The sequence below is a fragment of the Zea mays genome, chromosome 5, assembly GCF_902167145.1.
Source record: "Zea mays cultivar B73 chromosome 5, Zm-B73-REFERENCE-NAM-5.0, whole genome shotgun sequence".
Lineage (NCBI taxonomy): Eukaryota > Viridiplantae > Streptophyta > Magnoliopsida > Poales > Poaceae > Zea > Zea mays.
Window position 1 is genome coordinate 78271974 of NC_050100.1, and position 69975 is coordinate 78341948.

General features: G+C 49.6%; 3 protein-coding genes, 8 non-coding genes and 2 pseudogenes across 11 annotated transcripts; 4 read left to right on the top strand and 9 right to left on the bottom strand.

The window, feature by feature from the left end:
- Positions 1–17892: 17892 nt before the first annotated feature.
- Positions 17893–19916, bottom strand: LOC103628293 (protein PGR-like; annotated as a pseudogene).
- Positions 19917–19946: 30 nt separating this feature from the next.
- LOC103628294 (probable glucuronosyltransferase Os04g0650300) lies at positions 19947–21703 on the top strand (annotated as a pseudogene).
- A 1149-nt stretch (positions 21704–22852) lies between these two features.
- On the top strand, positions 22853–26773 carry LOC100282706 (proteasome subunit alpha type 1). The gene is made up of 2 exons (NM_001155613.1): positions 22853–23366; positions 26112–26773. Exons 1-2 carry the CDS (start codon positions 23016–23018, stop codon positions 26583–26585), a joined length of 825 nt encoding a protein of 274 aa, NP_001149085.1. The 5' UTR covers positions 22853–23015; the 3' UTR covers positions 26586–26773.
- Positions 26774–27638: 865 nt separating this feature from the next.
- LOC100191344 (uncharacterized) lies at positions 27639–31478 on the top strand. Its single transcript, NM_001136778.1, has 4 exons — positions 27639–28271; positions 29693–29795; positions 30024–30232; positions 31033–31478. Exons 1-4 carry the CDS (start codon positions 27694–27696, stop codon positions 31292–31294), a joined length of 1152 nt encoding a protein of 383 aa, NP_001130250.1. The 5' UTR covers positions 27639–27693; the 3' UTR covers positions 31295–31478.
- A 696-nt stretch (positions 31479–32174) lies between these two features.
- On the top strand, positions 32175–34846 carry LOC103626591 (phosphopantetheine adenylyltransferase-like). Its single transcript, NM_001329681.1, has 6 exons — positions 32175–32440; positions 32720–32791; positions 33974–34033; positions 34194–34288; positions 34369–34438; positions 34519–34846. The coding sequence occupies exons 1-6, from the start codon at positions 32240–32242 to the stop codon at positions 34690–34692; spliced, it is 672 nt and encodes a 223-aa protein (NP_001316610.1). The 5' UTR covers positions 32175–32239; the 3' UTR covers positions 34693–34846.
- A 551-nt stretch (positions 34847–35397) lies between these two features.
- Positions 35398–35516, bottom strand: LOC111589359 (small nucleolar RNA SNORD14). Its single transcript, XR_004849789.1, has one exon. It is a non-coding gene; the product is annotated as a small nucleolar RNA SNORD14 (small nucleolar RNA).
- Positions 35517–35559: 43 nt separating this feature from the next.
- Positions 35560–35680, bottom strand: LOC111589363 (small nucleolar RNA SNORD14). Its single transcript, XR_004849793.1, has one exon. It is a non-coding gene; the product is annotated as a small nucleolar RNA SNORD14 (small nucleolar RNA).
- A 145-nt stretch (positions 35681–35825) lies between these two features.
- On the bottom strand, positions 35826–35944 carry LOC111589361 (small nucleolar RNA SNORD14). Its single transcript, XR_004849791.1, has one exon. It is a non-coding gene; the product is annotated as a small nucleolar RNA SNORD14 (small nucleolar RNA).
- A 75-nt stretch (positions 35945–36019) lies between these two features.
- Positions 36020–36139, bottom strand: LOC111589362 (small nucleolar RNA SNORD14). The gene has a single exon (XR_004849792.1). It is a non-coding gene; the product is annotated as a small nucleolar RNA SNORD14 (small nucleolar RNA).
- A 70-nt stretch (positions 36140–36209) lies between these two features.
- LOC111589464 (small nucleolar RNA snoR2/U65) lies at positions 36210–36358 on the bottom strand. The gene has a single exon (XR_004849882.1). It is a non-coding gene; the product is annotated as a small nucleolar RNA snoR2/U65 (small nucleolar RNA).
- Positions 36359–36419: 61 nt separating this feature from the next.
- LOC111589431 (small nucleolar RNA Z112) lies at positions 36420–36608 on the bottom strand. Its single transcript, XR_004849854.1, has one exon. It is a non-coding gene; the product is annotated as a small nucleolar RNA Z112 (small nucleolar RNA).
- Positions 36609–36985: 377 nt separating this feature from the next.
- LOC111589442 (small nucleolar RNA snoR31/Z110/Z27) lies at positions 36986–37086 on the bottom strand. The gene has a single exon (XR_004849864.1). It is a non-coding gene; the product is annotated as a small nucleolar RNA snoR31/Z110/Z27 (small nucleolar RNA).
- Positions 37087–37362: 276 nt separating this feature from the next.
- Positions 37363–37453, bottom strand: LOC111589438 (small nucleolar RNA snoR1). The gene has a single exon (XR_004849859.1). It is a non-coding gene; the product is annotated as a small nucleolar RNA snoR1 (small nucleolar RNA).
- Between the last annotated feature and the right edge of the window lie 32522 nt (positions 37454–69975).

Sequence of the window (69975 nt, forward strand, 5' to 3'; positions counted from 1 at the left end):
GAGCCTCACCGTGGCGGGGGCGGCGCGGCGGCGGCGGGGTGAGGGGCGACGGCGGCGGCGCTAGGGCAGGGAGAGGGGCGGCGACGGTTAGGGTTAGGGAGGGGATGAGAGAGAGGGGATGATGGGCGGGGCCCGCGGGGAGGGGATTTTTGGAAAAAAGAAAAAAAAGGGAGGGGCGGTTGGGCCGGCTGGGCCCAAAGGGGGAAGGGGGGTGCGGCTTGGGCCGCCAGGACGGCCCACGGCGGGGGAGGGGCGGCTGGGCCGCCGCGGGGCCCACGCGAGAAGGGGAGGGGGCGGCTGGGCCGCTTGGGCCAAGGGGAAGGGGCGGCTGGGCCAAAAGGGGAGAAGGGGGGAGAGAGAAAAAGAAAAGGCTTTTCTTTTTCTAATTTCCACATTTTCTATATGCCTATTCCTCCAATTCACTCAACCACAAACACAAGAGTGCATAATTCGGCATGATGCAACAACCCAAAATAGTTCTAGGTTTTGGTTACACAAGATGTCGAGCTAATTCTCGCTATAACTTTTAGAAAATATCAAGGCTTAGCGAGAAGAAAAGGGAAAAAGGAAAGAGTAACGCCTGAATTTGGTGAGAGAAAAGAAGAAAAAAATTCTACCCCCAAATTCAGGGCGTTACAAACCTATCCCCCTTAAAAGAATCTCGCCCTCGAGATTCAGGGTTGGCTAGCAAAGAGCTCAGGGTATTTAGCCATCAGATCATCTTCACGCTCCCAGGTTGCTTCTTCCTCTGAATGGTGATTCCATCTAACTTTGCACATTCTGATGGTCTTCCTTCGGGTGACTCTGTCTGCAACCTCAAGGATTTGCACTGGCTTCTCAACGTAGGTCAAGTCCTCCTGGACTCCGAGACCTTCCACTGGCAACTGCTCTTCTAGCACACGCAAACACTTCTTCAACTGAGACACATGAAAGACATCATGCACAGCGGACAAATTCTCTGGCAGACTGAGCTGGTAGGCCACTTCTCCACGCCTTGAGAGAATTTGGTACGGACCAATGTAGTGGGGTGCTAGCTTGCCTTTGACTCCGAACCTTCTGACTCCTCTGATCGGTGACACTTTCAGATAGACAAAGTCTCCGACTTCGAAACTCAGCTGCCTTCTTCTTGTGTCTGCATAGCTTCGCTGCCTTAATTGCGCTATCTTCAGATTCTCTCGAACCATCTTGATGTTCTCTTCAGCTTCAAGCAGAATGTTGGCCCAAACACTTGCTTTTCTCCAGGCTGATCCCATTGCAACGGAGTTCTACAACTCCTCCCATAGAGCGCCTGAAATGGTGACATCTTCAAACTGGCCTGGTAACTGTTGTTATAGGAAAACTCTGCATAAGGCAATCTCTTTTCCCATCCGGACTGATCTTGCAACGCACAGGCCCTCAACATGTCTTCAAGAATTTGATTGGTTCTTTCGGTCTGGCCATCTGTCTGCGGATGATAAGCTGAACTGAAATTTAGATGTGTGCCCAAGGCTTCATGCAACTGCTGCCAGAAATGAGAGGTGAACTGCGTTCCTCTGTCTGACACTATCTTCTTTGGCACACCATGAAGACAAACGATCCGAGACATATACAACTCTGCCAATACTGCACTGCTATAGTTGGTCTTGACAGGTATGAAGTGGGCTGACTTGGTCAAGCGGTCCACTACTACCCAAATGGAATCGTAGCCGGCTCGAGTGCGAGGCAATCTGACTATGAAATCCATACCGATTTCATCCCATTTCCCCTGAGGGATCTGCAATGGTTGCAACAATCCAGCTGGTCTCTGGTGCTCTGCCTTAATCCTTCGACAACTATCACACATAGCCACATGCTCTGTGATTTCCCTTTTCATTCCGTACCACCAGAATTTCTTCTTCAGATCCTGATACATCTTCTCACTGCCAGGGTGAATCGAATAGGCTGTCTCATGAGCTTCCTTGAGAATCAACTCCCAAATAGACTGGACATTGGGAACACATAAGCGATCTTTGAACCATATCGCACCCTCTGCATCTTCTCGAAAATCTTTGCCTCTGTCGTCTAGAATCAGTCGCCGGATCTCACTGATCTTCTCATCATTCTTCTGTGCTTCTTTGATTTCCCGTTCCAAGGTAGGTTCCAACTCAACTGTGACTCCTCGCGAATTGTTCAGAAATCCGAGGCTCAACCTGTCAAACTCTTTGGCCAACTCATAAGGCATCGGACGAGCGACCATCAGATTGACTTGACTCTTCCTGCTCAAAGCATCTGCCACTACGTTTGCTTTGCCTGGATGATAATGGATCTCCAACTCATAGTCTTTGATCAGCTCTAACCATCTTCGTTGCCTCATATTCAACTCTGACTGAGTGAATATGTACTTCAGACTCTTGTGGTCTGTGTAAACATCACATTTCTGTCCATACAGATAGTGCCTCCATGTCTTCAGTGCATGAACCACTGCTGCCAACTCTAGGTCATGGATTGGGTAATTCTTCTCATGAACCTTCAACTGTCGGGACGAGTAAGCCGCAACTCTTCCCTCTTGCATCAACACACATCCCAAACCTGTGTAACAAGCATCACAATACACCGAGAAGGGCTTATGCACATCAGGTAAGACTAAGACAGGCGTTGTAGTCAACTTCTCTTTCAGCGCTTCGAAGGCCTCTTGACATTTTTGGGTCCACTTGAACTCAACTTTGTTGCCTAGCAAAGCTGTCATTGGTTTCGCAATCTTCAAAAACCCTTCAATGAATCGCCGATAATATCCGGCCATTCCAATGAAACTCTTGATTCCTCAAGTATCTATTGGCGCTTTCCAGTTCAGAATGTTTGCCACTTTCTTCGGATCCACAGTCAATCCTTCTTTGTTGATTATGTGACCCAAGAACAGGACTTCACTGATTCAGAACTCACACTTGCTCAACTTTGCATACAACTGGTGCTCTCGCAATCTCTGCAATACCATCTTCAAATGATCTGCGTGCTCTTCTTCGCTTTGAGAATAAACCAGAATGTCATCAATGAATACCACCATAAACTTATCGAGATAGTCCATGAATACACTATTCATCAAGTTCATGAAGAACGCTGGTGCATTGGTCAAACCAAAAGACATCACAGTGAACTCATACAAACCATACTTGGTAATGAATGCTGTCTTCGGAATGTCCGAAGGTCGGATCCTGAGCTGATGATAACCTGACCTCAGATCAATCTTGGAGAACACACTGGCTCCTCTCAACTGGTCGAACAGATCTTCTATTCTGGGCAAAGGGTACTTGTTCTTGATCGTGACTTCATTCAAAGCTCGGTAATCGATGCACATCCTCTTGGTGCCATCTTTCTTCTCCACGAACAAGACAGGAGCGGCCCAAGGCGAGGTGCTTGGCCGGATGTAACCTTTCTCTGACAGCTCATCAATCTGCTCCTTAAGTTCAACCAACTCTGGTCCAGATATTCTGTAAGCCCTCTTAAAGATAGGGGCGGTTCCAGGAAGAAGCTCTATGGCAAATTCAACTTTCCGCTCTGGTGGCATACCCGGTAAGTCCTTTGGAAACACATCTAGGAATTCGGACACAACCTTGATACTCTCGATTGGGTCTGCTTCACTGCTATCAACAACTATCTGATAACAACTTCCTTTCTTTGGCTCAGGCGGGACTAACTCGGTCACCACTTCCTCTCCTAGTGGGGACACCAACTTGATTGTCCTTTTATCACAACTGATAACTGCCTGATACTTATCTAGCCAATTCATCCCTAGGATGACATCTATGCCCTGAGTACCCATTACTATGAGGTTAGCGGGAAACGCTATCCCCCTTATTTCCACACATACATTCAAACAAATGTTATCGGCTCGAATTCTACCACCGGCTGAGTCAATTTGAATGGGGGTTGACATGGTAGTAATTGGAAGATTATGTGCTTCTACCCATGATGCAGTAATGAAAGAATGCGTTGCTCCAGTATCAAATAACACTTCTGCAATATGGGAGTCGACTGGGAACATACCTACTATCATGCCGGGGGTCTCCTGAACTGCTTCAGCCTCCAAGTGATTCAGTCTTCCATGATTGTAACGCGGCTGAGAGCGGTTGCCTGCTCCAGGCTGAGACACATTCTGCTTTGCTGGGGCATTGGGGCCTGACTACTGCTGGGCTGCCTTCTTCGGACATTGCATCACCCAGTGGCCTTGCTCTCCACAGTGGAAACATGCTCTGTTTCCAACCTGAGCTGGTGCTGCCTGACTGCTCTGTTGGGCTGCTGGGGCAGGAAGACGAGGTGCCTGCTGATTCTGCCTCTGGAACTGACCTCCTGACTGATTGCTCTGACGGTTCTGATACTGGTGCTGAGGATACTGCCTCTGGAACTGCTGATGCTGCTGAGGTGGACGTTGGTTCTGCCTGAACTGCTGAGGTTGATTGCCTGAGAAACGAGGACGATTGCTACTTCCAGGCTGGGGTCCACTGATCTTACGCTTACGATCCTCCATCTCCTTACGCTTCGTCTCTGTCATGATTGCTCTGTCAATCAGGTGCTGGAATGTCGGGAAGGTATGATTCATCAGTTGGTAGTGCAGAGGGTCAACCAAGCCTCTCAGGAAACGGTACTGCCGCTTGGCGTCGGTGTTGACATCTTCAGGAGCATAGCGAGACAACTGCAGAAACCTGTCCCGGTACTCACTGACAGACAATGGCCCTTGCTTGAGAGCCAGGAACTCCTCCTTCTTCACTGTCATCAGACCTGCCGGAACATGGTACTGACGAAAGCTTCCTCTGAACTCTTCCCAGGTGATGGTGTCGGGGTGGGCATGGGTGGCGAGATAAGACTCCCACCATGACTGAGCTGCTCCTCTCAACAGACGGGGACCATACAAGACTTTCTCCCTGTCGTCACACTGAGCGGTATGCAACTCCCGCTCCACAGTGCGCAGCCAGTCTTCAGCATCCATGGGGTCAGAAGAATGAGCAAACGTTGGTGGATGACCTCTCATGAATTCAGCACGCTTGTCTCTGGGCATCTGGGGCATCTGAGGTTGAGGTGGGGCCTGCTGCTGCTGCTGCTGCTGAATGGCGGCCAGAGTCTGACCGATGGCTTGAACTGCCTGAGTCTGCATCAGAAACATCTGCTCGATCGACATCGGGGGCGGGGGCGGCAGGTGCTGTTGCTGGGGCACCTCATCCTGCTGAGCAGCTCGCTCCTGCTGAGCACGCCTTCCTCCTCTGCGTCTGTTCTCTGACATCTGCAGAATGCAACCACACATCAGAACTGATCTTGCAAATCTTGCAGCATAAGAAAAGAGTATAGAATTCTTCAACAGCACTAAACAGATGAGCATCTTCACTGATCTCCAACACAGACCACACAGCTTCTCAGATAAAGAGGAAAGTGGAATAAAAGGTTTCCCAACTATATAGCTAACTCCATTAACATATAACAGGTAAACCAAAATGCAGGGGATACCCACACTCTGGTGACAGTCATTACAAAGATCCAAACCAAACATAGTTCATCATGACAAACATAAATGCACAGGATATAGCAAACTACCCTGTCTAACTAAGACTAACTAAGAGCGAGACTAACGCTAAGACTGTAGCTTCTATGTATGTATTTTGTATTAATTACAAGATCCAACTCTAACGATCTATGGTTCTAGATTTATCTTGGTCTTGCAGTCGGGGTTGCCATAAGGCTGGTGTCCATGCCGAGGTGAGCGGTATGGGTGCTGAGTCCCGACGGGAGCGGGGGAACCATCATCCAGGCGACGACGTTCCACTCGCTCAGCCCGTAGCAGGGCGATCTCAGCACGAGCCCTACTCAGCTCGTCTAATGCATGGTACAGCTCCGTGTTTAGCACGGCGGCTAGGTTGACTGTGCTGCTCAACCTAGGATTGTCCTCACCAACAGGTGAGACAATCACGCCTCCTGTGCTGCCAGATGGACGGCGGGGGTAGTACTTCAGGTTGAGACCGTCAGCTACCCCACCGAGAACCGAGCAGTAGTGCGAAAGCGCACGTCGTGCGGCATCTTGCATGGCCGCCTCAGCTGAGTCCCGCTCAGAGATAGAATAGTGCTCTGAGCAGGCCTCCGCACCCTGGAGACTGTTCTCCGGACGGCGCACCAAGCAGGTCGCCTCCCAGCGGTCCGGGTAGACCCCGCGACTATGCTGGTAGACCACACAGCGATACTCGATGGACCAAGTACGCCGGTTAAGTGCCCGACGTAGCAGGGTGTCGAGCGCATCGTGGAAGTGACACCCGCGAGCAGCGTCGCGAGTGATGGGTCGAGCAACCCATCCCTCCGGCTCCTGGTCAGCAGAGAGGTCGGTGTCGTGGCTCGAGCTGTCGTCGCCACCTCCATCATCTGGGTCTCCTCCAGCAGCTACTCCAGAAGCTAGGGCGCCCAGTGGTGGTGCAGGGGGCGCCTCCAGGGGAAGCACAGGGGAGCAGCTCCTCACGGACTCTATCTCCTGCTGGAGCGAGAAAGAAGAGCCCTACTGCTCCTGCTCCTGTCGTCGACGTTCCTGCTCCTCATGCAGGCGGTGGTGCAGTCTCTCCAAGTGGCTGAACTATCCGGCCACAGGACGGCGAAGCGGACGCTCAGCAAGGCGGGAGGGTAAGAAGGGGATGACGGACTTTCGTGCAGTGTGTCTAAGTCGAGCCATCTACAAAAGACACCGCAAGCAAAAGAGTGAGAACAGAATTAATAAGACCAGCAAGTAATGAACCATAAGTAAATGAAGGATTAGAATAAAACACAATTTTCAGCAAGGTATAATATACAGTAGAACATAGTTTTGGTCGGTATGACCAACTTTTGAAGGGATATCAAAGTCAAGGAAGGGACAGAGGTCTATAGTCCTTAGAACGACCATTCTATTCTAGGTTAGCGGTCCTACAATCAGCACGGCTTTGATACCACTTATATCACACCCGGTTTTAGAAGGCAAACCGAATGCGAACCATGTACGTGCCAGGATCAGTAATTCACGTACACAGCAGTTACATAACATGGACATCATCACACAGTGCTCAAAATAGTATTAAAAGGAAAATAATAGTCGATTACATCATACGTCTGAGACGTCCATATAGTCCTTACAATAAATCAAAGTGCGGAAAAGAAACGTAGATAAACGCGGCCTTCACAGGCAGCCGACTAGGGGTTGCCGCTAACCCACGCCTAGAATTCGTCGTAGTCTTGGAACTCCTGGAAGTCTCCTTCCACGGCTTCATCTTCTCCTCAGCAATGGTTGCAATGCTGACAACCTGGGGATGGGGGGGTTTGGTGTGTAGAGCAAGGGTGAGTACACATCAACATACTCAGCAAGTATCCTGTTTGGCTGTAGTGGACTAGCTTTATGTGGGGATAAGTCAAGCAGTTGCTTTTAGTTGGTCAGATTATTATTTACTAATAGAAAGCCAGGTTTTAGCATTAACCCAAGTTATTAGCCCGATGTACCCTTTCCAAACGGAAGGAATACCACTTACCAGCACCATAGTCATAACCAAAACCATCGATCTCATAGCCACCTGGAAACCATAATGTCTCTGATCAAGTACCACTAATCATTGGAGCTCCCTTGGCCGCTCATAACTGCGAGCACGGCTGATATATCAGTTTTCAAACACTCTGCAAAGGTTGTGCACTTTACCCACAAGCCGTGATTCCCTTTCTGCCCGGAGATCATGACTCTCCATTGATCACTACCAAGGTGACCCAGCAGGGCATCACTACGTAGCCTTTACAAAGATTCCCCGGGGTTGTAGTCGCCCGTTAGGTTTCCTAAATGTACCACACTCCTCCCCAAGGGACAAATCAACCTTGGCAGAGCGAGCCGCATACACCGAGCCCCATTGACGGCACGACGGCTAAGCGAACTACACCCCGGTTCCTCTAATTATTCAGTTAAGGGCACCCCATTCCACCCTCATGGTTGCACTGTTTTCCCGGGCGGTCATCCATAGAACAGGTCCTTACGGAGAGGCACTCGAGAAACCGCTCGAGCCTCCTTAAAGGCCACAAGTACAACATCATAATAAGAGAAGGGAAAACAACGTATCATAGATAATCTCATCATGTTCATTGATTAGAGTTTGAGCAATAGCATAAAGCTAAACAATAATAATCCAACCCAAATAGGTAAACAAGGATATGGATAACAAAGCTAGTCAATCCTTAGGCATAAATGTGTAATGCGGGAGGTGAATTAAAGAATGAATAGGACAGAGATAGGTCAAGGGACACTTGCCTCCACCAACCGACTGCTGCTCAGGGGCTTCTCCTGCGAGTTCCTCGGGCTCTTCAACCGGATCGTTCTCTATGCGATTGCAAGCATACACACATCCATCCATTCAAATTAGGAAACAAACAGTACACCATACAGGAGAACAAATAAAGCATATATGCATAGAATATCACATACGATAATGAACTCACCATGGTTAGAAAGAAATGGGAAAAGGTCTCGTGAGAGTTAAAGCTTATGCCCGAGACGCACTACGGGTAAAAAATGACTAAACGTCACGTGCTCTAGTTCTAATTGGTTCTAACAAAAGATTTAGCTACATGCACTAATGTAAACGTGGCCAGGGCGAGGCCGGGGCGAGGCCGGGGCGAAGCCGGGCGCGGCCGGGGGCGGCCGGGGCGGGGCGCAGCCGGGGCGGCGGGGCGCGACCGCGGCGGGGCCGGGCGCGGCCGGGCAAGGCGGGGCCGAGGCGGGGTGCAGCCGGGGGCGGCGAGCTCGAGGCGAGGGCGGGGCGGGCTCGCCGGAGACGGGCGAGGGCGGGGCGGGCTCGCCGGAGACGGGCGCGGCGAGGCGGGGCCGGCCGAGGTCGGGGGCGGGGCGGCCGGGGTCGGGGCGGCCGAGCTGGGGCGGCCGGGGCCGGGCTCGCCGGAGAGCGGCGCAGAGAGGGCGGACACCATGGGCGGGCGAGCTCGAGGCGGTGGGGCCGGGTGCGAGCCCGGGGCGGCGCGCCGTGGAGCGGGGCCGAGCGGGCGCGGGGCGAGGCCGGGCGGGGACGCCGGAGGCGGCCGAGCCGGGCGGCCGGGCGGGCGCGGCCGGGAGCGGCCGGGCGCGGGGAGAGCGTCGGCGAGAGGGGGAAGGAGGAGGGAGGGGAGGGAGAGGAGGGGAGGGGGAGGGAGAGCCTCACCGTGGCGGGGGCGGCGGGGTGAGGGGCGGCGGCGGCGGCGCTAGGGCAGGGAGAGGGGCGGCGGCGGTTAGGGTTAGGGAGGGGATGAGAGAGAGGGGATGACAGGCGAGGCCCGCGGGGAGGGGATTTTTGGAAAAAAGAAAAGAAAAAGGGGAGGGGCGGTTGGGCCGGCTGGGCCCAAAGGGGGAAGGGGGGGCGCGGCTTGGGCCGCCAGGATGGCCCACGGCGGGGGAGGGGCGACTGGGCCGCCGCGGGGCCCACGCGGGAAGGGGAGGGGGGCGGCTGGGCCGCTTGGGCCAAGGGGAAGGGGCGGCTGGGCCAAAAGGGGAGAAGGGGAGAGAGAGAAAAAGAAAAGGCTTTTCTTTTTCTAATTTCCACATTTTCTATATGCCTATTCCTCCAATTCACTCAACCACAAACACAAGAGTGCATAATTCGGCATGATGCAACAACCCAAAATAGTTCTAGGTTTTGGTTACACAAGATGTCGAGCTAATTCTCGCTATAACTTTTAGAAAAGATCAAGGCTTAGCGAGAAGAAAAGGGAAAAAGGAAAGAGTAACGCCTGAATTTGGTGAGAGAAAAGAAGAAAAAAATTCTACCCCCAAATTCAGGGCGTTACACATATTCAAGTGAAGATAACTTCATACGGGGCGACCCCGAAGGTCCAATTGAGTGGATCAGCAACGAAGCCGAATCTTTTGAAGAAATTTTGAGCGACCGCGGGGACGTCTGTGCCTTCTCTGGTGCAAGAGGAGTTGCAGCTATTTTGGAGAAAGCAGGGTGCGAACATGTGAAAATTCTGGCCCAAGCCGAAGCTGCTTTCTCTGTTGACGATACAAAAGACCCCTCGGCCGAAGCAAGCTTAATTGGTGGAAAATTTTTCACTAACATCTGGGAAAATGGCGACCGAGGGATGGCCCATGAAATAATAAAGAAGAGCGAAAAAAATACTCATGACGCTAGAGAAGCAACGAAAGCAGCTGAAAAAGCTGCGGAACTCGAAAGGCGGATAGGTATTACTTAATAGCTTTTAACTTTTGTTTATTTTTATGACTTCGAACTAATTTATGTTTTCTACCACAGCTGAACTATCTCCTCTCTCAGAGCCCTTCGAGTCACTGGCCGACCCAGAAGCAAAGGAATCAACAGAAATTATTAGTATGGCCAAAAGTATTATAGACGAAGTCATTACCCAACTGCTGACCGAAGCTGCAGATAAAGTTTTGAAAGAAGAAGAATAGCTATTTGTAAAAACATTGCTAGAATATTAATGTAACATTTGCTAGACTATGATTGTAATATTTGGTGCTCATGGGTTTTGAATGTAATATATAAATGGCTTTTGTAATTCATTTCTTTGCGATGCATGAAACTTTTATGTACATACCGTTTTTGAGCCTTCGGCGAAAAAACACATTCCCTTCTTTTCATGCTTCGTAAAGAAGAGCTTTTATGCTTCGTAAAAAATCCTCCAATCATGGTAAAAACATTAATGCTTCGTCAACAATAGATTTTTTTTCTCCACATCAGAGCTTCAAAGCTGTATTTCTGCAAAACTTATTTTGTGCCTTAGCACAATTTCACTCTTTCGAATCATTCTCCGAAGGTCCATATTGTATCCCCTTCTTGTGCCATTGATGCAATATGATGTATGATGTTATGTTATGCGAAATGATGTGATGATGTTATGTTATGCAAAATGATGTTTGTGCCGAAGACACACATTCACATCTCCATAATGGAATACACAATCTCTTTGTCGTTTATTTTTTGGCTTCACCGCTTATTTTTCGGTGTATCAGCGCTGACTTTTCGCTGTAAGTTCTGCATCCCATTAGGAACGTCTTTTGAACTTCTTCACCTTCTATTTCGGCGGTATTCGCGTTGACTTTTCGCGCTTCGCCTTATATTTCGGCGGTATTTGGCTCTGCATTCCCTTTGGAACGACTTTTGAGCAGAAAACTTACACTGCGCTCCCTTAGGAACGACTTTTTGTAGCTTCGGCAAACTTACGCTGCGTTCTTTAGAACGACTTTTTGTAGCTTCGGCAAACTTACGTTGCGTTCTTTAGAACGACCTTTTGTAGCTTCGGCAAACTTACGCTGCGTTCCTTAGAACGACTTTTTTGTGCTTTAGCAACTTTTTGAACTTCATGAGTCTGTGGAGAAGATATTTTTCACTATGGCAAGAATGAAGTTATTACAATAAATTGAAAATTACAAGAGAGCTAAGTTTTCAATAATTGTTCCTTAGTAAAAAAGAAAATGACAATGAATGTAAAAACTGCTTCAGGGGTAGGATATTTCTCAATAGATATGCTTCGATTCTGGCACAGTACTATTGACTGTGCAAGCTTCGGACTCCTCCCTGAAATCTCGCTGCTAATGGGTATGCTGGCTCCCTTCTGGCTGCTGGCCTCGTGAATATGCAGGTTGTAGTGGTGGTGGAGGTGGAGGCTGTTGCCAAGATGTCTATGGCTGACTAACCGAAGCAACAGACGCTGCAGAATGGTTACCCACATAATCTGGTATGTAGGGTGAGTGATACGAAGCAGTATGCATGACCTGCTTCGGCTGGTTCTGCTGGGTTGTAGCTTCTGCTATTTCCTTTTGTTTCTGAATGGTGACATGGCACATCCTTGTAGTATGGCCCTTGTCCTCACCACAGAATAAGCAATAAATTTTCCTAGGTTGATCCCCAAACCTTCCTCCGAAGCCCCTGGCGCCTCTGCCTCTTGGAGCTAGCGGCCGAAGATAGCTTTGTTGCTGCCCCGAAGCTTGCAAGGAGTATTGTGGTCTCTGTTGTTGACTTCCTCTGTCGTCACTCTGGGTGGAGTGGATTGACCTGACATGCCTTGGGTGGATTCTCCCTCCGAAGCCCCTGGTCATCTCAGAGAACCTGTAGGCTTCCTACCTTCTTTGGCGAAAATCATTGTCAGTGCGGATGTATTCATCCATCTTTTGGAGCAGCTTCTCCAAAGTCTGTGGAGGCTTTCTAGCAAAATACTAGGCAGTAGGTCCTGGATGAAGCCCCTTGATCATGGCCTCAATGACAATTTCATTGGGCACAGTAGGCGCTTATGCTCTCAGACACAAGAATCTTCGGACGTATGTCTGGAGATACTCCTCATGATCCTGCGTGCATTGAAACAGAGCCTGAGCTGTGACTGGCTTCGTCTGAAAGCCCTAGAAACTTGTCACCAGCATGTCCTTGAGCTTCTGCCATGAAGTGATAGTCCCTGGCCGAAGAGAAGAATACCATGTTTGAGCCACATTCTTAACTGCCATAACGAAGGACTTGGCCATGACAGTCGCATTGCCTCCGTATGAAGATATAGTTGCTTCATAACTCATCAAAAATAGCTTCGGTTCTGAATGCCCAACATACATCGGAAGCTGAGGTGGCTTATACGATGGGGGCCATGGGATAGCCTGCAGTTCTGCTGCCAAGGGAGAAGCATCGTCAAAAGTAAAGGTACCATGATTAAAATCATCATACCATCCATCATCATCGAACAAGCCTTCCTGATGAAGCTCCCTGTGTTGGGGCCTTCGTTCTTGTTCATCTTGAGCAAGATGACGTACTTCTTCAGTGGCTTCGTCAATCTGCCTTTGAAGGTCGGCTAGTCGAGCCATCTTCTCCTTCTTCCTTTGTACTTGTTGATGAAGCATCTCCATGTTTCTGATTTCTTGGTCCAACTCGTCCTCCTGGGGTGTTGGACTAGTGGCCTTCCTCTTCTGGCTTCAGGCCTCTCGAAGAGAAAGGGTCTCCTGGTTCGGGTCCAGCGGCTGCAGAGCGGCAGCCCCTATCGCTGAAGCTTTCTTCGGTGGCATGACGAAGGTCAGTGCTTGCCGAAGGTGGTCGAAAAGGATTCACCGGAGGTGGGCGCCAATGTTGGGGACTTGTTCTCAAATGCTATGAGTTAAGAACAAGGCAACACAAAAAATGTTAAAGGTTAATACCCTTCGTCCTTTGAGGCATTATTTCCCTTAGGATATAATGATCTTCGGACGAAGGTTATGAAGGTCATACCTTCATAAGTATAGCGTATGGTAATGAAAAGAGAATCATATGAAATGTAAAAGATAACATGAATTATGTATTATTATCGACTCATTTCTATTTTATTATCATAGAAAAGTAGAAATGATATCAAATTACAAATGTACATTTGGCTTGAAAGAAGGTAAAGGTACAAGCGTGACGCAAAAGCAAATGCCAAGTCAGCGTGATCAGTACAAGAACACTGTTCATCTATTTATAGGCACGGAATGCAGCCCATGTAAAATTACACCCATGCCCTTTACATTTGCTAATGACTCTATAGTGATCCATCGAGGTCTAAATAGCCTTTTCCCTTTTAAGTCGGTTCCCTTTTCTGCTACCATGCCGAAGCTCCCTCGCGCCTAGCTTCGGGTCTGCGTCAACCTTCGTATTCTTTGTGCTTCTCACCCTACGGTTCTGATCCGAGTCCGAAGATATCTGTTCATGTTGTATACTCCAGAAACATTGTTAAATCATGTTTTTGAGGACCTTCGGAAGACGAAGGCCCCCAACATCTCATTTTCCCGTTTGCGAGGAATCTCCACAAGTTGCAGTCTCTCGCCCTTACAACAAAGATCACAATAAAAGCACAAGAGTAAGGTTGGGGAGCAACACACACAAATCCGCAGCACACACACGCACACAAGCCAAGACTTGAGTTCAAATGAAGCACAAAGAGTTTCACAACTAGAACAGAGCTCAAATCACTAACATAATCGATCAAGTGCGCGGAGACGGAGTTTGGGAGACTTAGAATGCTTAGTGAATGCTTGGGTAGCTCCTCCATGCGCCTAGGGGTCCCCTTTATAGCCCCAAGGCAGCTAGGAGCCGTTGGAGGCCAACAAGGAAGGCTATCCTTGCCTTCTGTCGAGTGGCGCACCAGACAGTCCGGTGCACCAACGGACAGCCACTGTTCATGTCCGGTGCGCGATCTCCTTCCTATTCTGGTGCAGACGACCGTTGCAGATTTGTGGTAGTTGGCGCACAGGACACTGTCTGGTGCACATCGGACAGTCCGGTGCCCCCTGCCGACCGTTGGCGCGGGCCACGCGTCGCCCGCGGATTGCGCGGCCGACCGTTGGCTCACCAGACAGTCCGGTGCACCACCGGACAGTCCAGTGAATTATAGTTGTACACTGCCAAATTCTCCCGAGAGCAGCCTGTTCACCGGAGGCCAGCCTGGTGCACTGGACACTGTTCGGTGCACCACCGGACAGTCCGGTGTGCCAGACTGAGCTGAGTTTTGGCTGTACCAAGCCAAATCTTTTGCATCTCTTTTCTTTTCTTCTTTTCTCTGTTTCTAGCACTTAGACAATATGTGTTAGTACTCAAAACAATGTACTAAGTCTAGAAACGTACCTTGTTACATGATTTGCACTTCTCTTCATTTGGCACATAATAACTCACTCACTATGTGTTGGACATTTAATCACCAAAATATAATAGAAATGGCCCAAGGGCACATTTCCCTTTCAATCTCCCCCTTTTGGTGATTTATGCCAACACATCAAAAAGCAATGCAAAACATGCAACATCGATTCAAATTGAAGACCAAATTGTTTTGATTCTAATTTGGCATATTTGGATCATTCTTTGCCACCACTTGGTTTGTTTTTGCAAATCAAATTCATTTTCCTATCTCTAAGTCAAACTCACTTGTTTGAGCATAAAGAGAGATACTCCAAGAGTTACAATGATCAAGATCCAAAAACTCCCCCTTTTTCCCATAATCATAAATTCTCCCCACAAGAGACTAAATTTTGCAATAAGAGTATTTTGACAAATCACAATAAGAGTATTTCGACAAATCAAAAAGTTCTAACTCTATTGTTTTCAAAATTCACAAGTGGTAGCTGATCCATTTGCTTTGGCCTTAATTTCTCCCCCTTTGGCATCAAGCACCAAAACGGGATCATTTGTGGCCTTTTAATCCCATTGCCTCACCAAAAATTGTCAAGTAAGAGCAAAAGGCAATAAAAGCATAAGAATGAACTTGGAGGTGAGTACACTAATACTGGAGTGCAGTGGAAGTCTTTGCATGGTCCAAGTTCACCTTTCCCTTTCAATCCACCTTTGAGACTATATCAAGTACACTTGAACACAAGGGTTAGTCTCAAAGGGTCAAGTTGTGACACTTCTCCCCCTAAATATGTGCATCATGCACACATGGACTTATGAGGTCCGGGGATCCCTTGCACAACTTGAGCACCATAAATAAGCAATAAATCACATAAATGCATAATGTAACGTGATAAAAGGCATAAAATACATGTATGCTACAAATCAATCCAAGTTACGCGAATCCAAGACATTTAGCTCACTACGCAGCCTGCAGAAGGTTTTCTCATCTAATGGCTTGGTAAAGATATCGGCTAGCTGGTTTTCGGTGCTAATATGGAACACCTCGATATCTCCCTTTTGCTGGTGGTCTCTCAGAAAGTGATGTCGAATGTCTATGTGCTTAGTGCGACTGTGTTCAACAAGATTATTCGCCATGCGGATTGCACTCTCATTGTCACATAGGAGTGGGACTTTGCTCAGATTGTAGCCAAAGTCCCGAAGGGTTTGCCTCATCCAAAGTAGTTGTGCGCAACACTGCCCTGCGGCAACATACTCGGCCTCAGCGGTGGATAGGGCAACGGAGGTTTGTTTCTTTGAACTCCAAGACACCAGGGACCTTCCTAGGATTTGGCACGTCCCTGATGTACTCTTCCTATCAACCTTGCATCCAGCATAATCGGAGTCTAAATATCCAATTAAGTCAAAGGTAGACCCCTTTGGATACCAGATCCCGAAGGAAGGCGTAGAAACTAAATATCTAAGAATCCGCTTAACGGCCATAAGGTGACATTCCCTTAGGTTGGATTGATATCTAGCACACATGCATACACTAAGCATAATATCCGGTCTACTAGCATATAAATAAAGTAATGACCCTATCATAGACCGGTATGCCTTTTGATCAACGGACTTACCTCCTTTGTTGAGGTCGACATGTTCGTCGGTTCCCATAGGTGTCTTCGCGGGCTTGGCGTCCTTCATCCCAAACCGCTTAAGAAGATCTTGAGTGTACTTCATTGGGAGATGAAGGTGTCGTCCTTGAGTTGCTTCACTTGGAACCCAAGGAAGTAGTTCAACTCGCCCATCATTGACATCTCAAACTTTTGAGTCATCACCCTGCAAAACTCCTCACAAGACTTTTGATTAGTAGAACCAAATATTATGTCATCGACATAAATTTGGCACACAAAAAGATCACCGTTACAAGTCTTAGTGAAAAGAGTGGGATCAGCTTTCCCAACCTTGAAAGAATTAGCAATTAAGAAATCTCTAAGGCATTCATACCATGCTCTTGGGGCTTGCTTAAGTCCATAGAGCGCCTTAGAGAGCTTACACACATGGTCAGGGTACCTGTCATCCTCAAAGCCAGGGGGTTGTTCCACGTACACCTCCTCCTTTATTGGCCCGTTAAGGAAAGCGCTTTTCACATCCATTTGAAACAACCTGAAAGAGTGGTGAGCGGCATAGGCTAATAATATTCTAATAGACTCTAGCCTAGCCACAGGAGCAAAAGTCTCCTCGAAATCCAAACTTGCGACTTGGGCATAACCTTTTGCCACAAGTCGAGCCTTGTTTCTTGTCACCACCCTGTGCTCGTCTTGCTTGTTGCAGAACACCCACTTGGTTCCCACAACGTTTTGCTTTGGACGTGGCACCGGGCTCCACACTTCATTCCTCTTGAAGTTGTTGAGCTCTTCCTGCATGGCCAACACCCAGTCCGGATCTTGCAAGGCCTCTTCTACCCTGAAAGGCTCAATAGAAGAGACAAATGAGTAATGCTCACAAAAATTAGCTAATCTTGAGCGAGTAGTTACTCTCTTGCTTATGTCACCCAGAATCTGATTGACGGGGTGATTCCTTTGAATTGTCGCTCGGACTTGAGTTGGAGGGCCAGTGGTGCTTCTTCCTCCATAACTTATTCTTCTTGTGCTCCCCTTGATCACACGCCTCTTCTTGATGAACCTGTTCATCATCTTGAGTTGGGGGATGCACCATCGTTGAGGAAGAAGGTTGATCTTGCTCTTGTTGTTCCTGTGGTCGCACATCTCCAATCGCCATGGTGCGTATTGCGGCCGTCGGAACATCATCTTCATTTATATCATCAAGATCAACTTGCTCTCTTGGAGAGCCATTAGTCTCATCAAATACAACGTCGCTAGAGACTTCAACCGAACCCGATGATTTGTTGAAGACTCTATACGCCTTTGTATTTGAGTCATACCCTAGTAAAAACCCTTCTATAGCTTTGGGAGCAAATTTGGAATGTCTACCTTTCTTCACCAAAATGTAGCCAATGGTTCCAGCCACAGCTCCGCAATCAAGCCTTGTAACTACGTGAATCTCGTTGTCATTTGCAAGGCCAAATGAATTTGTCTGGATTAGCTAGTCTTTGAGGGACTCGTATACAACGAAGTTGAGACCAACCATATGGAACCTTCATGAAGATAACCAACCAAAAAGTAATAAGTAGTTATTAGAGAAGATTTTTCAGAATTTGTGCAATGTAGATATCAGAAGAAAATTTCATCAATGTTAGAAAAGAGAAATATGGTTGAATCATGTTTGTTGCGGCTAGTCTTCATGTTTTTGTCACACTTGTCTGCAATTTCTAGGAAAATTACTTTCATATTTTGTGGAGTCTTTAGTCGCTAAGCAAAACAAGCATGACATAGCAGAGAATAAGCTTTCAAAACCAGAGACAAGGATATGTAGAGACACTGGCAAAATTTTCAAATAGTTTGGTTGTAATACCTTTTTGTGAACACTGTAGAACCCACTATACTGAACTGTTGCGCCCAAGAAGGAATCGATCAAACTTCCACATAGGCCGGCAGCTGTGCCAAGGGTATAGCTAGCAGCTGGTTTTAGAATACATCAGGAGCACATTGAGTGGTGAAAATTCTATCAGCACAAATGCAAGCCCAATCGAGAATCGAGCTGCTGCTGCAAGAAGCCCATCTATGGTTACACCACCAATGGTAGCCTGCCGCACTCTAAACAAATCAAAAGGAAATAGTGAAAAGTTATATGTTTGCTAATGATTTGTGCAATCATAAAAAAATACTTAACAACACCTTGAATGTTGTCATAATTCGTGGCTCAGCTTTACAAAGAATGTCGAGCTCAGATGACCATGTATCTCCATTGCAGCAAGCATAATGTCCGATAACACCATCAATAAGAGCAATAACAAGAGTTGACTCTTTTGAATCCAAACACCTATCTATCCCTCCGATGACTAATGCTATCAACACAACCGAGATACTTGCAATACACCTATTTGACAAAACTTGCTTCCTGTCAATAAGAGTGGGTTGCACCTGCATTAGAAAGATTCGAAAGGAAACTTTCTGAAATCCAAACATATCCAACTAAGCAATTTCAGAATTAGAAAGCTCACAAAAACAGGCACAATGGTTGCAACTCATTTACATCCACTGTCATGTGGGAGTGGGATCAAGTCTACCAGCAATAGCTCACGGCATGGCGTCACGCCTATGAACAAGGCTTGGTATAGGAAAAGTGAATTTAGGTTTACTTCTTGATTGGTAATCAATTGCAAGTAACATATATTTAATTTCCCTCTTTCTATCTCCATCGTCACTGGTAGACTTGCTCCACAATCAACATGAAATCCATACCAAGAGCTTTTATTTTCAGAAAAAATGACTCTAAATCTAAGAAGAATGGGTAAATATGGGTGGAGGATAATCTTACATCAAAATAGTTATTTTCTGTATTCTAGCAACCTATGAATAAAAGTGAGCATAATGTAACAATCAATGGCATAGCTCCTGAACTAAAGAAAGTAGGCATGCTGGCAAAAATATTAACTACACCACTGTATAGAAAGGCATACAAAACATATTTTATTAGACAGTGGGCATGCTATCTCCTTAACACAAGAAAGACAGTTGAATTCAAATTGAGGGTCATCATCCTTCCACTTATAAAAAGTTAGCTCATCTAGTAGTTTTATGGCTGCACAATGCATATGAAGTCCTTGGTTTCTCCTCTCACAAAAAATTATAAAATCACTACTCGATATTGGAAATAATCAAACAAAACTCCCACCACATACTCTGAGAATCTGTAATGATCAACTGAGAATCTGTAATGATAGCAGCAGAGTTTCAATGATTATAATTGTTTGTCTAAATGCAATGGCATGTTGAAACTTAATAAAAGCATTAGGAACTGCAATTGTACGCAATATGTAACTTGTGCCATTCAGGAGTTTACTTTTCATGGTTTCTAACCTTTGTCGTGTTTGTTCAGCCTACCATGTGTTTGTTCAGCCTACCAGGTCGCTATGAGTCATTCTGGAAGGAGCTTGATGGTGTCAAGCAGGTATGGAAGAACAGGAAGGACCTCACAGTGAGGACCTTGGGATTGCGACTTTATTCGAGGGATCCGAGAGGTGCGGACTTATTGGTTCATCAGCAAGGTCTTGCCGACCCTACGAATAAGGAGACACAACAGGGGTCAGTGAGGAAGCTGCCCCACCTGTCGGTGACAGGAGAGTAGGCACGGCCGGGGACAGCTCCTCCTTGCCCACCGCGGCGTGCACGGACCGTGCGTCCGTGCCCTCCGGCTCCGGCGCACCGCTCTGCTCATTCCATCTCCATCCACCGCGCCCCAAATTGCACGACCCTGCCTCCCCATTCGCACGGATTGAATCCCGAATCAGTGGCCATGAGCGTGGTCGGCTTCGACGTCGGCAACGACACCCTGGTGGCGGCGGCGGCACAGCAGCGGGGCATTGATATGCTCCTCAACGCCGAGTCCAAGCGCGAGTCACCCACCGCCGTCGCCTTCTCCCACAACACGCGCCTCATCGGCTACCACGTCGCGTCCGCCTCGTCCGCCCATGCCCCCTTCTCCAGCGTCAAACGCCTCCTCCTAGGCGCCGCGGGGAGGAACCCGGACTCCTCCCTCCTCCGCGACCTCCCCCGCCTCCCTTTCTCCGTTTCCCACGTCGCCGGTGGCGGCGCCGTCGTCCACGTTGACCGCATCGGCCACATCGCGCTCTCTCCGACCCATCTCTTCTCCATGCTGCTCGCCTACCTCAAGTAGCTCGCTGATGCCAACCTCGGCGGCACCCCCATCGCCGACTGCGTGATCTCCGTGCCCTGCTACTTCACTCAAGCGCAACGTCGCGCCTACCTCGACGCCGCCGCCATCGCGGGGCTCCGGCCGGCCACGTGGCTGCTGCTGCACGCGCTCTTCTACGCCACCTCCATGGCCGTCGGCTTTCGCTTCTCCCGCCTCATCGTCTTCCTCCTCTTCCTGCCCACCCCGCCCATCAACCCCGCCGCGCACCTCGTCTCGCTCGTGTCCTCACCCGATCCAATCCGCCACATCGTCTTCGTCGGCCGCCACCCGATCCACGTCCACGCCTGGCCCCACCCAAACCCTAGCGAGCTCCTCAAGGCGCACCGCATCCTCGCCGCCGTCCAGAACGCGTAGCACAGCACCAAGCGCCGCGGCGCAGGACCCGCGAGGCCCGTCATTGCCGTCACCCCGACCACCACCTCCGCGCTCCAGGTGTCGTCGCTCACGTCTTTGGCGCACACCCTCTGCCTCGTTGACGCTTGGCTCGTGTGGATCGTCGTCGAGCCGGGCCACCGCACAGACGTCGTCGCTGCGGTGCTCTCCCGCTCCAACCTCGACTTCCTACACATCATCGGTCCTGGCGACTCCACCGCGCCTGCGAATCCACGCCCTCAGGCGCGTACGCAAGCTCCAATCGCGAGATGGGAGGGATCTCATCTCACACACACCTCCCTCTCCACCGGCCCATCATCTCTCACTCCTTAATAATGCAACAAGGTGATTCGGACGAAGCGGATGGACGACATCGTGGTGTTTACCGACGAGAACCGCATCCTCCGCACCGAGCTGTTCGACGAAGCGCAGAAGGTGACCACCGTGTGCGCCGTGCCCGTCGGCATCCTGGGCAAGGATGACGGCGCCAGCGAGTCCTTCCTACAGGCGCCGTCGTGCGACGTGGAAGGGAACCTGGTGGGCTACCGCGTCTCGCAGGAGACCGCGACATACTGATGGCTAGCAGGCTGGAGTGGTCCGGCTTCGTGGTGAACGCGCGGGCACTGTGGGAGGACGCCAAGGAGCGGCCGGTGTGGGTGCGCAATCTCAGCGCCATCGACGACGCCGACCCCCGCGCCGCCAGGCCCCTCCCGCTCGTCACCGACGCAGGCCGCGTCGAGCCGCTCGCCAGCTGCGCCCAGGCGGCTCTCGTGTGGTCCTCGCTGCGTTCCGACAGTGAGGTCAAATTCGCACACGAGTATAATGGCAGCACGAGCTCATGTTCGAGGGAGGGAGGGGGCACCTCGCGAGCGGGGCGGTTGCGCGATGGCTTCGGGGCGCAATGGCTTCGGGGTTGGTGGGCAGGATCGAGGAGTGGGACTGTTGTGTGGGATCGGACGGTTTAGATCAGAGAAGGATAGAACGGACGGCTGAGATTGTCTAATGGCAGAACGCAAGGGAGGCAGGCTACTCTTGTGTTCTTAATAAGTAGTATAGATTGACTATCATTTACATGATAAATCATTTTTATGTTGATGCTAGTGTGTATGGGAAAACATGTTGGGTAGCTTAAACCAATATAATCATGGGTTTGAACAAAAATTCATATCTATTATAGGTATGAATTTTTTAGTGAACGCTTTATATATATATAGGTTTACACATTGTCATCTCTACTTCTACAGATGGCAATGGGTACCCGCGACTCGATATCCGATGGGTATTTACTCCATTAGGGTATATATGTGGGCTAAATATTCTACCCGTGGGTCTGTTATTGGGCAAAAATCTTCACCCAATGGGTAAACGGGTATTAGAACGTTCCACCTTCACCCATACCCGTTAACCCGTGGGTATAAAATACCCAATATAAACTTAGCCCAAGCATGAACTTGGACTTTAGTCATCCATCTTTTTTACTATTTAACAACCTTTTAGACCATACTGTCATAGAAGGCTTAACGACAATTTAATGACCATGTAATGGAACATGTAATGTGCTATGTAGTACTATCCTAGTGTTACTATTTTATCCAATTATCTTTGGTGTGTTGAATAGATGGTTAAATGATGTTAGAAAATTTTGTAATGATATTTATATGGATATACTTGATATTTGTATAGTATAATATTTTGATAGATGTTTAATTTTTGTGGGTACGGGTGACCCAATGGGTGACCCATACCCACATGGGTATAGGTATGGGGTAAATCCATACCCACCAGTGCATATAGGTGACCCAGTGAGGTTATTTTTATGTCGTGGGTATGAGTATGAGATAGTAATACCCGGTGGATAAGGAGCAATAACTTGGGTGAGAACTCCCGCTCCCGCACGGGTTTGCCCTTGTCCGCTCCTTCAGAACTACTGTTCGTTTTCTCGTGGGCCTTTGAGGTCCATACCACAATTACCACAATTATGCTCGATCAAATTCCAGCGGCTTAAACGGCCCATATAATTAAACATCATTTTTCCGAAGGAAAAGAAAAGAAGCCCGTCTCCCAGCCGCAAAGTCCTTTCTTCCTCCAACTGCCACGCGGGGCCCACCCTTTTCATTTTTCTTCCCCATCTTGGAGAAGAAGAAGGCCCGACGCTCTCACCGCTGCCACCAAAATCGCACGCGAGCCCCAAGAGATCCCCAAACCCTACACCTGCCCGCCGGCGCACTCGGGGACCGTCGAATCGAGCAGGTTGACGGAGGAGAGGGAGCCTCGAAGATGTTCCGGAACCAGTACGACACCGACGTGACGACATGGAGCCCCCAGGGGCGGCTGTTCCAGGTGGAGTACGCCATGGAGGCCGTCAAGCAGGGCTCCGCCTGCGTCGGGCTCCGGTCGAGCACCCACGCCGTCCTAGCCGCCGTCAACAAGCCCGCCTCCGAGCTCTCCTCCTACCAGCGGAAGGTGTTCCGCGTCGCTGACCACGCCGGGGTCGCTCTCGCCGGCCTCACCGCCGACGGCCGCGTTCTCTCGCGTTTCCTCCGCAACGAGTGCATCAACCACTCCTTCGTCTACGAGGCGCCGCTCCCCGTCTCCAGGCTCGCGCTCAAGCTCGCCGACAAGGCGCAGGTCCGTACGTCTCCATGCGCATCCCAGACTCCCCTCCCTCCCGTGATCCCGATCTCATCTCTTACGAGCCCGCGGGGAGACCGGAAGAGTGAACCTTAGGATTTGCATGGTTTGAGTCGCTGTACGAGTCGGGATCTGTGCTTCAGTGAGGTGATTGTTTCTCCGATCTGTGATTAAAGTTATGGCGTTAGGGTGTTCTGCGGATGCGATTTATTAGAACTTTATGGCAATACAGTTTTCCTACTGGCTTGTTCTTGGTCCTCACTGTTCTCAGCCCTCCAAAAGTCTCAAGTCTGAACTTCTCTCTCCTAATCTTCACATGATGTACTTAACATTTTATATGTTAGAAAAGCTTATGTGTTTAGAATTTCAGGTTGAGATGTTTACATCTAACCGCAGACACCAACCATGTGTGGTAGTATTAGGCTTTGCAAATGTTGTTGAGTTTGCTATTTTGGTGTTACAGCTACTTGTGGAACACTGACACTAAGTTGAACTTAGAGAAACTTGGTAGGTTTTTAATTGATGGACAATTGAACATGATACCTCGGTTACACCTTCTTTTCTCCCTTAGTTAAATCATATCAGAAATTCAGCAAAGTTGATTCGGATATAGCACATAAACTAGCTAATTTATATGTCGTGCAAGTGCAACAAACTGGCGAAAATATAGCTCAACCAAGAAAAGCACAAAAGAAGCTAAATACTAGTTACAATTACTGGAAGATGATTCAAGGATTAAGAATCATGGTTTTGACAGTGAATTGATAATTTGTTATATTTGGTTTACCTGAATCAAGCAGGAGCTGTTCCTCAATTTCTTCTTGTTATTCTTCCATTGTTACTCTTTAATGCTTGGAAGAAGTTTACGTTTGTCTAGGATCTGTTATGGTTTTCTATCTAATCCCTTTTTGTCAAATTGTATGTGTATTTTCAAAAATAGGTTTTACTTTGTTATATATGTGTGTGATAATGGCATTGACGTGTTGCCTTTGTAGAGACGAATCCAATTGCACCAGTAGCTATTTATGTGCATGCTGTCTGTTATCTTTTACTTGTTCTTGATTTTCCTTGCCATCCTTTTGCATTTATCCACAAATTACAAACTACACTGAATTTGCTTGTGTTTCCTGTTTAGATGTAATTGCACTTTAAGTCATTTGCCATATCATTGAACTTTGTTATAACGAGTGAATTTCTGCCATGTGCTGTTTATATTTTTCTTGTATATAATAGATGCAGTTCATTCATAGCTTATAAACAGTCTCTTGGACGTGTTTAACTATGTTGCCCTGTTAATGAATAAAGACCAGAGCCTTGTAAGCTGTGAATGCTTTCTATGTTTCGATGAGCCCATGACCTGGAAATATCAGCAGCTAGCAAAATCTTTCTGATGTTTCTTTCGAAGTAATACTGTTTTTTTATGATTTATAATTTCACTCCCTTAAGCTTAAATAAAGCTGCTACATGAGAGATAGTATTGACTTGGAGTTGGGTGCTTCCATACTGGTATACATTTGGATCTTAGGGTTAGGGTAGCGGCTGGGCATTTGGAATATCCTAATGAAACTAGCTTTCTAAGGACGACTAGGTTGTACCGCCATGAAAATCTGACCTCAAAGGAGAGCTGAATTGGGTTAGGCTATCTCCAGCAGGTCTCCTATCTCACCTTCAATTTCAAACTCTACCCTGTAAATAGTGTTGTCTACAGTACAAACAATGTTTTGCACAACCATATACAGTGTGAAACAATGTTTTGCACAGCATTACCCCTCAATGACAAGTGTCTCTTGTGGAAGATAAAATCTAATTCTGTCTGATTCATGTGTTACTAGCAGTGTTTTTAAGGCGTCGCCTAGGCGTCCAGGCGGTGGGCCAACGCAGAAATCCTAGGCGCCTTGCCCGCCTTGCTCGCCTAGGCGCCGCCTAAGTGTCCAGGCGGCAGTCCAACGCCTTGCCTCGCCTCGCCTTACGCTTTAAAAACACTGGTTACTAGAACAATTCTAAGGACCAAGTAAAGCTTATCATCAAAAGTAAATGAGCCACATAATTATCTAAGGCAAGCATGTTATAGCTGAAGTGTAGTTTACCCAGCAGAGCTATATCTCAGGAAAAAAACTGTATCCGTCTTAACTATTGTTAATGTGAAGTTGTGCCAAGTATCACATCTGCAGTTTGTAACAGGATTCTCCAATTGGGTTGCTAATTGCTATTAACTATCATATATTCATATCATCGTACTTGATAGCCGTACCGTACTTTTATTTTGGTCATTTCACCAGATGGTTTTGCACGTCCTTTGTACAAACATGCTTGTGGTGAATTATGAGTCCTAAGGAGATGATCAGCCTTTTCACTTTTAGAAACACCTTTGCTATGCTCAGCACACCAACCTAGTATTGTTCACGTCCACATTTTGTGGCAGAATACTTCATGTTGGTTCAATGATATATCTCTCTTTGTCACTCTGCACATGCACTGCTCCATTCTGATAATTCTCGTGTAAGCATATATGATACTTCAGCTCCAGTTTAAGCTTAGTTCTGTCCTACTACTTCGCACAATTGTCTCATTTTCTGTTCAGTTTTGTAGTCAAACATGATCCAGATATAAGATATTATGCATCTTGATTACTTATGTGGAAAGCTATCTTAATGGGAACTAAGAACAAATGTGTTCTTGTGTCCATGCATGGTCTTTCATTTTAGGTGGATGAGTATTGACCCTTTTTAATTGTCGATGTAGGTTTGCACACAGCGGTCATGGAAGAGGCCCTATGGTGTTGGCCTCCTAGTTGCTGGACTGGACGAGTCAGGGGCTCATCTGTACTACAACTGCCCCAGCGGGAACTACTTTGAGTACCAGGCATTCGCCATCGGTTCTCGTTCCCAAGCCGCCAAGACTTTCTTGGAGCGCAGGTTCCAGGGCTACAATGACTACACCCCGGAGCAGCTCATCAAGGACGCCCTCTCCGCCATAAAGGAGACGCTGCAGGGTGAGAAGCTGTCCAGCTCCAACTGCACGGTGGCCATCGTAGGCAGGAAGGAGGACGGCACCATCGAGCCGTTCGAGATGATTGGCGCCGCAAGGATACAGGAACTTATCGACTCCATGGAGGTCGCCGAGGAGGCGCCCGCGGAGGAGGCCAGCTCCATGCAGGAGGAGGAGAGGGGCCCAGAAGATGCTGCTGCTGCTGCACCTGCACCCATGGACATCTAGAAGCCCCATATGAACCCACCAACCTCACGCTGCATTCTGAGTTCCCAAAAGACTAGACTGCTTCTTTAGAAAATTGTTGTGAGTTGTGACTCTTGTGTACTCTTTGCTTCCGAAGAACTTCTCTATGGTCTCTCCGACGAACAGTTGCAGTTGCTTGGGTTTGGACCGACTATTTATCATGTGATTGCGAACATAATGTTTTGGTTTTGGAGGCCAGGTCGACGATTGCGCTGAAGTGCTTTTGCTCTGGTTTGATCGACCATAGCTTGAGTCATCTAGTAGCGTTTAGCTTCCGTCGGTGGCAGCCTGCTGGGGCAGCGTTGCCGTGTTCTTCCTGGCCTAGGACGCCATTGATTGCCGGATGTTCTCTCTCCTACTACTGGTATCCTGCACTGCACATGCACATGGCATTCCATCCATAAATTCATTACAACATCATGACCTCGAGTAAAAAAAAAGATGGAAACGGAATGCATGTATAGTCTAAGACGAATCGCAGATCTAGATTTCATCTGTGGATGGTTGTGCCCATTCTGAATCTTGGCTACTCGGCCGAACGTGGATGTCCTACACCATTGATATTCTGAAACAAATGCCACTGATTTGCGAGCCTAAAATGGTTTGTTGTATGGATAGAGTGTTTTCCTGCGGTTTGGACAGGCTTTTCTTTCTCGACATTATTTATCTGTATAAAGGGAACATAAAGTACACATGAGAAAATTAATTAATTGAAGGCATAGTAACACGCATCCAATTGGACTCGCAAGTAAAAGAGACATGGATGTCCAGTACATAATAAAATCCTCCATTCCTCTGCTTGGCGTGTGGACGAAACGTGGTCCTCCTGGCCCACATGTCAGCGCCTCCACGTGCACGCTCGAATTAACTGCGGCCATGTGTGCCCCCAACCGTTCTCCCACGCGGGATCCACAGTACCTCACGCCTGTGTGGAGTGGGCTCACGCGTCAGTGACCCACCCCTTACCGTCACCGTCATAAAGCCCCCCGGGGGCCGGGGGCCGGGCCTCGTCTCGTTTCAGTTCCTCGTCGCCCTCGCCACTTCGCCGCCGCCGCTTTGGCTCCACCCAGTCCGCTTCCGGCATCCGCCCATGGCTGCGGCCCCCGCCCGCCACCTCGCCGCGGCCTTCACGGCCGCCGCTGCGCACCAGCGCGTCGCGTTCAGGCGCGTCCAGGTCCGGGCCCCGGTGTCCGCCTCTCTCTCCTTCCCGCCGCGCCATCCCGCGACATTTCGCGGCAGGGCCAGCCTCGCCTGCCCCGCCGCCGCCTCTCTATCCGTCCCCTCCGGCGCCGCGCCTCCGGGCTCCGTGCCATTCAACCTCCTGCCGCCCGACTCCGACCCTTTCATCGAGTGGGACCCGCCCCCGGGCGACTCCGCCCCCTCGCCGCTCGCTGGCGGCGGTGCTGCCGGGGGTGCCACGCTGGTCGTGCTGCTCGGCTGGCTCGGCGCGCGCCAGAAGCACCTGCGCCGCTACGCCGACCTCTACCGCGAGCGCGGGGTCGGCGCGGTGCGGTTCGTCGTGCCCGTGCGCGAGCTCGTCGGCCTCGACCTCGGCCGCCGCGTCGAGCGCAGGGTCGCCGACCTCTCCGAGCAGGTCGCCGCGTGGTGCGACGCCGATCGGCGCCGCACGCTCCTCTTCCACACCTTCAGCAACACCGGATGGCTCGCGTAAGGAACAGAAACCCAACCTCCCTCAATTCTCCTGAAGGAGCTTCAGTTATAGTGCGGATGATTCAATTATAGATCGGAACATTCGAAAGCGGATAGTTAGTTCGTACGACGTTTGCGAGACACGTACATGCGTTCCACGGTCGGTTGCACACTGACATGGGGGGTGCTAGCATGTCGCGTGACACGTTGTAGACTTGTTATGAAACTTTAGTTTGGCACGTGAGATTGATGCATAGAATTTGCACGATTCAGGAGGTATATCCTCGCCCAACATATCACGGGGTTGATGGGAGCATTTAGGGCTAGTTTAGTAACTCCATTTTTTCCAACTGATTCATATCTTCTAAAAAAATGAATAATTTCCCTTATAAAGTAACCTATTTAGCTTGAAATTTGATATTCCATCATTTTCCCAAGTTCAGATATAAGTCTATCTCAAATTTATAGATGTAGGATAGGAAATGATTTTATATATTAGTAGAATATGATTCTATTCTGTAACTTATAGGGTGCTCTTCGGCTCACTCCTTTTTAATAAAAATATAGTACATAAATATCTCTGACATCTTACTAATAATAGTATATAAATATATTTTATCTCCGACATCTTGCTAATAATAGTATACAAATATATTTTTTATAAAGTTGTATTAGCTTAATTGATATATGCCTAAATTATTATTATTAGAATGAAATTCAATTCCAAATATCTAAACGGGGCCTTAGGAAAATGGAAATATCCCAAATATCCTTTGGGATAATGTGATTCTTAAACTAGCCCTTAGTTCAGTATACTACATCCAATTCTAGCTGGATAATTAAAAGTGCATGTACCAACATGCCTAGGAGAAAATCTCCATCATATGTTTGGTGTTTTGTAAAATGAATCTCCTTGTGGTTCTCCAGGGCACATGTTCCAGCTCCCAGTGGTAACATAGCAGTATGAAAAATGGTGAGAGAGCAACAACGGTTATCTGTCAGTGACTAGATTGTCTGATAGTGATGCCACAGTGCCGATTCTCTGCTGACACGCGCATGGTTGCTCTGTGCACATTTTCTTTATGGTGATCTGTTATACATCAACTCTGTTACTGACTTTTGTCATCGTTTTTATTATTCTAAAAACCAACGTGTGACCATTTACTTGTTGCGCTGAACTACATTCACACACAGTTGATCCTTTTTCCCTGTATTTCTCATTAGATCTCATTATTTTAATCATTATAACTTCATTCTGGGATAGTTCGGGTGAATATGCTGAATCTAGTCAAGGATATTTTTTTTCCCATTCCTATATTACTTGAAATCCTAGCAAAAACACTTATTTGACTGTTTAATGTTTATATCTGAAATTCATGTCATCAATGTAATATGCATAAAACCTTCTTTTTTTTTTTTTTTTTTTGCTTTCATTCCAGCTATGGTGCTGTACTGGAGAATTTACAATCAAGAGCTGACCTAACTGAGAGAATAAGAGGATGTATTGTAGACTCTGCACCAGTTCTAGAGATAAGACCAGAGGTCCGTATACCTATCCTTTTTTCTTGCTGAATCAGGTATACAATTAAAATAGACTTCTAACACGCTAGAAGAAAATGTTCCAAGATCCTCCATACATTTACAAGTAGATATTTTATATCCTTATCATCTTTTTATCCTGTACTGTGGTTGTCTACCATGCTTTCTGCATGGCATTCTATGCACCGAAGCTTGCTTGCATGGAAGTTCTCATTTTTACGTTGAACTCAGGTCTGGGCGGCCGGGTTCTCTGCTGCAATGTTAAAGAAAAGCAGTTCCATGACTGGTCCTACGACTGAATCTCTTGATGGGCCTGTTGTAAATGGCACCTTGAACAGAGTTGGCTCCAATGTGACGCAACCTTCATGGGGTGAATGTTTTCTCCTGTCAACTCTGCGGAAATTCTTCGAGATTGTTCTTTACGTACCTGATGTAAACAAGTAAGTGCAGTTACAGTTATGAATCGCTGCTCTACTTAAGTGCCATGAACTACCCTGTGCCTGCCAGCGCTCATCAACTATTTTTGCTGTTTTATTTTTGGGTTGGGGTGGGTATTTAGTTAAAAAAATGTGATATCAAATCCTCAGAAGACTCATCAAACAAAAAAACCATAGGTTCTTTTAAGAGGAGAACAAGCGTGTATCAGTTGTTGAATCAAACAGTGGGTCAAAAAAGGCCAGAGGGGGGGGGGGGGGGGGCAATAAGAGCTTCTGTGGTGAAAGTGTTGTTTTATCAACCGTAACCATGTCTGTTACTAATTGCCTAACTAATAGCTAGTTGCTAATACTTTATCAGTTGAGTGTGTTTCGGTCGATCGACTTCCAGTTACCTGCTATCCAAACAATTGTTAGCTGGATGCCCAGTTAACTGTTAGTTGATGTCTTTCTTAGCTGGGCCTGCTTGGAATCCATCCTAGCTAATTTTTAGCACCTAACTGTTAGGGCTTGTTCGGTTAGCTCTCAATCCATGTGGATTGAGTGGGATTGGATGGATTTGAATTCCAAACAAGTTAAACTTTTTCTCAATTTTTTTCAATTTTATTCAATCCATGTGTATTGGGAATAACCGAACAAGTCCTTAGCTGGCTGTATCCAACCCAGGCTCTGGGTCAAACTCATGGAATCCATTTCTTGCTTCTCCTGTTAAGCATTCCTGTACTGTAGCTGTAGACCTTATCTTCTTTTCCCCAGATCTACTACTGTACGCCGTTCGCCTGTTCCGCTATCTGACACTGTTGCAGGCGGCTGTGCAAGGTTCTCTCGGTGCTTTCAGAGCAGCAGCCTCCTTGCCCGCAGTTCTACCTGTACAGCTCGGCCGACCGAGTCATCCCGGCGGAGTGCGTGGAGCGCTTCGTGGAGTCGCAGAGGTCCCTCGGGCGCAGCGTGTTCGCCCACGACTTCGTCTCGTCGCCGCACGTGGACCACTACCGGAGCTTCCCCCACGTGTACTCCGCCAAGATCGACGAGTTCCTCAAGGTCTGCTCCACGGTCGAGGTGTCATGACCAACAGGCAGGGCCGTCGAATCTATCTGTGTTTGGTCTGTTACTCTGTTCTGAGAATGGATAGGTGTTTCTTTGCCACTCAGAAAATCTGATGGTAGGCTCCCAAAGATGTTTGCCTGAGGTTATTGAGATACTGTATGCTTGCTTTGTTTGAGCCTGTTCGCTGGCTGGTTGCAGCGCTGTGAGGCAGCCATTGTACAGCGATTCCGCAGCCGTGGCAGCGCTGCTGCGCTGGGCTGAGCGGCCGAACACTCCCGGCTCGCAGCCATTGTACAGCGCTTTTGAGTATGGATGGGTGTGGTATGCCACTGTGGTGGAGCACGCTGCATCCATCCCGGCTCGCAGTGGAACGAACCGGTACCGGGGTGCGCGATTCCATGTCTCGCTGTTCTATTCTATACGAGAATCGTGTTCCATCTCTACTCCCTGCCACTGCTAGGTCTAGTGCGTCTGTGCGTGCATCGCCTTCTTGACCTCAAGCTGCATAGCACCACTAGGTAGCCGCTTAGCTAGGAGTGATAATGGATTGGATTTAAATGCTTCTTTGTAAAATAGTAGAACTCTAAATAATTTTTAATTTAAAAATAAATATAAATAGTTCTCGATTTTAATCTGATTTAATTTTATATCTTATATTGTAAAATTTAGAACACATTGTCACTATCTTATATTGTAAAATTTAGAACACATAGTCACTCTGGCCGGTAGCCCCGTCAAGGTCGAGGCTGGCGTGTAGTCGTGGCTCTGTTACCGAGGACAAGTAGGACGAGGCCCTTTGTAGGCTGAACCGGACCCACCTATCAGTGAACAGGCGGACAGGTCAGGACTCAGGAGTAGGAGGAGAGCAGCCTCAAAACCAGGCGCACGCACCCGCGAGGCCGCGACGCCACTGACCAACCAGCCAAAAACCCGGCCGCGCGCCTGTTTGTTCGGCCGGAGCGCGCCATGGCCATGGAGGAGGGGTCAGGAGCGGTGGAGAAAGGGCCGGCCGTGGGCACGGTGGCTGACGCCTCCGCCAGCGTCATCGGCGAAGGCGCCGTGAAGGAGGAGGCCGGGGGCAGACGGCAGCCACCGGCCGGCTACGCGGCCGTCGTGATCGGCGGCACCTTCGACCGCCTGCACCAGGGCCACCATCTCTTCCTGAAGGTACGGTACGGGCAACAAGGTCTCCACTCTTGGGCATAACAGTCCAATCGTCGTCGTCTCTTTCGCTGCCTGCGTGTGCGCGTTTGTGTGTGTTCGAAGCGTTGAAACTTCAGCTGATCCTTCGATTCCCCTCCTTTCTTTTCTTTCTTTCTTTTTGTGTGTGTGTGTTTGTTTATTCTGGTTTTTACTAATCTATTCCTAACAACGATGATTTTCCCGTTTCCTCGGTTCGTCCCCCTTTCTCTTCCGAAAACATATAAAGAATCCACGTTGTGGCAGGCGGCAGCGGAGCTGGCGAGGGAGAGGATCGTGGTCGGCGTCTGCGACGGCCCCATGCTCGCCAAGAAACAGGTCAGCTTTCGCGCCAACTGGCCGGATGCATCCGACAATACACTCTCGCTTCTAATCCAAACCCGATCGACGCAAGCACGCTTGCATAGAGCCCGATCACGCCATTGCTTATTCCACGCTAAAACAAACCCCGACCATCGCGTCCCTGCATGCCGCGCAGCGGATGCCACAGCAACGTCAGGCTTTTTAAAATCCCGGGACGTCAGACGTCTCAACCCACACACACGCCCCAGCTGCATGTTCCACATGTGATCCCCATCAACGCATGCTCGCTCGGCCGCTCCCTTTCAAATTGCAAGCCAAGCCGTCTCAAGTCTGTAGCCTCGATTTGGAACTTTGAACGGAGGTAGGTAGGATGGCTTGCGGTCTCAAACTATGCTACCATGTTTGGATGCACTAGAGTAGCTGTTAAAATTAATCAAAGACATCTAAACAGTCTAGCTAGTAGTTTAACTATTAGCTTTTCTTTAGCAAACTAGCTAATTCGACTAATAATTTTTTTATCAAAGAACTATTATCTCTGCATCTAAACACCGGTGTTCAAATGCACTACAGTTAACAGTTAGCTGCTAAAATTAGTTGAACGCAGCTAATAGTTTGGTTATTGGCTACTTTTAGCAGATTAGGTGGCTAATTCTTAGCATCCAAACAGCCCCCCTAATTATAGCGCAACCGCAATGGGACCGAACCAATGGGGGTATGGGCTGACGAGTGGTGGTAATCTAGCGCAATCAGAGACGGCTGAGAGGCACCACAGTCCACAGGAATAGGTCGACATCAAACACTAAAACCATGTCATGATCACCAAATAATGGCCCCATGTCATGATCATCGAACAATGGCCGGGTTTAGCGTTTCAGGTGGTGGGAAACCATACTACTGGTTCACGGTCGTATGCAGGTTCATTGAACATGGACAGGGTTCCAGATTTCAAAGGTTTTTTTTTCAGATTTGAAAGGTTTGGTAGGGGGAATAGAGTCTAGTAGGTTGGGCGGTCAGCCACTAACCACTGGTTGAATGGAACAGCATATCCCCGTCTACAAAATGTGCATGTGAGCTGCATATTGGTGGTCATGGCGTAGAGAAGTGAGCTGAAGAATCTAAAGACTGACTTTGCTTATGTAGTAGAGAAGTTTGATGCCGTCTTTTCCCCTTTGGCTGCTTTGCTTTTGTTCCCTGCAGTACGCCGACCTGATACAACCGATCGAGAAGCGGATGCAGAATGCCATGGATTATATTAAGGTAATCCTCCTGTTCCAGTAAATCCCGTGCACATGAGCAACAGGCACCCTTAATTAAATGACGATTAAAACTTATATATTAGATGAAACAAAGTAGTACGTATGATGCAGCTGCCTCGCTCCAACTTGACAAAAAAAAACTCTGCTCTTTCCATCTGCAGTTCATAAAGCCCGACCTTGATGTTCGTGTGGAGCCCATCGTCGACCCTTTCGGCCCATCCATCGTTGACCAAGGCCTTGAGGCCATCATTGTCAGGTCGGGGATGCTCTTGCTTTGCCCCCTCCCTCCGTCTACTCTTTAGTAGTGGTGCTGATCGTATGCGAACCTTGGAGCAGCAAGGAGACGTTGCCGGGAGGACACGCTGTCAACAGGAAGAGAGCAGAGAGAGGGCTCACTCAGTTGCAGGTTTGGTTGCAATGGTTGTTTTTATTATAGAGTGAGAGAGAGGGAAACTAACCCTCATGTGGTTTATTAAAATCTTGCAGATCGAGGTGATAGAGCTGGTGCCAGAGGAGTCGACGGGGGACAAGATAAGTTCCACGGCATTCAGAAAGATGGAAGCCGAGAGGGCGCTGCAGCAACAGAATAAACAAGATGATACAGCAGTAGGCACTCCGGTTGGGGTGCAAAACATAGCGGTTCAGTCACATGGAGCATAGTAATGAACCGAAGTTCGTACTTTAACAAAAAATACATTAAACTTTGAGCTCTCTACTTCCATCACATACAAAGGCACAGTGCTTCTGTGCCCAAACATGGACTGATCAATACAGAAAAGTTCCAGTTTCTTCACATATTTAGACCGAAGGATATTCTACCAAGAAAAAATATGCAGCCAGCCTTTGCAACTTTAGACCTTGTTCGTTTGTGCCGGATTGGTGGGTCGGAACGATTTCTAACCGAATTGTTTCTCTGATTTATATAAACTTTGATTAGCTGAAACGATTCCGGATGCAATCACCCGAAACAAACGAACAAAGCCTTAGTTGTACCACGCTCATGCTTAGATCTTCAGATCTATGAAGCATCTTTAGATCTATGAAACTTACAAATCAGAATTTGAGTCAGGTCATCACATTTCTTCAAATTGATGAAACTTATACAAATCAGGACGGATTCTTGAGACTTGATTCATTGACCATTAAAAAACAAATCAATCACTGTTAAAAATACATTAGCGTTTGCACAACATTGCAATCAACCAGCCGTAACTATAAACTACAGACCCATGACCAAGACGATTTGGATGCTCCTTTTGCTTCACACAGGCAATAAACTGGAGGTGCGCTAGAAACAGTTGGGAAATTCTGGATGATGATCTTACAAGCATAGCAAAAGACAGCAGTTCAGTACTTTTTGTGGCGGCCCTCAGACATCCAAGGAAGGATTCTGCAGCATTAGCTCTCAAGCCTGGCAGGGCGAAAGCTCTTAGGCGGCAACTGCGAATGTAGAGAAACAAGCCTTGATTTTGTCATCATAGGGCACCCATTATCAGAAATAACAAGTATCAAACATAGGTATTGCATTGTGTCAGACATCCAAGGAAGGATATGGGGCAGCACTAGCTCTCAAGCCTGGCAGGGCGAAAGCTCTTAGGCGGCAACTGCGAATGTAGAGAAACAAGCCTTGATTTTGTCATCACTTGCAATGCACAACAGCTAATAAAACAGCAGGATATACAGAATGTACTGGAAAAAAATCATGAGCTGGACAAGAACAGGTATGTCTCAGACATCCAAGGAAGGATTAAACAGCACAAGCTAAATACAAGTATCAAACATAGGTATTGCATTGCATCAGACATCCAAGGAAGGATTTGGCAGCACTAGCTCTCAAGCCTGGCAGGGCGAAAGCTCTTAGGCGGCAACTGCGAATGTAGAGAAACAAGCCTTGACTTCATCATCACTTGCAATGCACAACAGCTAATAAAACAGCAAGATAATACAGAACGTACTGACAAAATCATGAGCTGGACAAGAACAGGTATGGCTCAGACATCCAAGGAAGGATTAAACAGCACAAGCTCTCAAGCCTGGCAGGGCGAAAGCTCTTAGGCGGCTACTGCGAATGTTGAGAAACAAGCCTTTAACTTCAACATCATTGCCATATGCATAACAAATATACGGAACAAAATGAGCTGAAGGCAAAGCACTAACAATAATTATAGTAAAGCAATGACTGTAATCACAGAAAACGGCTCTGTGGACAGATAGAAGCCGTCCCCAGGTTCCTATCGACATGTGAAACATTGAAACACCTTTGTATCGGCCTAATCATAGCATCTCCGGTCAATGCTCGTGGCTACCAGAGACGTGGCATCAGGCCCAAACTACTTCAGCATTGACATCAAGATAATGAAATCATACATAACAGCAGATTTAGTACAGTCCCTCAGAGACCCGATTAAAATCACACACCACAGCTGAAACAAACAGCTGCAGATGGGAGCTCCAGCCTGACCAAACCACAAAGGTTATGGTCAAAGGATGGAACACCTGCAGCTGAGAGAGGCAGCTGCTGTTTGCAGTGTCAAACGGCACTTCCTATCGGTAGGTCTTGGGATCTTCACTGGGACAACATAGCCAAACTACTCTCATGGCAGATTCAGGAAACTAAAACAAACATTCCCTAGAACTGCACAGAAGAATCTAAACACAGCAAATCTAGGTGAATGCAATTCTAGGATTAAATGCCATTACAAATCTAGTTCAAAACAAATTGCAAATGTAGCTGATTTCATTGGTTAACAGGTTAATCATCAGGAAGCTAGGCAATTTTCTATCAAGTTATCACAACTAAAACAGGCGGCAAATTGAAGGATAACTACATCAACACATCATCATAAAAAAAATGAAATATGGGTGAAAGAAATAGCGCACATGCTCCCAACCCACAAACAAAAGTAGACAACAAATAATCCAAAAACATGTGATTTGTAACATATTGAAGCACAGCATCATCAGAAAAGAATTGCCTTCTCATTCACAACGTGATGTAACGCGCTGTGTCAGAAGGTGTCCTAAGATTGTTTCAAGCTTTCATCCTCTGATGCCAAACGAAAAGGATTCATGTAAGTCACTAGTCAGATTGACGAATGCAAATTCACTAATTGAACAAAGGGCATATCAAGAATAGCAAACGAAATTGACGATCCAGAGAGTTGCTAATCTGCTCAAGGCTCACAAGGTGTCAGAAATAAGGAGTAGCTCGTCACAGCACAGTCGGCGTCATCTGAGAAAAAGTAAAGACCTACGATCTCACAAACTCGTAATAAAATGCTAAATGACGGAGCAAATGGCCAGGTTAGCTCAGAAAAAATGCGAGGGAGGAGCTCAGAGAGTTGCTGAATCTGCTCAACGGAGGGAACAAAGTCCCTGCTCATACAAGAGGTGTCAGAAGAAAGCAGTGCTCATCACAGCTACTACCACCATATCGTAACCTGGCTCCGATGAATAAAAACAGAAGGCAGACTAATTCGCAGGCATTCTAGTTCAAGCTACTGCATGCAAATTCACGACAGAACGGGATTCATGAGCGACAGTACGAAAGGCCGGAAGAACACCGCCGGATGACCGAGGCCTGCAGGTCGCGACGAGCGGGAGGCGGCTGGGAGGACTCGACGCACGGCGAACGGCTAGGTGGCGTAGGGGGCTAGCGCGAGGGCTCGAGTAGGTGGCGGCGGCGCAAGGATTGAACCCTAGCGAGTAGCGAGCCAGGTGAGCGCTGAGAATGCGGCGCGGCCACGGCCGAGTTATAAAGACGAGGGTGTCGGATTGAGTTGGGCTGAGCTGAATTGGGCCGGTACATGTCAAAGCAAGTAAGCGAGCCATGGACTCTAAAATAAGCCTGGGCCACCGGTTCTTTTTCACTGTTTAGCCCGCCTAGCCGAAAGCCGGGCCGACGATGATTAATGATGAACGACGATGATTAACGATGAAGAAAAACGGGCACGGGAGAACGCTGCTGAGGTCCTGGATTAGCATGGATTAGAATCAAATTGGCCACTATCCATGCCTCCAAATAATCTAAACTCACTTAAAAAAATTTATTCGATTAAACTCATTATGGATTATAACCCAAGGGTTTGGGATTTTTTAAAACCACGGAGTGCATGGATTCTATCCATAGCTCATTACGTATAAAACAAATCCATAAAATTTTGCACAAGTTTATATTAGAATCTATGGATCAAAAGAATAACTAGCTTTGAGAGATACATGAATTAAATGATGGATTTAATACCACCATGGATTGGGTGTGAGGTATGAATTCACCCAATCCAGATCCGAATTAAATCCATGGTGGGATTTCATCCCTTGTAACCGAACAAGGCCTAAGCGGGTGGTTGACAATTGGATGATGATGCTCGATGAAATTAATGTACACTAATATCTTTCACGCGCTGTCACGCACGCAAAGGGGTAATGTTCATTTCCATCATAGTAGATTGTTTCTGGTGTGTCCATATGACATTGATGGATAGATACACCACTCCATTCATTTTAGACCCTAGGCTCTAGAATTTAATACTCCACCCGTTTCACATTTGTTGGCGCCGGTCTGGAAGCCAAACACTCGAACAAAATTGTGTGACGGCGCTCTCTACGGAGGCACGAATGGTTCGCGACATAGGGTTGAACGTTACGCGACCTGGGCGCAGGAGCGGGTCCTGTCCTGTGTACGTCTGGACGGTCCGCGTTGGCGCAGAGGTTCTTCTTCTTTATAGCAGACCTAGATCTCGCATCCCGGGAGGGACCCCGTCGGGGAGGAGAGATACTATGGTGTGTCTTGGCGTGTGCATGCCATCCAAGACGCCTCTAGTCGACGTAGAGCCGAAGAGATGTGAAGGTTCGAGGTAGAGGGAGGCTAAATTAGGGCTAACTAGAGCTACTCCTAATGCATAAGGTAAAAACGATAAGTAGATTTGGTTGGATAGACTATAGGGTCTAATCGGCCGTAGCCCTTCATCTATATATAAAAGGGGAGGTCTGGACCCGTTACAGGTCAGTTTTCGAGTCAATCCCGCAGGTTTAGCTAACAAATCCCGCAATAAATCTAGAACCCTAACGGATTCTGCGCATGCGCAGACTGTTCGCGCCGCCACCACGGACCGTCCGGACCTCGGATCGTCCGGCCTTAGGTCGGACCGTCTGCATGTTATTTTCTGTGCTCAAGATATGCCCCTGCCTTTTGGTGGAGGTTGATGAACCAAAAACATATATACTGTCAGCATCCTTCGGGAAACAATAGATCTCACAAGTCACCTTGTTCCTAAAGTGAGAATTACGACAATTCATTATTCATTCACATGAAATATGGACGCCGATGCCGCGGTTTCTTCTGCTTGCCACGCGTCGCACGCTCGACCTCCGATGGGTCCGCTCCTCGTCGGTCCAATTCATGTCGATGTCCAGCATTTGTCGCCCCCTCGCCTCCTTGCAAACAATGCCAGCGACCGCGTCCCTTCCTCTCTTCTCCACTAAGCCAAACCATGCTCCTCCATTGATGGACGCCGCTGCCCGCGTGTTAGACAACGCCAGGTATTCTCACGAACTATGTATGCTTCGTGTTATTTGGGTGTTCAGAACAGAGTTCTCCGTAGGGTCATCCCTCTCTCAGCCGATTACAGGAGTATTTATATCTCCACGCCCTTTCCCCTCTTACAAGACAAAGCATAATCTCTAGTTTAATTAACCCACTCAGATCCACTAATCCTAACATTAGGCCTAATCACCCTTTGGCTGCGTCTTCTGGGTCCCACCTCCACCGGCCTTGACTCACCTTTCTCTAGCTCAGCGCACGGGCCACCAGTGATGCTGACATCCCCTCCTCCTTCAGTAGCAGCTTGACCCCAAGCTGGTGCCATAGGGAAACATTGTTTGATAGCATGTTCATCTTCCCAAGTTGCTAGAGAATCTGGCCAGCCCGACCACCTGACCAACACTTGTGTGATCACCTTGTTGCCTTTTCGAAACAGGCGAGAGTTCAACACCTCCTCAGGTACCTGCAACCCTGTGGACAAGTCTGGAACTAAGTCACTTACTGGTGTACGAGCTCCCACTGCTGACTTTAACTACGAGACATGAAAGACAGGATGAACAGAACTGCTAGCTGGTAGAGCAAGTTCATAAGCCACACTATTCACTTCCCGAATGACTTCAAAAGGTCCAAAGAACCGAAAGGCAAGCTTTTGAACAGCACGATCGTCAACCGATTTCTGACAAAATGGCTGCAGCTTCAGAAATACCTTGTTTCCCACCGCAAAAACTCTCTCCACCCTCCCGGGGTCGGCCTATCTTTTCATTCGATATTGGGCACGTTGCATATGAAGTTTAACTTGCTGGAGCATAAGTTGTCTAGTCTGCAGCCAAGTCGATAAATCAGGTACTGAGCACTGCTCAACTGATTCTAGTCCCAATTGAGAAGGCGTGTGACCATAAAGGACTTCAAATGGGGATTTGCCAAGAGATGTATGGTAACTGGTGTTATACCAGAATTCCGCAAGTGATAACCACGAATACCATTGTCGAGGACAGGCATGGATAAAGCACCTGAGGTAAGCTTCCACGCATTGGTTCACCCGCTCAGTTTGCCCATCGGACTGAGGATGATAAGCACTACTCAAACACAGTTTGGTACCAACTAGTCGGAATAACTCTTGCCAAAGTTCACTCATAAAGATAGGATCTCTATCTGAAACGATGGAAGAAGGTAATCCATGGAGTTCATAAACTTCTGAAAAGTATAGTCTGGCCACTGTCAAAGCTGTAAAGGGATGAGCCAGTGCCAGAAAATGAGCATACTTTGAAAACTAATCCACCACTACCATGATACAGTTATACCTATGGGATATAGGTAGACCTGAAATGAAATCCATGGTTACCACCTGCCATGCATGCTCCGGTATAGGTAAGGGCAACAATAAACTAGGATATCGGCTCCTATCTGGTTTTGCCTATAAACAAACAAAACAAGTACTCACGAACTCCTTAATCTGACTTTTCATTCCAGGCCAACTGAACACGGATTTAATACATCGACAGGTAACCGGGAAACCTGAGTGACCCCCGATTGCACTGTCATGAAAAGTTGTCATCACTTTCAACTGTAATGCGGAGTCATGTCCCAGCCACACTCTGCCCTTATGTCGAATAACTCTAGCTGTCAACATGAAAGGGTCCATAGATTGTCCAGTAGCTAGAGCTATCAACAACTTCTTGGCTTGTTCATTAGATTCATACCCTTTGGTAACCTCAGCTAACCAACTTGGCACTATAGAGGAATTGGCCAGGACATGTAGCTGCATGGTTATATCATCACAGTGCAGATTTGGTCTTCTTGATAAAGCCTTAGCCACCTTGTTCTCTGCCCCTTTTTATAAACAATAGTGAAATTCAGACCCATAAGTTTGGTTAGTGCCTTTTGTTGCCAAGGTGTAGTTGCCCTCTGATCATCCAAATGAATGAGGCTCTGTTGGCCTGTTTTGATGACAAAGGCAGCATGTTGCAGATAAGGTCTCCAGTGTTCCATGGCAAACATAATAGCTAGGCATTCCTTCTCATAAGTTGACAGCCCCAGATTTTTTGGTCCCAATGCTTTACTAATGAAAGCAATCGAATGCCCCTCCTGTTGTAACACATCTCCTATTCCAACTCCGCTTGCATCAGTTTCAATAACAAACTCTTTGGTAAAATTTGGTATAGCTAAAACTGGAGCATGAATTAGTGCCTCTTTCAGTGCATCAAAAGCATGTTGGGTACTACTAGTCCACACAAAGAGTTGATCCTTTTTCAATAGGTTAGTCAAAGGTTTGCAGATGATACCGAAACCAGCCACAAATCTTCTATAATACCCAACAATACTGAGAGCACCTAGAGGGGGGTGAGTAGGTGATCCTGCGAAATTCAACACTAAATAGCCAACACTTGGTTATGAAATACTAGTACGATTAAAACCAAGTTGCTAAAGTGTGAATTCTAGAAGAAAGCCAATCACAAATAATATGGACACAAGACACAGTGACTTATCCTGTGATTCAGTCAATGCCTACTTCCATGTTGTGGTGACCTCCTTCGGTCAAGTATTGCACTCAATCCCTCTCAAGTGATCCAATGATCAACTTTGAGTACCACGGCTATCTTACTTAGTAGTCTTTCTCCCGTTTGCGAGGAATCTCCACAGATTGGAGCCTCTCGCCCTTACAAGTTTATTGCAAGAGAAGAACAGTAGTAAGTGAGGGAGAGTAACACACGCAAGACTCAAATCCGCAGCACACACACGCACACAAGCTAAGACTTGAGCTCGAAACACAGCACAAAGAGTTCACAACTCAAACGGAGCTCAAATCACTAACGCAATCGATCAAATGCGTGGAGGCGGAGTCTGGGAGTCTTAGGATGCTTAGTGAATGCTTGGTGTTCTGCTCCATGCGCCTAGGGGTCCCTTTTATAGCCCCAAGGCAGCTAGGAGCCGTTGGAGATCAACTTGGAAGGCAATTCTTGCCTTCTGTCGAGTGGTGCACCGGACAGCTATTGTAGCAGTCCGGTGTGTGATCTCTTTCCTTTTCTGGCGAAGCCGACCGTTGGATCTTCGGATCTATTGGCACACTGGACACTGTCTGATGCACACTGGACAGTCCGGTGCGATCAACCGACCGTTGGCTAAGCCATGTGTCGCCCATTGATTGCGTAGGCGACCGTTGGCCGCGAGCGCCGTTAGCTCACCGGACAGTCCGGTGCACCACCGGACAGTCCAGTGAATTTTAGCCGAGGCGCCTTCGGCTTTTCCCGAGAGCAGCTACTTCGCCGCCGGGCCAGCCTGGGCACCGGACACTGTCCGGTGCGCCACAGGCTGGTGCTGGTTTGGCTGACTTAGCCATTCTTTCTTCCATCCTTTTTCTCTTTTCTTGGTCATGTCTCAAGCACTTAGATAAACATGTTAGTAACCAAAAACAATTAACTAAGTCTAGAGACATACCTTTCTCTTTGATGTGCACTTCTCACTTAGTTAGCACATTTGAACTCAAAACAATGTGTTGGACATCTAATCACCAAAACAATTATAGAAATGTCCCAAGGGCACATTTCCCTTTCAATCTCCCCCTTTTGGTGATTTATGCCAACACATTAAAAATCAACTAAGAAGTGCAAATTTAAGACCAAATTTTTCTACCTTTAGTATTTGGCATATTTGGATCACTTTTGCCACCACTTGGTTTGTTTTTGCAAATCAAATCTTTTTTCCTATCTCTAAGTCAAACACACTTGTTTGGGCAAATAGAGAGATATTGCAAGAGTAAAATTGATCAATTGTCAAAAACTCCCCTTTTTCCATAATCAAAATTCTCCCCCATAAGGGACCAAATTTTGCAATAAGAGCCATTTGTGCAAAATACAAATTCTAACTCTACTATTTTTGAAATTCACAAGTGGTTGGTGTTGGGGTGAAGGCGAACACGCTACCCTTCGCTCTTGTATGACTTCGCCTGCCCACCGCGCAGATGGTCACATCCACAGAACGCGCCCGAACAAGCCGAAGGCGCCGACCGGACAGAGACCTGCGCGGTCCCCTTCGTGGACGGGTTGCAAGACAAAGGCTTTGTCGAAGTCTACGGGTCTCCCACGTCGTCACTGACAGGGAAATAGGGTCAAACCTTTTTCTAAATGATTTTGGTGGTTGAAATGCCCAACACAAATAATTGGACTAACTAGTTTGCTCTAGATTACATGTTCTACAGGTGCCAAAGGTTCAACACAAACTAATAAAAAGACCTAAGTTAGGGTTCAAAAAGAAAGGAGCAAAAGAAACCGAAGAGATCCCTGGTCTGGCGCACTGGACTATCCGGTGCACCAAGCGGAGCAACGGCTATCAGCGCAACGGTCGACTGTACAGTGCCCTGACACAGCTACAGTTCGCGGCAGAAGTCAGAGCAGGCGCCAGAGGCGCACCGGACAGTGAACAGTGCCTGTCTGGTGCGGCACCGGACTGTCCGGTGCCCCAAGATGTCAGAGCTCCAACGGTCAAAACCGTCAGAATCCTAACGATTGGATGATGTGGCTGGCGCACCGTACAGTGTCCGGTGGCGCACCGGACTATCCGGTGCGCCCATCGACAGCAGCCCTCCCCAACGGCTGTTTTGATGGCTGGGGCTATAAATACCCCCAACCACCACTCTTCAAGACATCCAAGCATTCACTACTCCTCATTCAATACAAGAGCAATACACAACACTCCAAGACACAAATCAAAGCCTCCGATCAAATCAAAGTCCACAATTCAACTCTAGTTTTTAAGACTTGTGAGAAGATCGACTTGTGTTCTTTTGTTGCTCTTGTTGCTTGGTTGGCTTTCTTATTTCTCTCATTCTTACTCTCAAAGCCTTGTAAGTGAAGCAAGAGACACTAATTGTGTGGTGGTCCTTGCGGGGTCTAAGTGACCCGAGAAATCAAGGAAGGAAGCTCACTTGGTCTAGGTGATCGTTTGAGAGAGGGAAAGGGTTGAAAGAGACCCGGTCTTTGTGACCACCTCAACGGGGATTAGGTCTGCAAGAACCGAACCTCGGTAAAACAAATCCCCGTGTGACTCTCTTCATTTGCTTGTGATTTGTTTTCACCCTCTCTTTCGGACTCGATTTTATTTCTAACGCTAACCCTGGCTTGTAGTTGTGCTTAAAGTTTGTAAATTTCAGTTTCCGCCTATTCACCCCCCTCTAGGCGACTTTCATCACCACCCCGGGAGGCCCACATGGGATTCGAACCATGGTAATGGGCCCCGCGAGGATAAGCGCGTTACGGGCCGTGTCTATAAAAGCCTTTACCGTAATGACTGCCTGTAACCTCCCCTCGTGGGAATATTCTGGGGATAAACCGGGTATTCGAGGGCATAAATGTCTTTGACAAGGGACATGCGGCCACTCGAGTGCCTATAAATACCCCTGTATAGTGCCCGCAACTGGGGGAGAAGAAGCTTTTGGCATTCCATACTAAACCTTATGAACACACTTTCAGTTTCCCCGTTGGATTAACCTGCCCAGACGAAAAGGTTCCCAACATTTGGCGCCCACCGTTCATGCTATGAAAAACAACCCGCGATGGCCCCCAAGCGAGCTAATTCGAAGGTTGCCCCATCCATCGACGACGCGAAGAAGGCAACACTTCTGGCGGACAAGAAAGGTAAGGCCCTCGCGGACGCCACCCCCCAAGAGGCCTTCGAAGACGACGTTGTCAACAGCAAAAGGCAGTGCGAAGACCACCCCACCCCCGAACAGCGATAAAATCTCCAGTCCTGGCAGACTTCATCGTCGACTGGACAGGACCAGCACTGCCACAAGAAGGGTCCCCATAGAAAGTTTGGACCATCCATTGTGATGGCGCATGGTGCCAGGCGGGGGCAGGCGCCGCGGCGATCATCACATCACCCGCAGGCGTCAAGTATAGATACGCATCGTGCCTTAGCTTTGCCTTATAGTCCGACAGGTGCACTAACAACATAGCAGAGTACGAAGCTGTCATCCTGGGACTTCACAAATTATGAGCACTCGGTGTCACCACATGCATAATCAGGACAGACTCCAAAGTCGTCGCCAGTCAGGTTGAGAAGGAGTACTCAGCAAAAGAGCCCGTACTCATGCAATATCTCACCGTTGTCCGCAGCCTCGAGAGACAATTCAAGGGTTTCAGACTGCAACATGTCGACCGCAACAAGAACGAAGAGGCCAACGCGTTGGCCAAGGTAGCGGCCAAGGGCGAGGCCTTGCCCTCCGACGTGTTCTACCACGTCATCGGCACGCCAGATGTCCGCAACCCCGAAGGTCTACAAATAACTCAGGACACCGAAGGCCACCGAATTGTCAACCTCATCTTGTTTGAAGACTGGCGAGCCCTAATAACACTATACCTGCAAGGCCACTATCATCCAACCGACCGCAATGAGGCCAAACGACTGAAGCATAGAAGCAGAGACTTCGCCAGGGGCGGATCTACACCCCGGGCCACCCGGGCCGTGGCTCGGGGCTTGATACATGTAACTCTATTTAAGTCTCTATTTAATACGGTATAAAATAGTTAAGATAAAATTAAGAGAATGAAATTTAGTAGATTTGGCTCGGGTCATAGAAAAATTCTGGATCCGCCCCTGGACTTCGCTATAGTCGAGGGTCAGCTATACAAAAAGGGAATCAAGCAGCCTATGCTCAAATGCATAACCAAAACTGAAGGCATAGAAATCCTCAGCGAAGTCCATAGTGGAACCTGCGGTTCACACTCCGGACCAAGAGCCCTCGTAGCCAAGGTGATCCGTCAGGGATTTTACCGACCCGTGATAATCTGCATGGCCAACTGAGTCACCAGGTCATGCGAAGCATGCCAGAAGTTCTCTCCTCGCTCAGGCAACCCTTCGCAATTCACCAAGCTCATCGCACACATGGCCACTTCGACGATGAGGGCTAGACATCGTCGGACCACAGCCCACAGCTCAAGGGAACCTCAAGTTCACCTTCGTCGCTGTTGAATATTTCACAAAGTGGATTGAGGTCAGGGCGGTCTCCACGATAACATCGAAGACCGCCCAAAAATTCTTCTAGCAAAACATCGTCTGCCGCTTCGGAGTCCCGTCCGAACTCACCATCAACAATAAATAACGAGGCAGCGCCATATAATATACCAACAAAAAACCCCCGCAAAAAACTCCATGCATCATTACCAAGTGTCGAAAAAGACCGCTACAACGGCCTTCGACATTCGACATATACGAGGTCACCGCGACAGGTAGTGTAAACTACCCTCGCGTGCGATAAATCTGTGCAAAAGCCGCCTAAGGGTGCAGCCGGACAAGCACAACAAGTGCACAACCGAAGTCTTTACTAAAAAGACATCCGCGCAAAAGCTACTTAAGGGTGCAGCCGGACAAGCACAACAAGTGCACAACCGAAGTCTTTACTAAAAAGACATCCGCGCAAAAGCCGCCTAAGGGTGCAGCCGGACAAGCACAACAAGTGCACAACCCGAAGTCTTTACTAAAAAGACATCCGTGCAAAAGTCGCCTACGGGTGCAGCCGGACAAGCGCAACAAGCGCATGATACGAAGCCTTCACTAATAGGCATCCGCGCAAAAAGCCGCCCAAGGGTGCAGCCGGATATGCACTACACGTACACCGAAGGCCAAGAATCACCCTAATGGCGAAGGGCACGTTACAATCTCCGTTGTCGCACAAAATCACCTACGGATTCAACCAAGCATGTGGCTTCGGCACTCACACATCGCCGCAGCAAGCGAAGTCCCCTTCTCATTTTACAACAAACAATATCACAGTTCACACACACAGCAAAAGGCCACCGACCACTTTGCACAAATAAATACCCACCGCATTCTGTTGCCCTCCCTCTTTATCGCGAGTCGGGGGAGGGCAGCGTTTTCACTCACTACCGCAATACAAGAGTGAGGGCAGCATAGACGCTACATTGGCTCAGCCTTCGGGATAAGGCCTGCTTCACGAAAATTAAACAACATCAACCTCAACTCCTCACCCTCAAATAGACTCCGCAGATCCCCCTCCCCAATGCATGTCCCGGTCGACGAAGACAACAAATCTCGTTGGCCATCCCGATCTAGCCGAGGGCGGGTTCGTTCCATCCCCATTCGACGACACCTATTACTACGCGACGTACCACCAACACTATGCTTTGCCACCACCATTCACCGGCGGGACTCCCCGGTCCTCGCCTCAGCCGGGGACTCGGACGCTCCACGCGCTTCCACCCGCGGCACGGACTCCGCCGTGGCCACATCCAACGCAGCAAAATAATCAAAATCCTCAACCGAAGACTCCTCCGTCCACGAAAATGGGCTCCCAAACTCACCCCCATCAGATGACCAAGACCTAGTTTCCGTACCAGACAAATTTTCATTAACAGGCATCGCACTCGTAGCCACCACAAAATTACTATCATCAGTAAGGGCTGCTTGCGCAAGCCCAGACATCGGAACCTGCGCAGCAACTGACTTTCAGTATCACAAAAATAAAGTCCTACATCCAACACCACTAAATCTATCTCGCCACCTGCGAAGGGGCAGCCGGCGCAGCTACCGCCGAGGCATCTTCACCAGCCGGCGCGGCGGCCGCCATAGGGTCCTCGCCAGCACCAGTAGCCGGCGCCGGTCGCTCCCTAATCCCTGCCCTCGCATCTTCCGCTAGGGGCTCCGTGCTGTCCAGGCCTCCAAAGTCACCGACCTCTTCATCGTTCGCCATCTACAGAAGCGACACCAAATATAAATACATATAAAAACACACAAAAAACAATCTGCACCTGCTCCATCGCCCGGTCAGACCTTTCCCGGACGGTATCACGGCCGTGAGGGCCCCACATCCTATCGTAAAGCACCCCAGCAGACCGCTTTAGCACCTCGTCTTTGACCTGGAAGATTCCGCGGTCGAAGTCCTCATCAGATCGGTTAGACTTCGAAGTGCCTGCATCCCACACGGGACAAGGCATCCGCGTCCCCTTCACAGGTGTTGAGCGAGGCGAAGGACATGAGACCCGTCACGATCACCGGAAGCAGCTCCAGATCCTCATGCAGCCATCCGAGAAAGCGAAGGCCCACCTCCTCACCGGACGCATTAAAGGGGGAGGTACGCGCACCAAGCTGCCGGTACACGTCCACGAGCAACGTGTGTGCTTGGTTGACCCCTGTGCGGGTAGAGGCCTCTGCTTTGTCCAGATAGCCACGCAGGCCCCTGTGGCTCGACTCCGCCTCAGCAACACGTTGGAGAGCAAGGTTGTCCTCGGCACGCGCGAGCTTGGCCTCGGCACGCGCAGCCTGGGCCTCCACGCAGGCCCTGTCCGCATCCTCCTTTTCCGCAGCCAGCCAGTGGGCGAGGTCCTCTTTTTCGGCCTCCACAGCCGACAGCTTCTCTGTCAGGTTGCAGCTTTTGTTCTCCGCGACTGATTTGTCTCGCACAGCCTCTGTGTGCTACGTCCGGAGACGCTCAATCCTCCCCTCGAATTGTTGCCTCTCGGCAACAAACTCCGAGGTCAGGGCCCCCGACGCGATATGCTCGGCGAAGTCAAAATTCGTAGTCATATAAGAAAAGCAAACTGCCGAAGTCAAAGATTACTCACATGCTTCAGCTGCTGCGCAACTGAGCCAGCCACGTCCTTAGCGGCGACGGACGAAGCAATTTCGCCACTGGTGCAAAACCTAGACCAGGGGTCCTGCGAAGACCTCTTCGCCCCAGCCGCCACAGCCACCGACGCAGCCGCCGCCGGCACCGGGACAATAGCCAGTTGCCCAGCCTCCGAACCTGCACCATAGTCACGTCAAACACCCAGACCCCGTTGAAAAAAAACTCACCGACAGGTCCCCGCCCTGTATGGGCATAGAAAATTACGACCCCAATCACAAGATAGTACTCCACGGAAACATCCATGGAGACCTCAGCCCCACCCACTCCTGTCTCGGTAGTACGCGGCGGGGATGGAGGCCTTCGCTCCTGTGCGGGCACGGCAGAGAGCGGCTTGCTAGGGCCGGGGGCGGCAGACTTCACGCCCAGTGGCGGCTTGCTAGAGCCAGGGGCGGTAGACTTTGCGCTTCCCCACGCCATCTTGACCTCGCGGCGCGGGTCCCCGGCCCTCGCGAATGCCCGGTGTTTCCGCCGCGCGTCTTGGCGATCCTTCTCCATCACTATCGAGACAACAACAGCAACATTCCGTCCGTAAGGAAAAATCTTCATCTCACGAGCTAATCAAGCCGTACACATGTCCTCGCTGGCCTCCTGGGGAATTGGAACATTCCTAGGCCAGCGACCCCCGGTAACCTTCAGCATTCGCACGGAAGATTCCCGGAGCTCGGGCGAAGACATCGTCTTCCCGGGAGCCACACAAGTTTCCAGTAAATCCACAGCAAAATGATCGGAAGCCCCCAACCCCTCAGCTGTTGTACCTAATTTCCTCTTCTTGACAGTCGCAGTTGGCACTGCTCCCCACGAAGTGCCTTCGTCAACCGCTGGCACCACCTTTTTCCCCGGCGGTCAGCAACATCGGCACCGTCGTCCCCCAGGTAGCCAGCATATGGCAGACTGTTTAACTCAAAGACCCGGTTCAACTGAATGTTTGAACCGTGGATATCCCAACTCCTCGGGGTCTCCTTCCTCGGAACATACTTTCCCACAACACAATCTTCACTGCCTCGGCCTCCACTTCACGCACAAATGCGGTCGAGCTCCGACCACGCAAATCCATAGCGAAGGGCCACACACCATACCCAATAAGTTCCTCAACCAAATCGCGCCCGCTAAATTCCTCTACCAACGTCGCACCAACAGGTCGCCCAGGGTCGGCATCCACCGGGGGCACACTTCGCCCAGCACCCAGCCATGTGCCAAGGGCCACACACCATACTCGATAAATTCCTCAACCAAATCACGCCCGCTACTCAAGCGGGCAGCATACCAAAGGCCCCCCATAACAATGTGAGCAAAGAACAGCCGAACGCAGGCTTGGCAGGTCTTCGACATTACCAGGTGAAACATAGAACCAGTAATCCCACCAGTTGCCCCACTTGTTCCTGGCGCAAGGGACTATCTCAACGACCTCCGCCAAAGTCTTTCCAGTCCTCGGCGTGAAGGTGCATGATCCAAATGTAGCTATCTTAGTTCATATCTTCCTCTTTTGCCAATGCAGGCAATAATTCTTGGCGAAGACCTCCATAGAAGGCTGCCTGTCGTAAGAAGTAACCGCCCAAACATACTTTGCCAGCGCAACCATGGCGTTTGGCGTCAACTGATGAATCTGCACTTCGAAGCTTTGCAACACCTCCACCACGAAGCGATGTGCTGGGAGGCGAAGACCGGCGACGAAAAAGGACTCAAAAACAACCAACTCGCCTTCAGGATCGGGGATCTCCTCTGCACCCGGCACCCTCCAGACGCCGTCAGCAAAGTACCCAAGCCGCTGCATCTCCAGCACGCGAACCAAGGAAATCCTCGAGGTGCCAAACTCTACGGTATGGCTAGGCAGCAACTCCATCACCGCGAAATCGCTCAAAGTATCCTCGGACGACGGCGCGGCCGACGATGCACTCGCAGCAGACGGAGAAGAAGGCATTGGAACGTATCATCGGCGGCGGCGCGCGGTCTGCTTGATGTGGGCCAGAATTCCGAAGTGGGAGACCAAGGAGGGCAAGCAAGCAGTTCAGGAAAGCTAGGGTTTCTACAGCGCAAGCGAAAGACGGGACCGGGTCGGCCGCTATCGCCTTTTATAGGCAGGACGCGACGCCTCGGAACACACGCAGTCCGACAGTAACACGTCCATCAACGGTCACATTTCAAAAACCCCTGCGGGACCACTTCGAGCGAGGGCAGCGTCTCCACCATCTAGCGGCGTCTTCGGCACCAGCTGACTTGGTCGAACTGGTCACTCGGAGGGCAAATGTTGGGGCGAAGGCGAACATGCTACCCTTCACTCTTGTATGACTTCGCCTGCCCACCGCGCAGATGGTCACATCCACATAACGCGCCCGAACAAGCCGAAGGCGTCGACCGGATGGAGCCCTGCGTGGTCCCCTTCGCGGACGGGTTGCAAGACAAAGGCTTTGTCGAAGTCTACGGGTCTTCCACGTCGTCACCACCCCGGAGGCCCACGTGGGATTCGGCCCATGGTAATGGGCCCCGCGAGGATAAGCGCGTTACGGGCCGTGTTTGTAAAAGCCTTTACCGTAATGACTGCATGTAACCTCCCCTTGTGGGAATATTCTAGGGATAAACCGGGTACTCGAGGGCATAAACGTCTTTGACAAGGGACAGGCGGCCACTCGAGTGCCTATAAATACCCCTGTACAGTGCCCGCAACGGGGAGGAGAAAAAGCTTTTGGCATTCCATACTAAACCTTACGAACACACTTTCTGTTTCCCTGTTGGATTAACCTGCCTAGACGGAAAGGTTCCCAACAGTTGGCTGATCCAGTTGCTTTGGCCTTAATTTCTCCCCTTTGGCATCAAACACCAAAATGGGAAAACTTTTGGCCCTTTAACCCTATTGCTTCACCAAAATGTCAAATAAGACCAAAAAGGCAATGAGAGCATTAGTATGAACTTGGAATTAAATACACGTATACAGAGTGCAGTGGAAGTCTTTTCATTGTCCAAGTTCATTTTCCCTTTCAATTGTCCTACGAGACTACTTCAAGTGACTCAAACAAACACGTTAGTCTCAAAGGAGTCAAGTTGTAGCTCATCTCCCCCTAAACATGTGCATCATTTGCATACGAACTTGTGAGGTCCGGGGATGACTTGTACAACTTGAGCACCACAAATAAAACAATAAATGAAGTAAAAGCTCAAAGTAACATGATCAAAGGCATGAAACACATGTATGCTATAGGTCAATCCAGGTTACGCGAATCTAAGACATTTATCTCACTACACAACCTGCAAAAACCTTTTCTCATCTAGAGGCTTAGTGAAGATATCAGCTAGCTGGTTCTCGGTGCTAATGTGGTAAACATCGATATCTCCTGTCGATACCCTGGAATAGGGGTACCCCTTACTAATAGTAAGAAGGCGCGGTAAACAGCGCCCGACACCACCACGTGGGCGACTCTGGGGGAAAGTGCCGGACCCTAGCATGCATGACCTGGACCTCCGAATACGACCCGGGACCTCCGCGTTGCCCTGAGTGGGACCCGGACCCCTCTAAGTGAGGTCCGGACCATCCAAGACAAGATCTCGGGACGAAGAATACCCTGGCCTAAGTCAAGGACGTACAGGGGTCCGACACAGACACTTGTTAGGGTCTTGCCAGGCGCGCCTCCGCTCCCCACTCAGGCAGGGACCCGGTGCTGCCACATGGCCTACGGCCCGTGACGTAAGCCGGCGGGCAGACTCTGACGTAAGGCCTCTGGGCCACGCGATCTCTACATTTATTGCGGAGATCGTGCGCCGCCTGTCCGCCCTGCAGACAGGCGATGTGCCGACTCGGCATTTAATGTGCCCCATCCACTCTGATGGCAGGCGACGACCAGACCACCCTACAGGCGGCGTGCCTGTCCAATCAGACAGCGGGCAGTACGCCCACACCGCTGCACGCGCGCAGCGGTCATCATGACTTGTACGATACCGAGGAACCTTCTACTGCACGCCAATCCAACTCAAGCGGCGGATGTCGAGGCACAGGGAGATAGCACAAGGTGATCGACATTAGTTGCTCCGGGTATTCCATCTGTTATATCTCTAGGCCCACATGTCGGGGTTCAGAGTCTTTTGTACACACCCCCCTTTAGCTATAAAAGGGGAGGCATGCAACGTTACAACACAAGCTCAATCTTCAGCTTCGACTCTCAAGTCTCCACAGCAATCCAACACACAGTGGAGTAGGGTGTTACGCTCCGACGGCCTGAACCACACTAAATCCTCGCGTGTTCATGTGCTTGATGTTTACTTAGCAGGACAGGCAAAACGCTTAAGCCCCTTCCTCATCTTAGGATTTAGGGCGGGTGCACTCCACCACCCGGTCGGAGAATTCCCTCTCCGACATTTGGCGCGCTAGGTAGGGGGCTAGGCATTAGGTTTTTGCTTGTTTCCTCGCTCGGCATGATGGTGCAAATCGTTGAGCACCGCGCCAAGACTTCCACGGATTTCCTGGTGGAGGAAGAAGTTGTTTCTTCCACGCCACAGGTTTCCAACCACCCAATGCCGGGCACCGCTGCTGTGCACGCTGCACGGCAGCATATAGCTGCACAGACATCTCGGACTCCATCAAGGGTGGTTCTGGGAGCATTGTCAGCAGCCATGGAGTTGCTGCGACACCCTCCAAGCTCCACAGCCTCACCAGGTGCCATGAAGCAGTGGCGGGACGACATCGACCGACTGCTCGGCATGGCGCATTCTACCTCGACCAGGTCGAGGTCACGGTTGTCTCGGCGCCAACATGAGGCGTCGGCGTCTGTGCGCTCACCCTCAGCAAGGGATGCATAGACCAACGACCTTCGGGCCGAACTCAACCGCAGGCGCGCTGGAGAGGACGCCCGGATCTCTTTGAAAAGGGCGCGTGAGCGCCGCCAAAACATTGAGGGCCGCAACCACGATCAAGACTTCGCTGCGGTAGCACCGCAGGCCCCAATGGGCACCCAGTCCCAAGCGGGTGTCCCCTTGGCCGGCGTGGGCTGCGCCGCTCTCGCTGATCATCTCTGCACGGCGTCATGGCCACCCAAGTTCCGGCCGCACCTGCCGGAAAAGTACGACGCAACATCAAACCCGTCAGAGTTCCTGCAGGTGTACGTCACCGCTATCACAGCAGCAGGTGGAAACACCGCTGTGATGGCGACATATTTTCATGTTGCCTTGTCTGGACCTGCCCAGACCTAGCTCATGAACCTCGCCCCAGGGTGAATCTACTCCTGGGAAGAGCTCTGCGTGCGGTTCGTTGCGAACTTCACAAGTGCTTACCAGCAGCACGGTGTGGAGGCCCACCTCCATGCGGTGAGGCAGGAGCCCGGGGAGACTCTCCAGACGTTCATCTCCTACTTCATTAAGGTGCGAGGTACTATACCTCGCATTTCTGATGCTTCCATCATCACGACCTTCCGACAGGGAGTACGTGGTCAAAAAATGTTGGAGAAGTTGGCCACGCATGACGTGGAGACTGTCTCCACACTCTTCGCTCTGGCCGACAAATGCGATAGAGCCGCCGAGGGCCGTGCATGGCAATCGGCCCCACAGATTGGGGCTGCCCAGTCGGGTGCCGTCTCCCAGGACGACAAAAATAAGAAGAAGAACCACGGCTATGAGAGGCCGCAGTTTGCCGCTCCGACTGTCGCAGCCGTGACTAGAGGACGGGGCGAGCGCAATAAGCGCCCCCGGCCACAGGGAGGCAACAGCGGCTCGTGCCCAGTGCATCCCAATGCTCACCACAACGCCTCGGAATGCCGTGAGATCATCAAGCTCGCGAAACGCGTCAGTGAGTGACATGAGCAGTCGTCCAAGGACGGCTCCCCGCCCCGTCGTCGGCCTGGTAAGGAGAGGGTCGACGATGGTGAAGTGGCCGCGGGGAATGAGAACTCGGGTATCAATCACCCGAGGGGGACCTCAAGGACGTCTTCACTGGAGATTCTGACTCCGGGGATGACAGTGACCGCCGCAAGAAGTTGTACGTCATGTATGGCGGGAGCTGGGAACTTACCTCCCGTAGGAACGTCAAGTCCTTACGCCGTGAGGCCCTGTCGGCAACTCCAGGGGTCCTGAAGGCTGCCCCACATTAACGATGGAGGAGCACCACCATCTCCTTCGGGGCACCCGACTACCCCAACAAACATGGCAGGGGCCGGCATACTGCCACTCATCACCGCCCCTGTCATCGCCAACATGCAACTGCACCATGTGTTGATTGACGGTGGGACAGGCCTCAACGTCATCAGCCATGCTGCGTTCAAGCAGCTGCAAATCCCGAGGCCCCGTCTGGGACCCTCACGCCCATTCTCTGGAGTGGGCCCACAGCCGGTGTATCCCCTTGGGAGCATTGCACTCCCGGTTACATTCAGAACTGAGGAGAACTTCCGCACGGAGAACGTCGTTTTCGACGTTGCGGAAGTCAACCTCCCCTTCAATGCCATCATTGGTAGGCCGACCCTGTACCGGTTCATGGCCATTGCCCATTACGGGTATTTGGTCCTCAAGATGCCATCCCCGACTGGGGTCCTCACCGTGCAAGGTGACCGTGCCGCCGCACTTGCAGTCGTAGAGAAGCTGCACGCCCTGGCGGCAGAGACTGCTCGCCTAGACGACGGAGGGAGGAATCCCTCAACCTCCGGTACCAAGGCGCCCCCAAGGCGCCAAAGGTACGACCATCCGGAGCGGATGGTGTCCCCGCCAAAGCCATCCGGCTCACTGTGGATTCCACCCAGACCACTCGCATTGCGGGTGATCTGGACTAGAAATAGGAACTCGCGCTCGTCGCTTTCCTCTAGGCAAATGCCGACGTGTTCGCATGGGAGCCATCGCAGATGCCTGGGATCCCCAGGCCGGTGAGCCAGAAGCCTCGCAGACAGTCTGTTGAGTGACAGGACTTCATTCGAGAGGAGGTCTGAAAACTGCTAGGCACTGGCTTCATCGAAGAGGTTCATCACCCAATATGGCTGGCCAACCCAGTCATCGTCCCAAAGCAAATGGGAAGCTTCGGATGTGCATCGATTACACCGGCATGAATAAGGCCTGTCCCAAGGACCCGTATCCACTACCACTGTCACACCCGGTTTTGGAAGGTAAACCGAATGCGAACCATGTACGTGCCAGGATCAGAAATTCACGTACATGGCGATTACATAAATGACTCATCATAGCACAATGCTTCGAATAACAATAAAGAGTAAGTAATAATATGAAAGACTAGAGTCATTTACATAATATAATCAAAGTACACAGAATAGAAACGTAGCCAACGTAAATTAACCCACCACAGGCAGCTGACTGGGGGAGGTCGCTAGCCTAATCCTTGAACTCATCGAAGTCCTGGAACTCCTGGAGATCCACCTCGACGCTTCTTCTTTACCTGAGCATAGATTGCACCAAAGGCAACCTGGTGTTTTGTGAAAGCAAGGGTGAGTACACATCAACGTACTCAGCAAATGTCCCGTTTGGCTGAAGTGGACTAGCTTTATGTGGGGTTAGGGTCAAAGCAGTTGCTTTTAGTTAGTCAGGTATTTATTATTAATGGAAGCCAAGTTTTATCATATAACCAACCCGTGAACCATTTCCTCATCGAGGAAACACCATTATCATCATCGAACCAGAATAATAAATAGAACCATTGTATCTCAGATCGTTTGTATCTCTAATCAAAGAGGATCCCAAGGCCGCTCATAACCGTGAGCACGGCTGATATATCAGTTTCATTACCCTCTGTAGAGGTCGCACACTTTACCCATGAGCCGTGATTCCCGTTTTTCCCGGGGATCATGACTCCCCATTGATCACTTCCTAGGTGGTCCGGCAGGGTATCACTACGTAGCTTTTACAAAGATTCCCTAGAGGTCATAGCCGCCCGTTAGGTTTCTCCAGTTTGATAAACACAGTACCTCTCCCCGCAGGAGGGTGACTAACAAAAGCAAAACGAAAGAACCTCGGCACTCAGCCTCGGCAGAGCAAGCACTGTGCCTAGACCCCATTGACGGCAAGACGGCGAAGCAACTACATGTAACACCCTGAATTTGGGGGTATAAAATTTCTTTGCTCATATTCACAAATTCAGGTGTTACTTCTCTTTTCACCTCCCTCCCCAATCTTCTCTTTCTCATTCCTATAGGAGAAGAGTGGTTATTTTATTTGTAATTATAGTCTATTAGCTCAAACTCCAAGGGAGTATGAATTGTTGCATCATGCTGGACCCTAGATTTCACTTTTGTTTGGTGCATAATTCTTAGAGAGTCTAATTTGAATTTGTGGCTTATTTGGATTTGAATCAAATAGAGAAAATAAAAAGAAAAGGGAAAACAAATACCAGAATAAAAGAAAAAGGGAAAGAAGCCCAACCCTGCCCCCCTCGGCCTTTCGGCCCAGCCGGCCCAATCCCGCGCGCGCGCCTCTCCCCCCCTCCTCTCTCTGCCCCGGCGGGCCCGCCCGTCAGCGTGCCCGTTTTCCCCGCGCCCGCTTTCCCCTCTCCCTCTGCCCGCGGGCCCCGGCTGTCAGCACCGTCCTCCCCGCGTAACCGCCGCCCGAGCTACGCGTTGTCGCGGTCTCCGCGCCCACGTCGCGCGTGGAGCTCGCAACCGCCCCGCCCCCGGCCACTTGAGCCCAGAACCCCGCTCGCCCTCTCTCCCTCCCTCATTTGCGCACCAGCAGACCCCTCTCTCACCTCCCCCGTGCTGCGCACACGCCAGAGCACCGCCGCCATTAACCGCCTCCGTCCCGAGCCCGTTTCCCCGTCGCCGTTGGAGCTCCGCCGTGCCCCCTGCCACGGTGAGCTTCGCCTCGGCGTCCGCAACCCGGGACACGCCCCAATTCCTCTTCCCCCTCCCTATTTCCCTCTGCCCGAGCTCACCCGCCGTCCTCCGTGCAGCCGCGGAGGTCCGCCACCGTCGACCCGGGCCGCCGTCGCGCCATTGCCGCCACCGAGGAGTCCCCGGAGTCCGCCTTGAGGTAAGGAACCTCTCCCGCCCCCTCCCGACCTTTGTATTGCCTCCTGTCGCGTTCAATTGCTCGCCGGAGCCCTTTTGCGCCGCCGCCGAGCCGCTTCGCCGTGGACCGCCCCCCTCCGGTGCCCCTGCCCCGACCTAGCCCCCACCAGAAGACTCCCCGCGCCTTCCCCAACCTCTCCGGCCGTCCAGGTCGCCCCAAAGACCCGCAGGGCCCCCGCGCCCCTCGTCTCCGGCGAGTTCTCCGCCGCGGGGACGAGCGCCGCCGCCTCTGCTAGCCATAGGAGAGGCCAAGGCCGGCCACCTGATCCCCGCCGCCCATCCCAGATCGGGCGGTCCCGTTTCAATTAGGCTGAGCCCAACCCTAGCCGTTCGCCTGAGATCCAACGGCCTAGGGCCGTTTCCCCACACCCCGCGCTGCCCGCCTGGCCCCGCCTGTCAGCCCGCCGCCCCGCGCTGCCCGCCTGGCCCCGCCTGTCAGCCCGCCGCCCGCGCTGCCCGCCCGGCCCCGCCTGTCAGTCGCTCAGGCCGCCGCGCGCTCGCGCGCCCGCCCGCAGATCTAATCCTGCGCGTTGATCTGAGATCCGACGGCCGTAGGAGCCCGATACCCCTTCGCCCGCGTGTTTTCTTAAAGAGACCCCCGGTTTTCTGAAATTTAACCCGCCGTCCCTGGATTCTCACAGTTAGGTCCTCGGACCTTTTATTTAATTCAAAATAAGTATTTAGGGTATATTTTTAACCCCTAAACTTGTAAATTCATAACTTTGTCATATGAACTCCAAATTAGGTGCTTCAAATTGCAAAATGCTCATAGTATTTTTGTCTATCTATTTAAACAATGTTTCCCTGCTGTTTCCATGTCCCAATTAATAGTTGATCATTAGGATAGGATTAAGGTTATTGGAGCCCTATTTGAGATAAATAGAAGATGGTAGACTTTAATAAAAGTTAGAGCACCTAAGTTTATGGACTTAAACACCCAAGTTCAGGGACTTAAAACCATGTAATGATTTAATCCCACCACTGACTTAAACCTGATTAGTGGATAATGAATCACTTGAATAGTCCTCTACCCTAGACCTAGGGAATACCAGAGTACCAATCCTTTTCTATTATGAACTTGTGATCTCTCTGCTGCACATGTTTGGTATATTGCTTTTGTTTGCTATTTCCCAAGTGCATAGTGTGAATGATTACTTTACGTAGACAACGAGCAGTCCGTGTTTCCTGAGGAAGTTGCAGAGGAAGTCCCTGATCAGCAGTTTGGTGAAGGCAAGTGTCCTCTGACCCATCATGTCCCATTTACTTTATAATACATTGTCCCGCATATTATGAACAACCTAAGGATTGACTAGCTTTATATTTACCTTATCCTTGATTACCCTTTGGGTTACCATGGTTAGCATTTTGCTATTGCCTTAACTTAATCAATGAACATGATGTGACTATTTATGATACGATACTGTTATCCTGATTATGTTGATGATGTACTTGTGGTATTTAGGGGACTCGGGCTGTTTCCCGAGTACCTCTCCGTAAGGACCTGTTCGTTGAGAGACCACCCGGGATAACAGTGCAACCATGAGGGTGAAATGGGATGCCCTTAGCTAATTAATTAGAGGAACTAGAGGTGTAGTTGCTTCGCCGTCGTGCCGTTAATGGGGTCCAGGCATAGTGCTTGCTCTGCCGAGGCTGAGTGCCGAGGTTCTTTCGTTTTGCTTTTGTTAGTCACTCTCCTGCGGGGAGGGGTACTGTGTTTATCAAAATGGAGAAACCTAACGGGCAGCTATGATCTCTAGGGAATCTTTGTAAAAGCTACGTAGTGATACCCTGCCGGACCACCTAGGAAGTGATCAATGGGGATTAGCTCTCCCCGGGCAGAACGGGAATCACGGCTCATGGGTAAAGTGTGCGACCTCTGCAGAGGGTAATGAAACTGATATATCAGCCGTGCTCACGGTTATGAGTAGCCTTGGGATCCTCTTTGATTAGAGATACAGATGGTTCGAGATATAAGGATTATGTTATGGTTTTGGTTCGACTATGATGATGTTGTTCCTCGATGAGGAAATGGTTTACGGGTTGGTTAATGCTAAAACTTGGCTTCCATTAATAATAAATACCTGACCAACTAAAAGCAATCTGGTTTGACCTTAACCCCACATAAAGCTAGTCCACTTCAGCCAAACGGGACATTTGCTGAGTACGTTGATGTGTACTCATCCTTGCTTTACCACAAAACACTAGGTTGTCCGCATTGTAACCACTGCTCAGGAGAAGGTGAAGCCGTGGAAGGAGACTTCCAGGAGTTCCAAGACTACGACGAATTCTAGGTGTGGGTTGGCGGCAACCCCCAGTCAGCTGCCTGTGGAGGCCTTATCTTTACTGCGTTTCGCTTAGCACTTTGATTTACCTATTAAGTTAATGACTATGTGGATGTCTATGACTGTATGATGTAATAAGTTAATACTCTTTTATGTTATTATTCGAGCACTGTGCAATGATGTTCATTTATGTAATCGCTGTGTACGTGAGTTCTGATCCTGGCACGTACATAGTTCGCATTCGGTTTGCCTTCCAAAACCGGGTGTGACATAAGTGGTATCAAAGCCCAGGCTGACTGTAGGACCGCTGACCTAGAGTAGCACTAGTCGTACTAAGGACTATTGACCTTCCCTCTCACCTTGACCTCTGATGTTACTTCAAAAGTCGGTCACCTCGACCAACCCTATGTTTTACTACATATATATACTATATTATACCTTGTTAAAATTTTTATCTTATTCTGTCTATGGTTTATTCACTTGTCACATTAGTTCTGCTCTTACTCTTATGCTTACGGTGTCTTTTGTAGATGGCTCATCTTAGACACACTGCACGTAAGTCGGTGATCCCTTTCCTGCCGTCTCGACTTGCGGAGCGCCCCCTACACCACTGCGGGACGCCCCGGCTGTTGGAGGAGCTACTGGAGGAGGTCCTGGAGGAGACCCCGACGACGACGACTCAGACCACAGCACGGAGTCTTCTGAGCCGCAGGAGGCGGAAGGATGGGTCGCCCGACCCATCACCCGTGACGCCGCTCGCGGTTGTCACTTCCACGACGCACTCGACACCTTGCTGCGCCAGGCTTTCGACCGGCACACCTGGTCGATCGAGTATCGTTGTGTAGTCTACCAGCACAGTCGCGGGAGGTACCCGGACCGCTGGGAGGCTACCTGCCTAGTTCGCCGTTCGGAGGATGATCTCCGGGGAGCAGAGGCCGTTTCGGAGCACTACTCCATCTCCGAGAGGGACACTGCAGAGGCGGCTATGCAGGATGCAGCATGACGTGCACTCTCCCAGTACTGTTCTTTGTTCGGTGGGGTGGCCGACGGTCTTAACCTTCGGTACTACCCCCGCCGCCCTACTGGCAGCACAGAGAGTGTGGTTGTCTCACTTGTTGGTGAGGCTAACCCTAGGTTGAGCAGCACAGTCAACCTAGTCGCAGTGCTTAACACTGAGCTGGATCACTCTCTGGACGAGCTAAGCAGGGCTCGAACGGAGATTGCGGAGTTGCGTGCTGAGCTGGCAGAGCGCCATCACCAGGAGGGTGGTTCCCCCGCTCCTGTTGGGACTCAGCACCCTTACCGCTCGCCGCCACGTGGTCACCACACTTATGGTTCCCCTGCCTGTAAGACCAGGATAGATCTGGATCCTTAGATCATTAGCGTCGGAGTTTGTAATAATTCTTAAGTCAGATGTCTCAGTCTTAGGTAGTCAGTTTAGTTTGCTTATCAGTTGCTTCCATTTAGTTTAGTTTGCTTATCAGTTGCTTACATGCTTGTTATGGTGAACTTGTGCTGGATTTGAATCTTTGTAATGACTGTAGCCAACATGTGGGTTTCCTCTGCAGTTTGGCTTAGCTAGTAATGTTAATGAAGTCAGTTGTTTAGTTGGGAAACCATTTACTTCTACTTTCCTTTCTATCTGAGAAGCTGTGTTGAATCATAATGAGGATCAGTGAAGCTCTTGGTTCACTCAGTGTCATGAAGGATTCTGTATTTTCCTTTTCTTATGCTGAAGGATTGTAAGATCAATGCTGATGTATGAATGTCTTCCACAGATGTCTGACAACAGGCGCCGATGCAACAGGCGTGCTCAGCAAGAGCAGCATGACCAGCAGGAGGAACATCAGAGGCAGCCTCCCCCACCACCCCCAATGACAGTGGAGCAGATGTTCTTGATGCAGACTCAGGCAGTGCAGGCCATTGGGCAGACTCTGGCAGCCATGCAGCAGGCTCAACAGCAACCCCAACCCCAATTGCAAGTGCAGATGCCCCAGATGCCACGGGATAAGCGTGGCGAGTTCATGAGAGGGCACCCTCCTACCTTCGCCCATTCTGCTGACCCCATGGATGCAGAAGACTAGCTGCGCGCAGTGGAAAGGGAACTGCGCACCGCCCAATGTGACGACAGGGAGAAGGTTCTGTATGGTCCCCGTCAGCTAAGGGGAGCAGCCCAGTCCTGGTGGGAGTCCTACCTCGCCACACATGCTGACCCCGAAGCCATCACCTGGGAAGAATTCAGCGAGAGTTTCCGCAGGTACCATGTGCCAGAGGGACTGATGATCGTGAAGAAGGAGGAGTTTCTGGCTCTGAAGTAGGGACCCCTGTCTGTTAGTGAATACAGGGATAAGTTTCTGCAGCTATCCTGTTATGCACCTGAAGACGTCAACACTGATGCTAAAAGGCAGTACAGGTTCATGAGGGGTTTGGTGGATCCCCTGCATTACCAGCTGATGAACCACACCTTCCCCACCTTCCAGCACCTGATCGATAGAGCAGTTATGACTGAGAAGAAGCGTAAGGATATGGAAGATCGGAAGCGCAAGATGAGTGGACCCCAGTCCGGAAGCATCAGCCGTCCACGTTTCTCAGGCAGTCCATCTCAGCAAGGCAGGCCTGGTCACCCACAGGGATATCAGAATCAGAATCAGCGTCCGCATCAGCAGCAGTTTCAGAGGCAGTACCCACAACAGCAGCAGTATCGTCAGAACAGCCAGCAAGGAGGTAATCAGTATCAGAAGCAGAACAACCAGGCACCTCGCCTTCCTGCCCCAGCAGCAAATCAGAGCAACCAAGCAGCCCCAGCACAAGGAGGAGGCAGAGGATGTTTCCACTGTGGAGAACAAGGCCACTGGGCGATGCAGTGCCCGAAGAAGATGGCGCAGCAGCAGACTAACCCCAATGCTCCAACAAGGCAAGGTGTATTGCAGCCGGCAGCAGGTAATCGTGGCCAAGCGTACAACCGTGGGAAGGTGAACCACTTGGAGGCCGAAGCAATCCAGGATGCACCAGATGTGGCAGTAGGTATGTTCTCAGTCGAATCTCATCCCGCAAAAGTGCTATTTGATACTGGTGCAACTCATTCATTTGTCACTGCAACCTGGGTAGAATTGCATAACATCTCAGTAGAGGCAATGATGCCGCCCATGAGGATTAATTCGGTTGGTGGCAAGGTGCAAACAGATAAAATATGCTCAAATGTAAGGGTGGAAATAAGGGGGATAGGGTTCCCCAGTGATCTAATAGTAATAGACACCCTTGGGGTAGATATCATCCTAGGGATGAATTGGTTAATGAAGTATGAAGCGAATGTTAGCTGTGACAAGAGGACCGTAACATTGAAGTCCCCATCCGGAGAGGAGGTAGTGGCTGAGCTAAGGATGCCTAAATCAGCGGAGGGAGATTGTCACCAGATTTCAGTTGATAGTAAGGAGGCCAAACCGCTTGAGGCTATCAAGGTTGTGTCAGACTTTCCGGATGTGTTTCCCGAGGAGCTAACGGGCATGCCACCCGAGAGAAAGGTTGAATTTGCCATAGAGCTTATCCCTGGTACCGCCCCCATTTCCAAAAGAGCCTATCGACTGTCTGGACCAGAATTGGTGGAACTCAAGAAGCAGATAGATGAGATGTTAGAGAAGGGTTACATCAGGCCAAGTACCTCGCCTTGGGCCGCTCCAGTATTGTTTGTAGGGAAGAAAGATGGTACCAAAAGGATGTGCATAGATTACAGAGCCCTGAATGAAGTCACTATTAAGAACAAGTACCCTCTGCCAAGAATAGAAGATCTGTTTGACCAACTCAGAGGTGCCAGCGTATTCTCGAAGATAGACCTGAGGTCAGGCTACCATCAACTCAGAATCCGACCCTCGGACATACCGAAGACAACATTCATCACCAAGTACGGGTTATATGAATTCACAGTTATGTCCTTTGGTTTGACAAATGCGCCAGCCTTCTTTATGTATCTGATGAACAGCGTGTTCATGGACTATCTAGACAAGTTTGTGGTAGTGTTCATCGATGATATTCTCATATACTCTCAAAGTGAGGAAGATCATGTAGAGCATTTGAAGATGGTATTGCAAAGACTTCGAGAGCATCAGTTGTATGCCAAGCTGGGCAAATGCGAGTTCTGGATTCATGAAGTCTTATTTCTGGGTCACATCATAAACCAAGATGGGTTGGCAGTGGATCCAAAGAAAGTAGCAGATATCCTGAACTGGAAAGCACCGAAGGATGTTCGTGGGATCAAGAGCTTCATTGGAATGGCTGGATACTATAGGTGTTTCATTGAAGGCTTCTCAAAGATTGCTAGGCCAATGACAGCGTTACTAGCGAAGAAAGTTGAGTTTAAGTGGACCCAAAAATGTCAGGAAGCATTTGAAGAACTGAAAAATAGATTGACTACAGCTCCTGTGTTAGTCCTGCCTGATGTTCACAAGCCATTCTCAGTGTATTGCGATGCTTCTTACACCGGATTGGAATGTGTGCTAATGCAAGAAGGAAGAGTTGTAGCATACTCATCTCGACAGCTGAAGATCCATGAGAAGAATTATCCCACACATGACCTGGAGTTGGCAGCAGTGGTTCATGCTTTAAAGACCTGGAGACATTACCTGTACGGGCAGAAGTGCGACATCTACACAGATCATAAAAGTCTGAAATACATATTCACCCAGTCAGAGTTAAACATGAGGCAGCGAAGATGGTTGGAATTGATCAAAGACTATGAGTTGGAGATACATTACCATCCAGGCAAAGCCAATGTTGTTGCAGATGCTCTGAGCAGGAAGAGTCAAGTCAATATGTTGGCCACGTGCCCGATGCCGTATGAGTTAGCCAAGGAGTTCGACAGACTGAGCCTCGGTTTCCTGAACAGTACGCAAGGAGTAACAGTGGAATTAGAGCCCACCCTAGAGCGGGAGATCAAAGAAGGGCAGAAGGATGACAAAAACATCAACAAGATCCGGCAGCTGATCTTAGAAGGAAGAGGCAAAGACTTTCGAGAGGATGAAGAGGGAGTAATATGGTTCAAGGACCGGTTGTGTGTCCCCGACCTCAAACCTATTCGGGAGCTAATCCTCAAGGAAGCTCATGAGACAGCCTACTCCATACACCCTGGAAGTGAAAAGATGTATCAGGATTTAAAAAGGAGATTTTGGTGGTATGGCATGAAAAGAGAAATCGCAGAATATGTCGCCATCTGTGATAGCTGTCAGAGAACCAAAGCAGAGCATCAGAGGCCTGCCGGATTGTTGCAGCATTGCGGATTCCTCAGTGGAAGTGGGATGAGATCGGGATGGATTTTATAGTTGGCCTACCTCGTACCCGGGCCGGCTATGATTCCATCTGAGTGGTTGTGGACCGCTTAACAAAGGTGGCCCATTTCATACCCGTGAAGACAACATACACCGGAGCAACGTTAGCTGAGTTATACATGTCACGGATAGTCTGCCTTCATGGTGTGCCGAAGAAGATAGTGTCAGATCGAGGAACGCAGTTCACCTCTCATTTTTGGCAGCAGCTACAAGAAGCTTTGGGCACACATTTGAACTTCAGCTCGGCTTATCACCCACAGACAGACGGTCAGACTGAAAGAACTAATCAGATCCTAGAAGATATGCTGAGAGCCTGTGCGTTGCAAGACAAGTCAGGATGGGACAAAAGGTTACCTTATGCAGAATTCTCCTACAACAATAGTTACCAGGCCAGCTTGAAGATGTCACCATTTCAGGCACTCTATGGGCGGAGTTGCAGGACTCCGCTGCACTGGGACCAGCCTGGAGAGAGACAGGTATTTGGCCCCGACATCATACTTGAAGCCGAAGAGAATATCAAAATGGTTCGGGAGAACCTGAAGATAGCACAATCAAGGCAGCGAAGCTATGCGGACAGAAGGAGAAGAAAACTGAGTTTTGAAGTGGGGGACTACGTCTATCTGAAGGTGTCACCTATCAGGGGAGTCAGAAGGTTCGGAGTTAAAGGCAAGTTAGCACCCCGGTACGTCGGACCATATCAGATCCAAGCCAAGCGTGGAGAAGTGGCCTACCAGCTCAACCTACCAGAAAGTTTGTCGGCAGTGCACAATGTGTTCCATGTGTCCCAACTGAAGAAGTGTCTGCGAGTACCAGAAGAACAGTTGCCAGTGGAGGGTTTGGAAGTCCAAGAGGATTTGACCTACATATAGAAGCCAACGCAGATTCTGGAGTTTGCAGACAGAGTCACCCGGAGGAACACCATCAGGATGTGCAAAGTCAGATGGGGTCACCACTCGGAGGAAGAAGCAACCTGGGAACGAGAAGATGATCTGAAGGCCAAATACCCTGAACTCTTTGCTGGCCGACCTTGAATCTCGAGGCGAGATTCTTTTAAGGGGGATAGGTTTGTAACACCCTGAATTTGGGGGTATAAAATTTCTTTGCTCATATTCACAAATTCAGGTGTTACTTCTCTTTTCACCTCCCTCCCCAATCTTCTCTTTCTCATTCCTATAGGAGAAGAGTGGTTATTTTATTTGTAATTATAGTCTATTAGCTCAAACTCCAAGGGAGTATGAATTGTTGCATCATGCTGAACCCTAGATTTCACTTTTGTTTGGTGGATAATTCTTAGAGAGTCTAATTTGAATTTGTGGCTTATTTGGATTTGAATCAAATAGAGAAAATAAAAATAAAAGGGAAAACAAATACCAGAATAAAAGAAAAAGGGAAAGAAGCCCAACCCTGCCCCCCCTCGGCCTTTCGGCCCAGCCGGCCCAATCCCGCGCGCGCGCCTCTCCCCCCCTCCTCTCTCTGCCCCGGCGGGCCCGCCCGTCAGCGCGCCCGTTTTCCCCGCGCCCGCGCCCGCTTTCCCCTCTCCCTCTGCCCGCGGGCCCCGGCTGTCAGCACCGTCCTCCCCGCGTAACCGTCGCCCGAGCTGCGCGTTGCCGCGGTCTCCGCGCCCACGTCGCGCGTGGAGCTCGCAACCGCCCCGCCCCCGGCCACTTGAGCCCAGAACCCCGCTCGCCCTCTCCCCCTCCCTCATTTGCGCACCAGCAGACCCCTCTCTCACCTCCCCCGCGCTGCGCACACGCCAGAGCACCGCCGCCATTAACCGCCGCCGTCCCGAGCCCGTTTCCCCGTCGCCGTTGGAGCTCCGCCGTGCCCCCTGCCACGGTGAGCTTCGCCTCGGCGTCCGCAACCCGGGACACGCCCCAATTCCTCTTCCCCCTCCCTATTTCCCTCTGCCCGCGCTCACCCGCCGTCCTCCGTGCAGCCGCGGAGGTCCGCCACCGTCGACCCGGGCCGCCGTCGCGCCATTGCCGCCACCGAGGAGTCCCCGGAGTCCGCCTTGAGGTAAGGAACCTCTCCCGCCCCCTCCCAACCTTTGTATTGCCTCCTGTCGCGTTCAATTGCTCGCCGGAGCCCTTTTGCGCCGCCGCCGAGCCGCTTCGCCGTGGACCGCCCCCCTCCGGTGCCCCTGCCCCGACCTAGCCCCCACCAGAAGACTCCCCGTGCCTTCCCCAACCTCTTCGGCCGTCCAGGTCGCCCCAAAGACCCGCAGGGCCCCCGCGCCCCTCGTCTCCGGCGAGTTCTCCGCCGCGGGGACGAGCGTCGCCGCCTCTGCTAGCCATAGGAGAGGCCAAGGCCGGCCACCCGATCCCCGCCGCCCATCCTAGATCGGGCGGTCCCGTTTCAATTAGGCCGAGCCCAACCCTAGCCGTTCGCCTGAGATCCAACGGCCTAGGGCCGTTTCCCCACACCCCGCGCTGCCCGCCTGTCAGCCCGCCGCCCCGCGCTGCCCGCCTGGCCCCGCCTGTCAGCCCGCCGCCCCGCGCTGCCCGCCCGGCCCCGCCTGTCAGTCGCTCAGGCCGCCGCGCGCTCGCAGATCTAATCCTGCGCGTTGATCTGAGATGCGACGGCCGTAGGAGCCCGATACCCCTTCGCCCGCGCGTTTTCTTAAAGAGACCCCCGGTTTTCTGAAATTTAACCCGCCGTCCCTGGATTCTCACAGTTAGGTCCTCGGACCTTTTATTTAATTCAAAATAAGTATTTAGGGAATATTTTTAACCCCTAAACTTGTAAAATTCATAACTTTGTCATATGAACTCCAAATTAGGTGCTTCAAATTGCAAAATGCTCATAGTATTTTTGTCTATCTGTTTAAACAATGTTTCCCTGCTGTTTCCATGTCCCAATTAATAGTTGATCATTAGGATAGGATTAAGGTTATTGGAGCCCTATTTGAGATAAATAGAAGATGGTAGACTTTAATAAAAGTTAGAGCACCTAAGTTTATGGACTTAAACACCCAAGTTCAGGGACTTAAAACCATGTAATGATTTAATCCCACCACTGACTTAAACCTGATTAGTGGATAATGAATCACTTGAATAGTCCTCTACCCTAGACCTAGGGAATACCAGAGTACCAATCCTTTTCTATTATGAACTTGTGATCTCTCTGCTGCACATGTTTGGTATATTGCTTTTGTTTGCTATTTCCCAAGTGCATAGTGTGAATGATTACTTTACGTAGACAACGAGCAGTCCGTGTTTCCTGAGGAAGTTGCAGAGGAAGTCCCTGATCAGCAGTTTGGTGAAGGCAAGTGTCCTCTGACCCATCATGTCCCATTTACTTTATAATACACTGTCCCGCATATTATGAACAACCTAAGGATTGACTAGCTTTATATTTACCTTATCCTTGATTACCCTTTGGGTTACCATGGTTAGCATTTTGCTATTGCCTTAACTTAATCAATGAACATGATGTGACTATTTATGATACGATACTGTTATCCTGATTATGTTGATGATGTACTTGTGGCATTTAGGGGACTCGGGCTGTTTCCCGAGTACCTCTCCGTAAGGACCTGTTCATTGAGAGACCACCCAGGATAACAGTGCAACCATGAGGGTGAAATGGGATGCCCTTAGCTAATTAATTAGAGGAACTAGAGGTGTAGTTGCTTCGCCGTCGTGCCGTTAATGGGGTCCAGGCACAGTGCTTGCTCTGCCGAGGCTGAGTGCCGAGGTTCTTTCATTTTGCTTTTGTTAGTCACTCTCCTGCGGGGAGGGGTACTGTGTTTATCAAACTGGAGAAACCTAACGGGCAGCTATGATCTCTAGGGAATCTTTGTAAAAGCTACGTAGTGATACCCTGCCGGACCACCTAGGAAGTGATCAATGGGGATTAGCTCTCCCCGGGCAGAACGGGAATCACGGCTCATGGGTAAAGTGTGCGACCTCTGCAGAGGGTAATGAAACTGATATATCAGCCGTGCTCACGGTTATGAGCAGCCTTGGGATCCTCTTTGATTAGAGATACAGATGGTTCGAGATACAAGGATTATGTTATGGTTTTGGTTCGACTATGATGATGTTGTTCCTCGATGAGGAAATGGTTTACGGGTTGGTTAATGCTAAAACTTGGCTTCCATTAATAATAAATACCTGACCAACTAAAAGCAATCTGCTTTGACCTTAACCCCACATAAAGCTAGTCCACTTCAGCCAAACGG

Excerpts from the sequence above, each read along its gene's own strand:
- LOC103626591 (NM_001329681.1), top strand. The coding sequence starts at position 32,240 with ATGGCCATGGAGGAGGGGTCAGGAGCGGTGGAGAAAGGGCCGGCCGTG. Across the intron at positions 32,792-33,973 it reads CCATGCTCGCCAAGAAACAG|TACGCCGACCTGATACAACC; the intron begins GTCAGCTTTCGC and ends TGTTCCCTGCAG. Across the intron at positions 34,439-34,518 it reads GAGGGCTCACTCAGTTGCAG|ATCGAGGTGATAGAGCTGGT; the intron begins GTTTGGTTGCAA and ends AAAATCTTGCAG.
- LOC100191344 (NM_001136778.1), top strand. The coding sequence starts at position 27,694 with ATGGCTGCGGCCCCCGCCCGCCACCTCGCCGCGGCCTTCACGGCCGCC. Across the intron at positions 28,272-29,692 it reads AGCAACACCGGATGGCTCGC|CTATGGTGCTGTACTGGAGA; the intron begins GTAAGGAACAGA and ends CTTTCATTCCAG. Across the intron at positions 29,796-30,023 it reads TTCTAGAGATAAGACCAGAG|GTCTGGGCGGCCGGGTTCTC; the intron begins GTCCGTATACCT and ends CGTTGAACTCAG.
- LOC100282706 (NM_001155613.1), top strand. The coding sequence starts at position 23,016 with ATGTTCCGGAACCAGTACGACACCGACGTGACGACATGGAGCCCCCAG. Across the intron at positions 23,367-26,111 it reads AGCTCGCCGACAAGGCGCAG|GTTTGCACACAGCGGTCATG; the intron begins GTCCGTACGTCT and ends TTGTCGATGTAG.